We start from the raw sequence: 69,699 nt of genomic DNA on the forward strand, positions 1-69,699 counted from the left end.
GTGTTTGCTATGACCATGGTATTCTCTTGACAAAATTCTAGCAGCCTGTGCCCTGCTTCATTTTGTACTCCAAGGCCAAACTTGCCTGTTATTTCGGTTATCTTTTGGCTTCCTGCTTTAGCATTCCAATCCCCCATCATGATAAGGACATCATTTTTTTGGTGTTAATTCTAGAAGGTGTTGTAGGCCTTCATAGAACCAGTCAACTTCAGCCTCTTCAGAATCAGTGGTTGGGGCATAGACTTGGACTACTGTGATGTTGAATGGTTTGCCTTGGATTCGAACCGAGATCATTCTGTCATTTTGGAGATTGTATCCCAGTACTGCTTTTCCTACTCTTTTATTGACTATGAAGGCTACTCCATTTCTTCTGAGGGATTCTTGCCCGCAGTAGTATACCTGATGGTCATCTGAATTAAATTCACCCATTCCTGTCCATTTTAGTTCACTGATTCCTAAGAGGTCGACGTTCAGTCTTGTCATCTCTTGTTTGACCACATCTAGCTTGCCTTGATTCATGGACCTTACATTCCAGGTTCCTATGGAGTATAGATCTTTGCAGCATCGGACTTTCCTTTCACCATCAGATACATCTGCAACTGAGTGTCCTTTCGGCTTTGACCCAGTTGCTTCATTCTTTCTGGTGCTACTAGTACTAGCCCTCCGCTCTTCCCCAGTAGCATGTTGGACCTTGCGACCTGAGAGGCTCATCTTCCGGCATCATATCTTTTTGCCTTTTGGTACTGTCCATGGGGTTTTCATGGCAAAGATACTGGAGTGGGTTGCCATTTCCTTCTCCAGTGAATCATGTTTTGTCAGAGCTCTCTGCTATGACCTGTCCGTCATGGGTGGCCCTGCACCGCATAGCTCATAGCTTCATTGAGCTACGCAAGCCCCTTCGCCACGACAAGGCAGTGATCCATGAAGGAGATGCAGCGGGTGGGGGGAATCAATTCCTATGTCCTGTTCTTCATTTATTAGTTAACTAATTAACTATTTATTAAATTAAGATTTATTAACTAAAATGTTAGTGCTTCATTTCTGAGTGATTCAGTGTTAAAGTCAGTACCTTGTAAATAGCAGCTATTATTATTCATCATTTACACAGCACCACCAATGAACACAGTACAGTTTTATAAGGAAAACAAAACAAAACAAAAAAAAAAAGATCCACAAGCAGAGTAAGGCAGCTATATGAAGGAACAGGTTGGGGTGCCAGTAAAAGAAGACAAAATGTGGGTGATTTAAAGTGCAATCCTAGGCAAGCTGGGGCATCTTGGGAGTTGTAGGACACTGATCTGTCTACATTTGCATAGAACTGTGCCCTTAATTTGTTATATTATCTCTTTAGCTTCTGCAGCTATGAACTGATCATCAACCAAAGCATTTGTGGATCAGTCAGAGGGGTGGAGGGACTTTTAAACCTGGAGGACAGAAAACTAATGACATACAACTTCATTATTTCCATGCTACTCAAACAAGGACTAAGGAAGAAAATATTTAAACATGGCCCTTCTTTCCAGCCATGCCCAACAGCTTCTGTCTATTAAACTGTAAGGCATCCTCCAATAGCTTGAAAAAGGATATATGCAGAAGTTCTGGTAATTTACATGTGTGTGTGCATGTGTGCAATTGATGAATTGATCAAATCATCAACTGAAAGGTAGATAATTAAATCACCAAAAAGGTTTTGTAGCACCTTAAAAATTGCATCTGATGAAGTGAACAGCATGCACAAAAGCATGTGACAAAACAAATTAGTTTGTCTTTACTGTGCTCTGAGACTCTTTGTTGTTTTCTCGGCAACAGACTAACATAGCTGCCCTTCTAGAAATCAATACCCTAACAAGAACTTACAGCCCCAGCTTTATAAAGGGGAGGGCATGTGGGGAGAAGGTGGTGGCAGCCATTTGGCTTTTCCTCCATAGCTGCCAAAATATCTTGGGCTGGTTGAGTGTGTTTAATCTGCATAATTGAGATGGATGCAGAAGTTGGCACTGCAATGCTCCGACCCTCCGTCCCACACAGACAGTGCTGGGTCCAGCCTCCCCATGGTCTTGGATGGTGTGATTGTTTGTCAGCCTTAGCCTTAAGGGAGGCTAATGGGCTTTTGGGAGCGTGATGTGGCAAGCGAGAGCCCATATTTGGCCACCCTGCATGGTGGTCTTGCAAGGATTTCCCCGCCAGTCACTTTGCATCCTCCCAGCCCCTCATCTTCACACCGAGAGGAAGAAAGAGAGAGCGAGCGAGCAAGCAAGTGGAGACACTTTTTTTTGGCCCTGCTCGCCTAATGCCTGATTAGCTCAGAACAGGAGGTGCGGCAAGGACCCTGCCGTGACCAGCTGCCCAGCTTCGTGTCAGGTGGAGGATGGAAAGCGCCTGCTCTGCAGCCGTCACCCCTCTATGGAGAATGGACACACAGCATCTACCTAAGGTGGCTGCTTTTGCATTGCTGAAGAAACGTATCAACAGGAGGGGAAAAGACTAGGGAAGACATGGATTGGCACACGCTCCCTTAGAAGTATAGATGCCAACTGAAAAGTGATGGCTGTACTGCAAAGAGAAATGCATTCCCTTTCCCTAGACTGGCCCCAGGCAGGTTGTTGCCCAAGGGCAGAGCTCTCCCATTCCACTGGCGGCAGGCTTACTTCAGCACTGCTGAGGGGACAGGCCAGCTTGGGGTTGCAGGGCACGCCGCTCTGTCCTCCAACAGAGGCGCTCCCTCCATGGCACCGAGAACCTGCAAGGAGCAATGGCTTCCCTCTGCCTCATGGTGGGGCTGGCCCTACATCTCACTGCCACGGGAAAGGCTGCAACCAGGCGATGCACAGGCCTTGCTCCACATGCTCGCAGGCGCATTTTGTGGATGGGCCATTAGAAGCCCCCCCCCCCCCAGGGTCTTTTACCTTTAAAACAGGTTTGGAAATGATGACCCTTCGAACAGAGGGCAGCTCTCCCTAAATTAGGACACATAGCTCCTCTATAGCAACTTAATGGAAAGAAGCTACCCTGCAGGGTCAGGATAAGCTTTTCGGAGACCCCAGGCAGGGGTTCCCTGTGAGAACTTCCCAGAATTTTCAGTAAGAGAGGATTCAGGTTGCTTAGGGGGCCAGCCCCACCACTTGGAGAATGGCTGGCATCGCTGGAAGAGCACCGAGCCTGTGTCTTCGCTGGCCTGTGGGGTCCTCCAAGCGGCTCAACTGTGCCCTTTCGCAAGCTGATTTTACCACTACTAGATAGTCCGGTAAAACAGGAGAAAAGGGTATCTTCCAGCAATCAGGGGCCACATTCACACGGTTGGGGGCTCCGGAGGCAAAAGGGCCCAGTTCCCAGAAATACTAGTCTTACGGCCAGTAATTCAGCCTCAGCAGAGGTGCATCAGCCTTTCTGAATGAGGAGACAAGCTGCCCCTAAATCAGGAAACCAGCCAACAATTGGTTGCCAGTTTAGGATTTCTATTCTGGCAAGAGGTAGGGGACTGCCTGGATTACTAGCTTTCTTGCAAATTTCTTTTTATTGTTCGTGTTTGAATGGCAAAATATTTTGCTGTGCTGCTATGAAAAATGGCAGAAAAAATAAAAAATAAACCTTCTCCCTGTCCCACCAATGACGAAAAGATCCATTGGGTCATTAAAACAGGATTTTAAAGAGGGAATTAAGAGGGCATATAGCATTTGTATACTCATTTGCCAAGTGTGGATTCTTTTGTAGTCAAAGCAGCATCACCAAATTCAGTGATTTTCAGAAACACCCGTCAAGAAACAAACATAAACAAGCATTTTTTTAAAAAATCTAGGGAGAAAGCCCCTAAGGGGTAGCTGCCCCCCCCCAAAAAAAAGAACTCCGCAGCTGAATAGAGACTGAACATACCCAGTTATCATGGGATACTAACAATGGGGGATGGGGCAAGAAAGGAAATTGAATGGCATATCCTGGAAAAGGGCATTACTGGCTGGCTGGTACCCTGAACAACAGCATCCTAGATGGTGAAATTTTATTGCAGGCCCCACTGGCTCATCACAGATCTACAGATGATCAACAGAAAGAAGCACAATAGGAACCTTTTAATTAAATGTCCTGGAGTCCATTCTGAACAGGGAGTTTCTACAATGCAGAAATATCACCAAAAACTGTATATGAAAAAACGTGGGAGGGCAGCAGAGAAAACACAGCAATAGAAACATAGAAACAGAGTGAGTCAGAAGGGGCCTCCCGGGCCATCTAGTCTGACCTCCGGCACCAGCCGGCTCCACTCACGACATGCCCACCATGTGGACGTCCAGCCTATCCTTGAACACCCGCACCGATGGGGCCCCAACGACCTCTCGTGGAAGCCCATTCCACACCCTCGGGGTCCTCACTGTCAGGAAGTGCTTCCTGGCATCCAAACGAAACCTTGGCTCCCTGAGCTTTGCTCCGCTGGAGCGCGTCCTGCCTTCCTCTGCAGGGGAGAACAGGTCTCTACCCACCTCCGTGTGACACCCCCTCACATACCTGTATGTCGCCAACATATCCCCTCTGAGTCTCCTCTTCTCCAGGCAGAAGAGACCCAGTTCCCTCAGTCTCGCCTCATATGGCATCCCCTGCAATGTCATTTGGATTATTTGCAAAGTGTGAGTGAACAAGAGAAAGGTTTGCTATTGTGGAAGCAACTCAGAAATGTAGCTATTAAACTGAATCTGAACTCCTTGAAAATGCTCAGATTCTCTGCAACTGTACGTAAATCAATTTATCTTAAATCCTCATTTGAGTCTAATAGAAGCCTCCCACTCTTATGAAGCTGAATATAAACTGAGCAGAGCATCACAAAATAAGTGGTTTCAAACCATCTCTTATCTTCCAAGTATAGCAGTATGTTTATCTCTGTACCTTCCTTTAGCTGTGAGATTTCATATTTTCAGCATGTATTGGGGTGGGGCTGGGGGAATTTAAATCTAGTTCTTTCATCATCATCATGATATTTATAAATCACCTTTCTGACCACCAGGACTCTTAAAAGGAAAGCAAAAACAATACCACAGATAAAATACAGCAACATAAGAACTAAGAATAAACTTTTTTTTTAAAGTTAGGTCATTATAAAAATCCATCAAAGTTTAGCAAAACAGTACAATTTTTACTGCCTGTCTAAAATTCAGTAAGCATGGAGCCAACCTGGCTTCCTTTAGGAGGGAGTTCAATAGTCATGGTGCTGCTACAGAACAGGGTCTGTTTTATTCACCCACTGATCTAGCCTTCCCCAACCTGGTGCCTTGCAGAAATTTTGGACTACAACTCCCATCATTCCTGACCCTTGACCATGCTGCCTAGGGCTGATGGCAGTTGAAGTCCAAAACATCTGGACAGCACCTGGTCAGGGAAGTTTGTAAGACGGTTGCTGATGACGCTAGCCACTGTACTGTAAATCAGCCTCAGCCTTACCATCATAGATATGGGAATAATACCACTGTATTTGTACCATTCCATTATTGTAGATGGCCAGGGTTAGGCCAAGTTGAAAATTGCCAGGATTATGGCAAAGTGTTTTGAACACTGTTTAAAGTAGGTTTGCACAGATATGCTAATTTGCAATGGCGTGTTCTCCACAAAAACCTGACCTCAATCCAAACTGATAAAGTCCAAAGGCATATGCCACCTGGGGCAGGCTGCGCTTACATTCTGGCTACTGAACCATTTTCCCCGCCACAGTCACCAGCTTCCAGCGTGGTTCCCTCTCCCACTCCACCACGGTGGGAACTCTCCGCCGCCATCTGTCCTGCCAGAGTGATGGCAGCAAAATCAGGTGAACCTGAACTGAGGCCATTCTACGGGAAGGCACAACTTAACCAATCAGCATCTTCCCCCTCTGCCTCATTTACATGTCATAATTCCATTGGCTTACATTAATCAGAGCTGTGAAGAATTGTTGGCAAAAAAGGTAAAGTTCTGATGGGTAGAGCCATTTGTGGCTTGCCAAGTTTTCATCATAAAATCTATTGGATTCAGTGTTCCGGAACTCAGACTAAAATTTGAGAATTGATTGGATGAGGTTTCTCAAAAAGCATCACACTGGCAGACAAACAGAAGGGAACCTTAGGGACTTCTCTCCAACAATGCAAGACTGACAAAAATATACATGCCTAATCATAGCTATCTCCAAACCTCAGCAGGAAACCCCTATCTTAAAGCGTCTTATTACAGTGCCACAAGGGTAAATTGCAAGAGAAACTGCCTCGGACACAGACAGAAATCAAAGACCAAAGCACGGAGGAAGCATCTGTTGCTTGCAGGAGACCCCAGCACCATCTTGCATAGCCCATGTCCACATGCATCACCCGTGCGAGCAAAGGGCTTCCTCTCATGGCAAGGACTGAGCATTTGTACATATACCTGTAGCACTGCTTTTAATTAATCCAGAAGGTATTGTTGCCAGGCAATTCAGGTAAGGAGCCAGAATGTTTCCATTCAGTCCCTAGCTCCAAGAAATACGGTTTTAACGGTTTTAATGGACTTGTATGCTACACATTTAAGCAAAGCTTAGAACTCTTTGAGTGTTAAGCCTTTCCCTGACACAGAACTCTGGAAGTGGTGGTGCTCTCCAAGGGTTGGGAATCATTCTCTTTTTTTCAGTTTTAAAAAATATGTTATTATATTTAATGAAGGCTGTCCTATAAGTTTTCAGATTCACTATCGCAATAGATCCATTAGTACTGCAGTAGCTACACAAACATGATAAGCCACCCTGAACAGATGAATAGAAAAATGTAGAAACACTTTTTAAAGGGTGAACTACAGAATGTCATAAAATTGGAATTAAAATTAAATGGAGTTCCAAAGTGTGTGTCAAAGAATCGGTGCTGTGGCAGGTGTACTCATTCTCCATATTTACATCTTTAATCAGTGGTGACCACTATTGTTTTTGGAACACTTGGGTTTTAACTAGCCTTTATAGGGGTACACATCTTGACACTAAATGCGACTGCTCTGTATTAGTCAGTTCTTGCCCCCTAGTAACATGTCAAGGGCTGCTGCTTTCAGTGCCAGCAACACAGCTACCATTAAATTTAGTTCTCATCTGAGTTTCCAACAACTACAGATCACACAACTCGATTTTCCATGCAATTTGTGCTGTTAAGGTGCATGTGCTGAAGTACAATAAACTGTTGTGCTTTGAAGTTCAGTTGAAGAATCATGTATCACCAAGTGAAAAATGTACAAATCTTTAACAAACTTGTTAAATTTCAGTTGGTAAAACCAATCAATAGAAAATTTTGCTAAGAACTGTCAGATTCACTTCAGAAGTACTGATTATGAAAGGAACAGCTATAAAGGGGCGGAATGGCTTCAGTTGCTCAAAACTAATAGTACCTTTAAGGGTCTTAAAAAGGTTAAACAGCAAAGTTTAATCATTGGGAATTATTCTCAGTAGCAGAATTGGTCACAAAATTTCATGAAGGTGCACACTGGGGCAAATGAAGGCAGTGGAACCAAAGCATGTTTGTAGGGGCAATGTAGATGGCTGGGACTTTGGAAGTTCGTCTGCAGTCCTTCCACCCACCTCTGAGCAAGAAGATCCCATTGCCTCTTCTCTGTGATTCAATTTCCAATGTAAAAATTTCCAATTTCTGTGTCCTGTTATACTCATGACCAAGACACTGAACATAGGGTGGGATATGCAGATGAGACAGTGTGGTAATGCAAATAGGTGCTAGGGTGACTCTCATTAGACCAAACTAAGTCGATAAACAGGCTGCAAGGTGAAACAAGGCAAAAACAACACAGCTTAGACACTAGTATCAATAGGAGCAGGTTTAGACCCAGTATCCTGAGAATCTTAACTCCCTCCCCTTTTCTCTGTGTCTCTTTAAAGCAAGATTCTAACCCTTATGCTGGAGGCAGGCTGCTAACTATGTGACCAACTCTGGATAAAATCTCCAGGTTTGGGGGTGGACAGCTGAGGTGGCAAGGGGATTCTGGATACCTCTGAGGGTAACAGATGGGTGCCTTTGCTGCAGTAGTTGGAGGGTCAGGATCAAACTGAGCAACCCCCGGACTGAATCCTTGCTAATCCAGGAAGTTCCTTTGGTAACCTCAGGCCAGAACATCTCTCAACCTAGCCTACCTCACAGGGTTGTTGTGAGGATAAAATGTCATGGGGAAACCCACATTTACTGCCCTGAACACTGTCTGGAGCAAGAGCAGGATAACATGGACTAAGGAAAGAAACAGACAGACTGATCCGACTTCTCTACAAGCCACTGAGAACATTTCTGTGCAGCATTGCTCTTGCAGAGTTCTCATTTCTTTCAATGAGGCTCATGCAGGAGAGATTCCCAAAGGTCTTGGCCCTACAGTAATTAGTGAGAAGGGTGGCTGGGCTTTGCATCTGTCTTGGGCCAGTCTTGCCCCAGTGCCTGCTAAGTTCCTCGTCTCTAACTCTATGAGGAACAATATAAGTTACACACAAGTAAATGAAACAACAGTTTGCTTAATCGTCATAATGGGTGCTTAGGTTCCAACTTTAGAGAGACTGAATTCTGCCTTTTCTTCCTCAGTACATCTATGGGTGTCACACACACACGTACCAAGCCTGAGCCTATTATTCAAGCAAATATTCAGCTTCTGGTGTACCTTAGTTTCTGGTGGTTGCCATAACAATTAAAGCCATTTTAAAAACTGGTGAAGGCTTGTGATGAAAAACTGTTCCACACCTCCAGCTTGAGAAAAAATGTCTAGCAATAAGAGAAAATTATCTTCAGCTCTTTGCAAAATATGTTTAAAGGAGCAGGTAGCTGCTATTTTTCTTAGTGTAAAGTTCCTCAAGTTGCGAGTAGCAGCAACTCCAGTCACCAGTAGCTAGGCTGAAGGTTTATTCTACACACTTTTCAGGTCATCACAGGCCAAAACATTTTCGAGTAACCCTTCAATTTAACGACAGCAACAACAAAAGGAAACAATTAAAAATGAGATACAAGGTTCTGAGGCATCCAAACTTAGGAGTTGCTACAGAGCTACATTCCATGTGCAGTTGAATGAGTAGGAAAAAAGATGGTAGAGTCCTGATTTGGTAGAAATAAATCATGCCACTTTAGACTGCAAGGCAGGGGGAATAATAAAAAATGTATCTACAAATCAAAAATGAACACGGTGAAGAGCTAAATGAGCTAGTTTCTTATCATGGAGAAAACATTCTAAACTATGATTCTCTGCCCATTATTCTCTGAAGTGGTACAGTCTGCTCCACCACCACAGGATTCTACCACTTCATTAGGCTGCCTGTGTGGCTCCAGGATATGGTCAGAGCCAGAAAGGTAAGAGAGACCCAAGTCAGGCAAGTTATTACATAGTTCTGTAGAATGGATAAGGTGTTGGACCATTGTCTGTGTGGCTCTGTACCATGTGTCCTGGCAGCAGATTCTCCAGAATTTCACAAAAGCATCTTGCCCGAGCTTGTATCCCAGGATCCTTCTAACTTGGGATGGCAGGGATCACTCCTGGAGCCTTCAGTGTGGGAGACACGGACTCTTACACTGAATGAAGGCTCCTGAATGGGTCTGATTTCGTGGGAGTACAGAGTAAGCAGGCCACTGGCCTGGTCAATGTGTCTCCCTTAATCAGGAAGCCTGGATTCTGTGGCTCCCAGAATGATGCAAAATTAAGCAGGCCTCTGCAGCCACTTCTTGAGCTGTATAGAACAGGGGATTGTCCTAGGCATGTTGAGAAAGAAAAAGTCCTGCGACTCCCAGAATTCCAGCAGGGTCACAGAGGATGGGGATGATGGAGGGGCAGGGCAAGATCTCTGGTGGCCCTAACCCAAATAGAATGTCTTCCCACTAAAGGGTCCCAGCTTCCATCCCTGCCGTCCACAGTTGCAAAGATTATGCTGCCAGCTGGGACAAGGCACCTTCTTGAAACTCTGAGGACTGCAGCCCCGCATAGCCTAGTATGACTCCTCTGACTGGCAGCATCAGTCCAGGGTCTCAGGCAGAGGCTCTGTCCCATCATGTGATGCTTTTACTTGGAGAACTGGGGCCCTCCTGTGTGCACGTGTGTCCTCTGCCCGGAGCTCTGGTCCCTCTTGCAGGAGCAGATTCTGTGACCAGGTGGCAGCTCTCTAGGAGGCATGAAATGTATGCAGCCCACATTTTGGGAAGGAGACAGAGGGAGGACACTTGCCCTTGATTCAGGGATGGAGCAAGTCCAAATGCTGATCATCTGGGGGCCCCAAATCCAGATTTTAAGGGGTTCTAGTCAAGGATTTCTTCAGTCTCACCTCGGTGAGTCTGAGCTGAAGGTGATTTGAATATGCCAGGAGACTACTCATTTCCTGTGTTAGTCTATGTTCTCCAGCTCGATGCATCAGAGCATCTGTCTGTCATTAATTCAAAGGATTTTCATGGTCTAATTCCTTTTGCCTCTGACCAAACTGAGATAGTGGGGGGAGAAAGAAGTGTGGTGCCCCCTGCTGGATGATGCCAAGAACTGGATGTTGTTTCCATGCCCCTTTTAAAAGAGATATACTTGCTTGGGGCACCTCTCTGAAAAGTCTCTGTGCCAGGCAGGACAGGTTCTGCAAAGCTTCCCCAAATCTCCAGCTCCACATCTCATTAGCAGAAGTACATACCAGCCCTCCAACATGGCAACAGCTGAACATTTCACATTTTCACCTCTCTCTCCATCTGCAAATCTATGTACCTTCCGTTGGATCCCATACATAACACCCTCACCCACGTCTCCACGTGGCAAGGATGGTGTGCGGGCCTACATTAGATAAGTGACTCTTCCAAGGTCACACAGGAAGTGGGTAGCAAAACAGGAACCTCTGCTGTCCGTATTCTTTAAAAATAGATAATTTAGTAACCCTAACCTAACCATTCTGCTTCAGTGCATCTGATCTTGTAGCATGCTTAGTTCCTTGCCCTGCTCTTTGAAAATGTGGATGGGCTGAGGAAATCCGCCAAATGCTGTATCCCCAGATTATCAAAATGAGGCAGATGGGTTGTGGAGAAGTGGGGGTAATGTAGATCTGTTTCCTTTGCTCTGCTAAGAGGCACTCCTTGTCTAAATCCTTCTCCAAACCCTTACAGTGTAGTCTGTAAATCTTCTATGGGGAGCGAAAGGGGCTGACAACTATCTCCTTCTATATGCTTAAGAACACACTCTTAAATCCACTTACCATGAATTCATTAACTCTCTAACACCATTAAGCAATCTAGCAATTCCTGCATTCAGGATGATTAAAAAAGAGAAGGGCTTGCCCACCCACTTTAATTTTAATTTGTGTGAGTGATTCTAAGGACAAGACCAATCTGGTAGTAGCTATTTGCAAAGCATAGCCTGAGCAATGGACTCATCCTCAGAAATTGCTTTTTTGAATACACAATCTGATAAGAAAATAACGGTGTGTGTGTGCACCTCTGTGCACATGGAAGGTGCATTCCCTCACCATTAAGCAACCACAACCATTCTCAGACATGGTATATTAAGAGAGGAAGGTTGTTGTTTTCAGGCAGGGCTTGAAGGTTGGCATTGCTATTTAATTTGGAATCATCAGGAGTTATTTCAGATCAAGTAACTAGAAGGATGTTAGGATGATCTCCAGTACAATCTCTTCCATGAGCATGGACTTTGCAGACCACAAAAACCAAACCCCTCCTCCCAACCTGCCCTGCCTGGTTCCCCTCTCCCCTCCCCCTCTGCCAGCTGCTAGCTCTGGGGAGCTCACTCCATCTGCTTCTCCGTCCTTCATTCCCTTTTGCCCATTTCCATGCAGCACCTTCCACAGGATCCAGGCTCTGGGAGTGGTGAGGGCCACCACTTTGGGAGCAAAAGCAGACAGTCAGGAAGGCCATCATCCTGGCCTTGAGGCAGCTGCATCCTTCCTCCCCTGCAGCATCACTGGCTCTGGTCAAATCCAGAGGTGTGTTTCTTTCACGGAGGAAGAAACCCACTCCAGGGTGGTGTAAATCAATAACTAGTCTTAGCTTTCAAGCTAGACTTCATCCTTTCCTGCGGTTCCCTCAACAGTAAGAGAAGATAGGGCTGCTGTCTGGGGAAAAGGAAGGATAGGACAACCTCTCCCCGAAAAGCTACTCGGCCTCTGTCAGATGATCATTTATGGAGCAAAGGAGAACAGTACCATCTTTTCCCTCCCACAAAGTCACACCTTGTTAAGTTGGGGTGGTGGAGGCATGTTCAGGGCCCATTTGGGGGAAGGGATGGTCATGCACCCCTCAAGCATCCTCAGCCGAGACCTGAGCTAGCAGCAGGTTAGGCGGCGGCGGCGGCGGCGGCGGGTGTGCGTGAGAGAGCGCATCCGTTCACCATTTCATCTCCAGATCTGGACGTCTCTCCTCCGCGCCATCATCGCTTCTCCATCCATTCTACCAGACCTCCCCTCCCCCACCAGTAACATTCCAGGGCGGCCCTGGGCTCTCCCCCCACTTCATTTCTCTCGCCTCCTTGCCCCGATCCCCCCTCCTCAAATTCAGATCTTGCACCTCCGTCTCCACCAGAGCGCTTCTCCCCTCCCCCTCCCTCCCTCCCCCCTCTCCCTCCCTCCATCCATCCATCCCTTACCTCCGGCGGGTGCCTTCTCCTGGCTCGGCCGCCCCGTCCTCTCTTTGCAGCAGAACGATCCAGCGGCGGCGGCAGCAACAAAAGCGCCTGCTCCTCCCCCGCTCCGTCAGCCGGTCAGGCCGGTCCCCATCTGGCTAATCACCGCGCTCCCCGGACACAGGCAGCAGCAGCAGCAGCGGCAGCTCGAAGGAAGCGCATCCTCCCCGGCCAAGGCGCGGCGCACGCAAGCCAGTGCCCCAGCCGCCGCCGGGGCGGGGAGCGGGAGGAGGACGGAGTAAGCGGGGTCCTCGCTGTGCCAGCCCCGGATCAGCCTTGCCCCCCCCCGGCCGCTCCTTCCCCCCCCCCACAACTCCAAGTACGGATCGGCCCGATCCCCAGACTGCAGACGTCTTGTCGATCTCCTCGCCCCCCCTCGCCCCGGCCGGTGTCACTCCGGGGACAGACACGCCCTGAGCTTGGGGGACTTGGAATTGCCTCGGGCAGCACGGATCGCCAGCCTCTTAAAGGCGAAGCGCCCTTGTTTGGAGGAACAGGCCACTGTGGCCCACTATAAATTAATAATAAAATAATATTTTATAGCACTGTTAGTGTTCAAAGCGTTTCTCGTATAACATTTCAGGAATCTTTTCAATAAACTTGCGGATGTCAGAATTAGGATTCTCCTGTTTGCTGTGTGTGGTGCTCTGGGACAGACTTGAGTTTGTGCAGCCCTCATGACTGTATTAGAAAGCAAGTGAGTAGACCAAGGCTGTGTGAATCAGTATGGCTTGATGCTGGCATTTCATGCAAGTATGCTAGTTTTAAGTTATGATGCACCAGCCACATTTGCAAAGATGCTTGCTGTAGCAGCAGCCACTCTGGACTATTGTTAAACAACCAGGGGTCTGGTTACCTCATCTCAGGAGGGAGATAAATTGAGCTGAAACAGGTACAGAAAGCAAACCTGAGCAACTAAGTGATCCTATGCACTTCCTGGAAGCAATTCCCACTGGATTCAGAGGCATAAGCCATGCTCATCTTGGGTTATACAACCCTTGTGTCCATGAAGTGGGTAAATATAACCTATGTTTCAGTCCATATTCAGATGACAAGAAGATGGGAACTGCAGGCTGGCAGAGCATGAAAGCAGAGAATGAAAAACACAATACTCACCCACACATGGTCACCCTGAAACTGGGGGATGCGCATGCACAATTCCCTGGAGTTTTCAGGGAGTACCACCAGCAGCAAAAAGTGGTGCTGGACCTCTGGGCTCTTGGGCTAAAAGGGTTTGTTGTGCTTTCCCTTTAAGGCCCAGCCCAATGGTGCAGGAAGGATTGAGGGTAATACAAGGGCTACAAGCATCATCCTGTTTCTACTTAGCTTTTTTTCTTTCACAGGTGGGAGGTGAGAGTCAAGAGTCAAGGCAGGCTGTGAAGACTCCAGGAAGCTTGGGAGGTGGGCAGGAGCTCAACTGTCCAATTCCTACCACAAATGGGGATTCCATCTGTCTGCCCCTGTGATTTCCAGTGCCAGCTCCCAGTGTGGAAAGGAAACCAGGGACTGGGAGCAACAAAAAAAGTAATGAGCGATTCCAGGAAGTCACCCATTGCTCCTCCCACTGGCTGCTTTTGCGTTCTAGAGTCTGCAGAATTTGTCTTTCTCTGTTGCAAATTTCTAGCTTTTTCAACTGTCAACCATTGTCCTTGCATGAATGACAAAGGAATCTTAAGATCCCCCCCTTCTTTGTGAGACCTGGCATTTTTCTTTTCTCAAGCTGTCATACAGAGCTAATGAGATTATGATGCCACATTCCCTAAGTAATCTAGAAGAGTCAAGAAACAGGGACTGGCTGGTGCTTCAAAAGCAAACCTACAATTTATTTAGGACACTGTCTGCCCAGTCCTGTGTTACTTGTGACTTGGGCTGCAGTCCTACATGCACCTACATTGTAGCAAGTGCCACTGAAAACCGGACTTATTCTGAAGTAAACAGGGCTGGGATGGGGCTGTATATTCCATCCCAACCAAGTTGGGTTCAACATTAGCCGGAATGGGGCTATGCATATGTATGAAGGTGTATGCCCCAGAACTGTGCAGTATCTATTTTGAATTAAGCAAACCTATATCAGGAATCATTAGCTGATTAGCAGACCATGTTTTTAAATAACATCACTTCATTTAAATCTGCATATTACCAAAACCTCAGCATAGGTCCCTTCCTGTGATACTGAGGGGGAAAAAACTGATTTAGTCAAAGCTGCTCCTTAAATGCAGAAAGGCCAATTCTGCCATTTCTTATTAGAGAAACCCAGGTGTTTTCTAGAAGCTGCTGAACGCCAACTCACAGCCTGATCACAGCCTCCAACCCCACTCCTGATCACTGGCCATGCCAGCTAGGACTGATGTGGCTGAAATCCAACTCTCATCTGGAGGGCCACAGGTTCCTCCTGCCTTTGAAGTAACCCAACAGCTGCCATTCAGCTCTGAACCTCACTGATTCATCAAGCAATGCCTTCTCTCATATGGCTACCAATTAAAACTGCCGTGCATTTCTCTGGCCAGTAAATCTTATGCAATGGAAAGAAATGTCTTTTCCATTGCAGAATTCTGTTTATAATTTTGCTCTAAAATTTGATAAATGGGTCAGTGATTTCCATGACACCGTTACTGTAGGAGCACTAATGCACATGCATTCCCAGTCCCTGGCATGACCACTTCCTCATTTGTTTCAAAATTACAAACCGTATTTAAGCATATATCCCCACTGCCTTTGCTAAGCAACCCACAACTGAAAGGTCAGGAAAGCTCCAGTTTTTCCAGCTCCTCTCCTAGCGCCTCAGAGGGGTTCAAAGAGGGGCTGGATTGGACCGCTGGCTCCCCCTTTTTGCCCTTTCTGAAGGCCTGAGAGAAAAAATGGAGGTATATTGTTCATTGCCTCTGAATGTGGAGGGGTCTTGACCTTGCTCCGGAAACTTTAAAACAGGTACATCGTGCTATCATAAAAAGTCAGCCCTTGAACATTCAATTACTTTAAGTTCCCAATAAAGAAATTAAATGCAAGCCATGAAAGCCATTGCACAGGGGAAGCAGGAAAGCACAGTGCAAGAAAAGAGCCAGAAATAGCCCTGGCTGCTTCCCGGTACATTTCAGCTATGATGAATCACGGGCGTCCCAATTCTACATGGGTCTTTGGCAATGCAACAACTGCAACCGGAGGCACCTGCCCATCAGTACAGATGAGGCACCTTGGCAGGCACATGCAGGCTCCGCTTCTGTCGGCTGCGTGAGGTGATGTTGCTATCACCTTGTTTGCCACAACCTTGTCAAACAACCAGGAAGAACGAAAGCTGTTTGCTTTTGGCTTTGCTTCTCGCAGAAAACCCCGCCAGTGCCTCCTGCCATCCCACACGGGAAACCCCAGATAAGACATGATGCTGTGTTTGTTTCAAAATTAGAGTCTTCATTCAAAATTAGAGTCTGATCTTTGGCAGGGAACTCCGTGTGTGAATGGGCTCAGGAGAGGGGGACGCACACGGGCACACACATGCTCAGGACCCTGCCATGCTTTTGCACAAAAACCAGGGGTGGCCGACAATCCTGCAACACAAAGGCTTCGGTCTCCCAATGTTAGTGCACAGGAGCTGATTCATGTCTGATATGCAAAGGATGCCGTCACCTGGCCCCGTGCTGTGCAGTGGGGAGGAGCAAACGTCGTTGTACGGTCAGATACTCAGAACGACTGCCTTTCCTACCATGGGTATTCGCTGCAGGCCACCTTCACAAAGGGCTGAAGAGAAGCAGGGAGAGCAGAGGAGGAATTCTGAGCCTCATTCGGCAAGTCCCATAGTGGCAGTCTTGTCAGGGGAGAGGGCTTTGGAGAAAGACCCCTCTGCTGAGGAAGAAAGGATGTTCTGCAGGCTGGTCTTCCCCAGCACATGCTGGCACCTACAGTAGGTTTCCAGGCTAAAAGCAGTCTCATCCAACTGCAGGATGCAGAGTGCTTCCCAAGTCAACCTGGAGAAAAGAAGCCCTAACGCTGGAAGAAGTGAAAGCCTGGCAGGCAGGAAGGAAAGCATTCTGCACTTGCCACAGACCTTGAGTTTCTGGCTAACTCTGTGACTGAAATGTTGGCCATGTGGCGGAGCGAGCAACCTGTCCAGTAAGAAGCTGCCCTCTAAGCGTCCCATGCTCTCTTCAGGGTGGTCTCTTGTTCCCTTACCTAATGCAGCAGAGACAGCTAGTCACTCTCCTGACCCCCAACCCATCCCCTTCTCACTGAAGACTGTTTGGGAACAGCCAACAGCTCCAGCCTTTCATACCTGCCAGCCACGAAGGGGGCATCCAGCCACACACCTGGCAGGCCCAAGCTATTCCTAAACTAGAGGAGGGAACCTCAAGCCCACTGTTCTAGCTAGCTTGCTAGCAGTAAGGTGAACCCCAAACGGACCACCACAGTGGAAGCGACACCAAAGTCCAGATTACAGCCGTTGGTCACTGCCTGCTGAATCCACTGGAGGATCTTGCGCTGACAACTGGGAATCTGAAGGGAAAAGTAAGAAGAAAGTGGTTGAGAGAGATTGGCAGCCTCCAGTTCCAAGCACATACATTTTTCAGCACTCTCTTAGAGTCCTGGTTCATAACTGGGTTCCTCCCTGACCATAAAAAACAGGGAAGATTAGTGTGGCCTGTCATTGATCATCTTTTCCTGCTCTCAGACGAACAATGATTCATAAACCAAAACCAACTCTGGCTTGTGATCCTGGCTTGCAAAGACAGCAAAAAGCCAGGATGCCTGGTTTAGATGACATGCTAAGTAAACCATTTCTATTTTGCAGGCATACTGGTGGGGAGAAGCAAAGTGGAAACAAAGGGACTGCATGAATCAGTAGTGTCTGCTCTAGTATCTTGGGTTCTTGCTCCCTGTGAATGCAGCCAATTGCTGTCTCAGAGAAACAAATGCATTTCAAACAGGAATTGCTGCCCATGCCAATGGTATACAGGGTTTGCAATGTTTTGAACGGTTTCAGAAACCTGCCAAAATCTGGAAGTGACAATGGGACAAAAGAAGAGTGCTTATACATGTATATTCACGCTATCACGAAGCCATGGGTTCAATAATCAACTATCAACTGTCTTAAAATCTATTATTGGTCTCCAGGCTAATGTCTTTCTGCATCTATTTTCCTTCAGTAGATCTTAATGAAGTAGTATTTGCAGTACGATTCTCCTTGAAGATCTTATCTTTCTGAGCAATGTTGACAGAGAGACTTATAAAACACTTTCTCGTACTCTACTTCCTGGGATGCAAAGCATGTATAGCGACACTGCACAGGCAGGTGGGCATACATATGTGCCTTGCTACTGATTCACCATAGCACTCATCTTACAAAAGTGATAAAGACAAGATTAATCGTGTCAGGGAAACATATGGATCAACAAATCCACACAGGAGAAGCAGGGCGAGGGTGGAAGTAGCACAGAACAGTCACCCCTCCCCCAAAGAAAAACACGGCTTGAAACAAGCTAAAGGCGGCTGTACTTGTGAAGGGAAAACCATCTAAGTGCATGCTTCCATGGATCAAGTTTACAAGGTAGAACAGAAGTGAGGAATGTTGTTGAATTTTAGCACTGCCAGTCACCATGAAAACCACACTGTCTGGAAGCTCCCTAGCAAGGCTATTTGAAAACACCTATCTTAGATGCATCCAGTATGAAATGTAAGAACACATCACTTTTCTAACTTAGTCTGTGTGTCTCCCAGCAAAGTTTTGAACATACTTAATGAGGACCAATGTTGAATTCCAGGGCTTCTTGTAACATGGTGGATTAGTCTGAATGGCCTCACAGATCCATGCTTTCCCATGAATAGATGCCTGCAGTGGAGAATGGGGCACCCATGCCCCTGCTCCTTGTGGAAGATGGGCTTGGCCTCTGCAGTTTGTGATGGCAGCCTGGCATGCTGTGCTCCTCCACCCTCTTCCCTGGGCTTTCAATGCTAAGGAAGCAAGCAGCGGGGGCTGTAGCAGGAGCATCATCCAACTTCAACGGAGGTTAGACAAAGCAAGAAGGAATGAGGAGCTTCTGCGAAAGTTTGTCAAGAAGCTGGCGAAGTAATTGGCCACTGGCATTTTTTGTGTATCCTTAAGCGGGGGAAAGGAGTTGAGAGATCCTGGATTCAGGGATCCATTGGTGAACTAAATCTGGAAAGGAAGAAGATTTAAAGCCAATGGAAAGGGTGAGAAAGAAGGACAGAAGTTGTTGAAGGATGAGGAGCTGTATCAGGACAGCAGGGCTCCCTGAAACTGCTGTGGGAAGGTCCCCTCGATGAGCCAGGCTTCTTTACTTGCTATGATTTAAGGAGTGAGAGCTAGGCTGTGAGTGCTTGTATAGAGCAGCCCCAACCCTCTCTGGGAGAAGGTCTGACAATACACATTGAAGGCCCACACCGTGGCTGCAGTGTTGGACTGGGGCTCAAGAGATCCAGGTTCTAGTCCCTGTTTGACTGCACGAAGCTGGCTGGGTGACTTGGGGCCAGTCACACTCTCTCAGCCTAACCTGCCCCACAGGGCTGTTCAGTGAACATAAGCAAAGAGAAAGAGGAATGTGTAAGCTGCCTTGGGTTCTGCTCAATGGTGGGATTTACAAGCAATATGGATTTAAACTATGTGTGCGCATGCGCGCGCGCACACACACACACACAAACTCTACAGTTACCTAGCTCATCATATCAAAAATGTGTAGGCGGCTTCACTAGGATGGGGTTTGGGTATTCCTACATGGAAATAACAAGCTCCTTGTTTTCTAGGGAAACAAAAACATTGGTGGCTCTCTGTGATATCCATGTGGAAAAAATTAAAAAGCCATTTGGTGACTTCTGCAAAAGTGGTGGCCGAGTGGGCCCTGAGCCTGTGCTGAGATGTGAGAGATCACCCATTGCCTCCCACCTAGCCTCTTTCCCCGTGAGTTCCTGAACTGAAGACCGGGAAACTACCAAGCACAAAGCAGTTCTACAGCAAGTCTGGCGCTCAACTCAAAGGAAGGACCACTCATTTGTCTCCCATAATGGCTGCTGCATCTTGGGCGAGGCTGCCACCAGGACCGATTCAGAAAGGCCCACGCTCCAGTCTGAGTTGCCCAACAGCTTCCCCAGTCCATGAGCAACAGCTGAGCTGGAGAGGCAGGCTGCAAGAATCCCTCCCATCTCCTCAGCCCGTGAGCCTGCTCTGGTAGCCAAGAAGAGCCCCCACCCCGACATTATCTCTTCTCAGCCAAAAGAGGGCAAGCCTGCCTCCCTACCAACTCACCGCCTTTCCCCTCCCATGTTAACCTCATGCAGTTAACTGGTGGTGGCCCCTACCAACTGCTTCTTCAAGTATGGTGCCTGGGGGGCTTTCAGGCGGGCAACCCCGCTGCCCCCACTGCTGTGAGCGGAACATCACCATCTCTTCCAGGTTGCGCAGCACAGTCACGGTGCCCTTGGGAAGCGATGGGGGGACTCGAGCTGGCTCCAGAGCTCTGTAAGGGAAGAGTGCCAGGTTGAAGAGGCGGGGCGTCCGTGCCTCACACGCCCCGCCCCATGGAAGCACTTCTAGGCACGGGATGAATGGAACACGCACAGGACTGCGCCATGCAAAAGCTGAGGGTGCTATGCAAAGCAGGGAACAACATGCGTGCCCTGCACCCAGCTGAAGAATGCATTCTTTTTTCTTTTAAAGAACAAAACACCCCTTTCCACAGCAATACATAGGCAGTTTCATACTGGCCAGATCAGAGGAAGGGAATAATGCGAGCATTAGCTATGCATTAGTAAAATGAGAGTGGAGAGGGTTCAGAATGGAGGCTCACGCCATTCGAAGCCAGATGCAACCCACCCACCTCACTCCAGAAATATGGCTTGGGATTGGAATGGCGTTTGCTCACACTACTGGCCAGCCCTTTCTGCACCCCAGGATCCCCTTCCCAGCTGCATGCTCGAGAAGAGGCAGCAGCCCATAGGAGGGAGGGCTTGGTAAAGACACGGGAGAGGCCTTGTCCCTTGCTGAAAAGAGACACTTGCCTCCACCGGCTATCAACAGCCCCATCTCCTTCTCAAGAGTTCTTGCTTGATTTTGCATGGGAAGGGCAGGGTAAGGCTGGACACAGAAGAGGGAATGCAATTCTTTTCCCAGGATTTCCCAGCAAAACTAAAGGAAAAAGTAGGGGGGGGGAACCACCCACAGTTTTGGGGACAAATGTGGGGAAAACTAACAAATTCTAAGATGACCCACGGAAAGCTTGCCCATTGCAATTAAAAACGAGCTCTTTCCCCCTGGGGACTTACCTGTCTGAGGAGACTATGCCTGTGTGGCTCATAGAACGCTTTATCTGAAGGAGAGGGGAAAACAAGAGCACATCAGTTAGGACACAAACCAGGGTAGCATCCAGTTTTCCCAGAATCCAGACTTGACATGAGCAATTGCAGCCATCCACAACCCTATGTTCATAATCACAAATAGATTTTGAGATCACCACCCCAGGCACAACATGCATTGACAATTTGCAAAATTATTCACAAACCCTGAACACTTATTTGAAAGCATCCTGGATGTGTTTACAAAAGGGCCACCTCTTTAATCATCTAGTTAATTACTTGCTTTATAACAGATCACCAATATTTTGTTGATTTAAAGAGCTAACTGCAATTAGCTAATTCATGTGTTTTTCCTTCAGGCAGTGACTTAGAGACCAGCCTTCTCTGCAGTGGCACCTACCCTGTAGGAAGCTCTCCACTGTATATGACTTCAAGTCACAATGCCAGAATCTTTTAGGCATTTATTGAAAATATACCTGCTTATACAGGTTTTTCCTCAGCCATGAGCCATCGCTGTAGCAGTCTCATGATACCAGAAAGAAGGTGGGAGGGAGGGGCTGGGTTCACACTGCACAGCGATCAACCTCATGTGGTTTCCTTGGTGTGCAGTTTTTTCCCTGGATGTGCTTGACAATCAAATGGTTTCTACACTAGCGTGGCTTCTATCCTCCTCATTCAGTCTTCCTGCTGCCAGCACACATCCTATCAGTCATCACTCCTGAATTCAGCCCCATGCTGGAAGGAGCAGCCCCTGCAGCTGCCACTCCTTTCTCGTAGTTGCGTACTGGGACCATAGAGACCATGATGCTAGGTACGTACAACCAGAGAAACCATGGTTTCAAGTGTGAAAACCACAGAACAGACCTTTGTTCATATCATGGTTTCTGAAAACCAAAGGGACCATGCCAAAATACCACAACAGGGTTCAAGTGACAACAGACCATCCTGTGAAACTACTGTGGCTTGTTGAGTCATGTGAACCAGCCCAGACTCATACACACAAAATGGGCAGGATTGCACGCCAAACTACCCATGATGGTTTTTAGCTACCATAGATCATCTTGGAAGGAGTGGCAGATGCTGAAAGAGATGCTCCAGCCACCCAGCATGAGAATAAATTTCAGGTAAGGCGGTTGAGGAAATGCATGCCAACAGTGGGAGGACTTAGTAGGAAACCATGCTAGTATAAAAGTTACTTAGTCATCTGTCAGGCACATCCAGGCAAAAAACTACATACCATCTAATTCACACAGGTTGCTTGCCATGTGTGAAACCGGGCTCTGCATGTGCCACCTGTGTGCACGCACATGTGTGTTTGGGATTTGTTTCATATGAAAAGCAGTATATATTGTTAGCAGTGACTATACAATCCTCATGAGCCTATTTTGCAATTGCACGTAAGGCTAACTGCAGTAAGAGTGGAGAATGCAAATGGTACTAGGCCCGGGACAGCTGGCATAAGACTGCATTGCAGAAGCAGCAAACTGGGATTTGATAATCCCAGTGTATTATCATTATTATATTGCTGCTATTAACTATGTTTCTATATCACCCAATAGCTGAAGCTCTCTGGGCAGTTTATAGTGGCAAGTAAAATGAAAGAAAACTACAATATGAAATACAAAACCGTAATAAAAACACCAGAAAAATACAAACATTTAAAAAGACAATTTAAAAAGCTAACATGGGGTTACACAAATTAAATCACAAGATCGGTTAGAGTTAGGGTTAAAATTAAAGAAATGCCCTTTCATAGAGGACAGTCTTAACCTGGCACTGAAAAGATATTAAAGTTGGTACCAGGCCGGCCTTGCTGGGGAGCTTATTCCGTAACTGGGGAGGCGCCCCTGGAAAGGCCCTTCTCCTTGCCGCTACTCACTGACCCACCCGTGGAAGATGCAACTGGAGGCAGGTCCCATATTGTGGTTATAGATTCTGTGTAGACTGCAGCTGGGAAAAGGTGTATGGGACCACAATTGTGGTGGCAAGCTGCACAGGATTTTATACATTAAAACTAGTCCCACGAATTGGCCTTGGAAGCTTACAGGCAGCCACTGAAAGCAGGCCAGAATTGGTGTTATGCGTTCAAGCCTTCTGGTCCCTGTTATTAATCCACCTGCTTCCTTTTGTACAAACTGCAGCTTCTGAACAGTCTTCAGGAGTGGTCCCATGTGGAGTGCATTGCTGCAATCTAGCTTAGAAATTACTGGAGCATGGATTTCTCAAACCAGGCTATCCCTGTCCAGATAGGGCTACTGCTGGACCAGAGGACACTCTGAGTCACTGAGGCCACCTGAACCTCAAATGACAACAAACTTGTTTCATCAAGGAAAGAGCAACCCCATCCAGAACAGGGGCATTCTCTCCATCCAATCAGAAGTACCCCTCACTAACAGCACCTCAGCCTTGCCTAGGAGGAGCTTCAGTTTGTTAGCCCTCATACGGTCCAAGGGTGCAGCTGGACTGCCATTTAGCCCACCCACAGGCTCACCTGCTGAAGATGAAAAGGAGAAGTAGAGCTGCATGTCATCAGTACACTGATGACAACACACTCCAAACCTCCAGTGGTTTCATGTAGGTGTTAAATAGCATGGGCAATGACTGACCCCGCTGGAACGCCACCCTGTAGAGTCCAAGGGGCTGAGCAATATTGCCCAAACATCTCCTTCTGCAGTCAGCCATCCAAGTAGGAGCAGACCCACTGCAACGCAGCACCTCCTTCTCCCAACTCAGCCAGCCACCACAGAAGGATGCCGCGGTCAATGGTATCAGAAGCTGCTGAGGGATCTAGGAGTACCACCAGGATCATACTCCCACTTCCTCTCTGCTGACCTAAGTCATCACACAGGGCAACCAAAGCTGATTCCACACCAAACCCTGGACTGAACCCTGACCGAAGTGGATCAAGATAAGCAGTTCCATCCAAGAATGCCTGGAGCTGGTTGGCCTCCAGCCACTCAAGGACCTTGCCCAGGAAAGGGATCTTTGCCACACTGGCCTGAAATTATTCAGATCTACTGAGTCCAAAGAGGGTTATTTTAAGTGCCATGGTAGCACTTCCTGCCCTAAAGGGGCATTAATCACCCCTGTCCCCGCCAGCTATTCTCTCATTGCTAGCTTTTATTAGCCAAAAGGGGCAGGAACCCAGTCCAGACAAGCTTGCACAAACCTGTCCAAGCAATTTATCTCCACCTTTGAGCTGTACTAACGGGTACTCATCAAGAGGACTGCAGAACCCAGGAGGACAGTTGACCGCTCACCGTAAAATTAGCTCAGGCCATACGTTGTAGTAGCTCATTTCACCCGGACCTGCTAGTGCACAGCTACAGTTTGCAGAGAGGGAGGCTGCAGCTTCACAATGGCAGAGGTAGCCCAAGGCCCAATTTCCAGGCAACAATTAAGCAAGCGTACAGGCAATAACTTCACTTCAGTTGAAAGGATGCAAGAGGGCAGACGGGGCAACGGCAACACATGCTGAGAGCAACAATGTGAACAGAACTGAGTCACAACTACTTGGCCACAGCTGCTGAAAATGCAGCAGCCAAATTTAGTGAGGGGTCCACCACTGGGAACATGGAATGTCTCTTTTTATAGTTTGGATAGCTTCAATAGCTTCTGGGCTCAATTCAAAGTGAAGGGCGGTCTGTCTAACCTCATCCTGCCAATCGCACCCTGCCATAACATCAGTTGCAAAAGGGATCGCTGTGATATGGAAATCCCAGCGTTGGACTGGGGCTGGGGGTTCCCTAGTCCCCACTTGGCTCACTGGGTAACTTTATTTATTAAATTTGTATAAAAGCCGCCCATTTATTACATTTGTATAAAAACCGCACATTTGCTGGGCAGCCAAGCTTTGGGCCGATCACTCACTCTTTGCCCAACCAACCTCATGGGGTTGTTGCTGTTGTGAAGATAAAATGGAGCTAAGTTAGCCACCTTGGGTCCCTCACAAGAGGAAAGAAAGTGGAATATAAATGCAATGTAATAACAACAACAACAAATTTGACCCCAGACAAAACTGTTTCAAGCAAGGCAAAAGCAACATATGAAAAGGCCTTTTCTGGCTCAGTGTTACCTGCCACCAGAGGACTGAAGCAGCATAAGAATGGATTTCAGGTCTCAGCTGGCACAGATGCTGCTGCTGAATGCACTTCATGTCTTAATACTTAATACTTTTATGCATCCTGCAGCTATGCGTAAAAGTAAATCTGCATAACAACAGTTTGGCCTACAAAATTTAAACCAACATAAAAAAGCTTTCCCTCAATGGGTTTTAATTCTGCTTGCTGGAGGTTTTAGCTCAGAATTTTGACTTTCAAAAAAGACTAAGACCATCTACAATTGTCCTTTTGTGTCTCTGTTTGTGGCATAAAGTATTCCACAGAAGTACTCTTATGCACAGTTGGGGACATATTGTTACCCCAGGCATGTTTTGGATTATAGGAAGAAAACTGTGAAAGACAGGAGGCTGATATCTGGGACATTTTTACCAGACAGATTTGGATAATGTCACAGAAGGACTAGGCTATAGGGCTACTTTAAACCCTAGTTTACACACAACAGAATGTGAGCCCAGTAGAGGTCAGTTATCCAAACATGCAGGCTGAATTAGAGCTCCAAATGAGCTGGAAACAGCATTCCTTAAAGCAACCTTCTTCCCTGTGATGGCTTCCAGACAATCTGGACTGTAGCTCCCATCAGCATAGCCACCATGGACAGGTATGATGGGATTTGCAGTCCAAAGATCCGGCAGGCACCCCACTGAGGAAGGCAGCCTCAAGAAAATGTTTTCTGCCATATGAACACTTCTGGCCTGTGTTTTCAGATCAAATGGTGATGAGTTTTAAAATATCCATCCATCCATCTCACATAAAGAAAATTAATGCAAATATTAATTTTACCTTTTTAAATAAATTTATTATTAAAAATGTAAGGACACATATTTCAGATATAAGGCGAAAAACCAAAAGGAGAGAAGAACTAGAATCTCCTCCACTAATGAGAATCCAAGCTCTGGTTCCATGGAAAAATGACAGAGATCACTGGGATTTCTTCAAAATTGTAACATTATGGAAACTGGGTTTCCAGATCAGCTCTTCAATGAATGCCGTCCCACAATTTTAATTGATCTAAGAAATCAAATCAGCAAACCCCACAATGATGACATTCCTTTCCTATGAAAGGATGTGCACAACTTTTTACAAATCTGCTTGCCCTTTCTGCTTGGATAGAAAAAGGAAAAATATAAATATGTGAAATGACTGAATGAAGGAATAGACTCACCCGGTGGGAATGCGGGAGTTTAGTACCCACAAAATCAGAAGGCTGGGGAACTGCGGAAGGATGGTAAAGCTCAGGAGCCAATCGGGTGTTTGCAAATTTCATGCAATCTTCCAGCGTGGAGATAAACTGACTGCAGGTTGCCCGCAACAAGGATGAAGCATCGTTCATCTTCTGGAGAAGGCGAAGGGCAGGAAAAAGAATGAACAAAAGCCATGGCAGCCTGCCCAGTTTGGTCCTCAGAGCCAGAGTTCTGGGCAGCCTCTCGGAGCAAGTGCTAAAATGCCTTGGCCTAAGGGACAATTCAAACTTGCTGAGATGGTACAGCTCTGTCCCTTGCCATATACTGGGGAAATCTGGAGTGCCTTCAGGTAGAAGTTTGCAAGGGCGCTGGCTCCACACACCCTTCTCAGCAGCTAAAAGGAAGCTGCTATGGGTAGGTGTGTGAATGGATGTCTAGGGGAGGGGGCGAAAGAGAGAGAGAATGGGGTGTCAGAGTGTGCGTGTGCTCTGGCCATGCCTGCTGCCAGCATCCAGCCCTGCATTTCCTGGATGGCGAAAGGCTGCCCACTCCTGTGCTACAGAAATGTATCAGAGGTAGCCCTAGGGGTGCGAAGATCCAACGGGAATCCAGCTCTCTTGCACTCGCTGGAGTTCTTTCCCACACTCAGCCCCAGCCAGAAAGCGAGCTGAGTCAAGATCAGGTCTACAAATCCCTCCAGAACACCAGCAGACCCTTCTCTGCACAAAGTACACAAAGTGTGCAAGTCACATATGCAGAAGCACAACTCCACTTGCACAGTGATCATGTGGGCAGCACGTGTGCCAGCTGGCCTCCTGGACTTGTTCGGATTCTCTTCCTGCTGGACACCCACACAAATGCTTGGCATGAAGCAGCCTGTGGGAAGCCAAGCCAAGGAAATCTGACAGATTCCCACCCCCAAATCAGATTCCTCGCGCATCAGTAGATAGAGGACCTTTGTTCATCTGTGATCCAGTGGATGTGTGCCCTGCAGAGCACCCAGCCACACAGGGCTAGTTGAGGCACACGCATGGAACACGTGATCATTCAAAGCTGCCCCCACCTGGATGTCGAGTGGGGAGCCATTGTCTTGAGAGTGCGTTGCATCCTGAACAGCGAGGACCTGCTGTGTCAGCACATCGCAATACAGCCGCAGTTCAGACAGCTTCCTCCCAAGGGACTCGTTGTCCAGGTCCAGCTCTGAGAAAGACAAGCAAGCACAACACCAGGCGGGTTTGCTGGAAAGATCACAGGAATATAAGCCTGTGAGGAGGAAAGCAGCCAGTAACTAGCCAAGGGCAACGAGGATAACGCACTCTCATATCTGGGAAAGAAAATATGACACAGTCTTGTTGCCGACTGAAGTTTGCAGAGGGGATGGGATTAAGGCAGAGCCAGAAATGAAGAACTTGGCTTCCTGTGCCTTTCTAGTGCTTCCTGATGGTCTATTTCAGATTCCAAGGGGAGTGGCCACATGGCCCACAGGATTTTTCAGATTCCTAACCCCAGAGCATAAGACCCCGTTCAGACCTTGGAGCCAGGAGTCCGAGCTCCACCTGCCCTCCCTGGCATGGCTGCTCTTTGAGGTCAGGAAAGCGACTCCAGAGGAGGGTGAAAGGCAGCATTTCAATGGGAGGGGAAGAGGTTGGGGAGCCGAGGACATGAATTATTCTGAAGCTGCCCCAGCCTCCATCCCTCCCCTCCAAGGCACTCCAGCCAGACAGGCAAAAGAGCCATCTAGGAGGAGGGGAAAGTGAAGATTGCTTCTACTTCTCCTCCTGCTCTGCACTGGATGCCTGTTAGGCTCTGAGCTGGGGGGGCTTCTGAGCATCCCAAGGGGATTGTGCCCTTAGAGATATGGCTGTGAATGGCACCCACCCTGAAGCAGAAACAAACTGGCTTAGTACTGCATTGCATCACCAAATCAGTGTTTATTTTCACTTACAGCCTGCCAGGTTAGGCGCAGTTAACAGAGGTACAAAAATATGGAAAATCAGCAAAATAAAATAAGGCTTCATCAAATTCCATGAATTTACCCCAAATTTTTCCAGTGCCCCAAGGGTGACCCCAAGAGGTAGGTCCTCTTAATGCTTCCAAAGGGTGCCTGGGTCTTGAACCCAGACAAGTCTGTACTGAGAAGGCGGGAGGGCATGAGGTGGGGGTGATGCAGCCAGTGGTGCTGTCAAGGCAGGAGTTTGGGGCAGGGGCCCAGGGCCCTGCTGAGCAGAACCTGCAGGAGGGCCCTTCCAGTGCAGCAAAACTGGCTTGCTGCTTTTTGAAGTCGGTGAATCAACACAGAGTTTGATCCAGCTTCCCTCTTGCACAACTACACCATCAGAAGGGAATCTGCAGGTCCCCATCATTGCCAGCTTTTAGAAAAGCCCCAAGAACTTACTGCTTTACTCTGGCCTTTACTCTGATTGTGCTTTATTCCAGCGTTGTAACGCTGATTGTCAACTGTAAAGTTCCTTTTATGCTACTGTTGCTGTTTTTCCATGTGTCGTTTCTACCATATTGGCTTTTAATAAGTGTTTTACTGTTCTGTACCAAGTTGGGAGGCCACTTGCCCCAACGGTGGCCAGAAGGGTAATAGTATTGGCCCAATATCATAGCTTAAAGTTTTGACTGCTGAGCCTTGGGAAACCTTTTAGGATGGGGAAAATGCTATACAAAAGCTGGGAAACATCCAATGATTGGTAGCCAGAGGAAAGGGAGTGAATATAGGGAGCCATATGTGGCACTTTAGAGCATGGATCCCCAAACTATGGCCCGGGGGCCAGATCCGGCCCACCATGCCCATTTGGACCTGCAGCGTGTGCGCCCACATGAGCGCCTGCCACCGCCCACCTTGCCCCACGCAGGGGGAGGCAGTGGTTTGCTCGCTCTGAGAAAACGATCTCCAAGTGAGCAAGCTGCTGTCTCGTGCGCCCGCCTCGCCTTGCCTTGTCTTGCCTTGCCCCGCGCGCCTGCCCGCCCACACCTCCCCTCCCCTCACGTGTGCCCGCCTCGCCTTGCCTTGCCTCGCCATGTGTGCCTGCCCCTGCCACGTGCCACCCCTGCCCGGCGCACACCGCCAGCACTGCTTTTCCAGCCCACGCCCAGCGGTGGCACCTTTCAACTGGCTCCCTGGTGAAAAAGTTTGAGGACCCCTGCTTTAGAGGGCTGGATTTGGCCCCTGGACCTGAGGTTCCACGGTATTGGTGTAAAACAAGTAACCTGTGCTATCCCAGACAGGTGAGTGGCTATTAAGAAGAGGGCCTTTTCTGTTGTGGCACCCTGATTGTGGAATAAGCTCCCCAGAGAGGCTCCAGGTGAAGATTTTCCTATTTTCCCATGCATTTTAGATTTTCAAATTCTGTTTTAAATCTGGGTTTGTTTTTTATTTTGGACTGCTGCTTTACTTTATTTTGGTCTTTACTTCTATTTTATACTGTAGTTTTAAACTGTTATGTTTTAAACTTTTATAGTATATCTGACATTGTAAACCAACTTCAGTTACTGAGTGGTATTGAAATATAATAGGTAAAACCCTATGTTGTTTGAACACAGTACCTCCAAACAGAGATTGAAGTAGATAGTAGGTGACCAAGGAGAAACTATATTTACATCAACTTGGGACAACCCAGTTAATTTTTACTCTTTCCCCCTGCAGTAAGAAAACCAGGAAGATAAAATAGACACAGGTTCTAATTGATTTCTCAAATTTTTAAACAGGTCCAGAGATGTTTGCTAAGAAGGTGTGAGAGTTAAGCAACTCATTCTAATCACAGTGTCTGAGGAGTCCCCACCCTGTGCTTCCTTATTTCCGTCAAAACACTCCTTAATCTCAGTTCCACATCTCCCCTTAGTTTCTGCTCTAGGCTTCCCAAACTCTGTGTAGTCTTTTCAGTACAATGCTAAAGAACCAACCTTTCTCCTTCTGGCTCCTGCTGTCCCCAAGGCAGGCCTTGGAGCTGCCCAAAGCGACCAGCCATTTCTGTCTCTCAGCAGCACCCCCTGCCTTCAGGTAGAAGTACTGCTCACCCGGAATGACCAGCTCCATACGAGTGGGGTCTGTGGCATGCACTGCAGAAAAGAATACAAAAGGAGAACAGAAGCTGAGAAATCGGTGGTTTCCCTGCCATGCATTCTGCATACGCAAGAGCACTTCTTTGCAGTGTTAAGACAGGAAACACCTGGAAATCCCTTGCTTGTGCAAGATCAGGGATGCTAAATCTTAGGACTGTGGGACAAGCATGGCCCTACAGTGTTCCTCAGATGGTCATACCACTTCTCTGCTTCAATTCCTTCCTTGCCAATTGCTTGGTGGTTTCCCAGTGTTGGTCTCCTCCTTCTGAAAGATTGAAATTCTTTACTATGGCTTAGAGTCAATGGCAGTACAAACTTTAATTTAAAATATACAAGTCCTTGTGGTATTTTAGGCCCTCTTACATTTTGCCTTGAGCTCACACACCATTAGAATGCAGTCCCCAAGTTTCTCTAAAACTGAATTCAACTCCCTGGTGGAAAGAGGTACCGCAACCCCTATTCACTTTCCCCACTCAAAGGGGAGAAGTCCCTTGCCATACTGAGAGGGGCCATGCAGAACTGGAAATTAGGCAAGTCTCACTACTCCACTTGAAATTCTGGCATTCCCAAAGAAGGTGAGAGCCAGCTAGCATTCCCAGCCAAATGAGCCAAGCAACAAAGTGAAAAATCTAAAACTGACCAAGGACAGAAGGAAGTGGGTGTTGGAAGGAGAAGATGACAAGTCCTATGTGTGAAGCTGGATAACAGACAAGCAAGTTTTGTTTTCAAAGACTAACTGGGCTATATCTAAGAAAAGCATCAGCCTCCACGATAAACCAACTCTCTCTTGTTTAAGGCTAAATAAGAAAAATATTGCTGGAGAAGACTTCTGAGAGTCCCTTGGACTGCAAAGAAATCAAATCAGACAATCTTAAAGGAAATCAACCCTGACTGATCTTTAGAAAGTCAGATACTGAAGATGAAACTCAAATACTTTGGCCACCTAATGAGAAGGAAGGACTCACTGGAGAAGAGCCTACTGCCGGGAACGACTGAAGGCAAAAGGAGAAGGGGACGGCAGAGGTTGAGGTGGTTAGATGGGGTTATTGGGGTGGTAGGTGCGGGACTGGGTGGACTCCAAGGGATGGTGGAGGACAGGAGAGCCTGGAGGAGTGTTGTCCATGGGGTCGTGAAGGGTTGGACATGACTTAGCGACTAAACACACACAAGAAAAATATGCAGCTTTTCTGAAGAGTTAAGAGAGATGAATAACTCTGAGAAGTCTTATCTTTAATAGATTATCACATTACCACTGAGATATGATCAGTGGCTTAAGAAGTAACACAAAATAGCCTCAAGTATGTACCTTGGATAAAGAGAACAACACTATAGTCAGAAACCTGACCCCAGTATTTCAGCTCCAGGACACCAACCCAAAAGGCTTTGGCCTATTAAGAGTGAAATAGTTCCTGGGGACTGGAGTTCTGGGCCCATTCATGCACCATTGCTAGAACTCATTTCTAACTAGTCTTTTTTTGCACTAGGCCCTGCATTAGGATAATTCTGTCTGCTCTCGTGTTGCAAGGAGCTTCACCCATTTACAACTGCAGATTTACCTGTTCTTTAAGTAACAGAAGCAGGCCAGAACTTTTTTTCTAAGACAGTATTTAAATAGTCGGAGAGTTCTCAGACTAAAGACAAGGCAGCATCCATGTCAAGGCATACAGCATCCCAAAAAATCCAGAGTTTTGCAGCATGCAACAGATCCATGAGATCTGCACTGCTGCCTGGTTTGATGCCGGCTGACTGTCTGCTGAAGCACAATCAGGCATCACATTGAGTCAGATCATCGGTTTATCATCTAGTCAGGTATTGTCAATGGGGACTGGCAGTGGATTTCAGACAGAACATTTTCCAGCCCTGCAGGGTCTTCAAAGCAGGACCCTTCCACTGAGCCATGACCCTTCAAGCTGAGGCGTGTTTTGCCCACTAATGTTTCATGGTTGGTCACCTAGAGGTTAATAGGGGGTGGGTGGGCATGATCTGAACTGAACAACTGGGACATTTGGCTCAGAAGCTGGGTAGACAGCAGTTGTGAAGGAAAACACCTAATGGAGCCAATGGGATATTACAGGCCCTAAATGGGGAAAGAAGGGAGCAGCAGGGAACCCTGAAGGGTGAAAGTGACAAGAAGGAAGAAGGAAGAAAGAAGAAAGAAGCAGGCAATTCATATCCTACAGTGGTATGCAAATTTGGAAACCGGTGGACACACGGGACATGAACGTGGACACACTCTGGACCTGGTTTTCTCGACGGAGCAGGAAGAGGGTGGTCTGAGGGTGAGGAATTTATGTCTGACACCCCTGCCATGGTCAGATCACTTCGTGAGGTTTGTGCTCGAGAGCGGGCTCTCCCTCTGTAAGGGTGCGGACCCGATTGTGTAGGTCTGCCCCCGGAGCCGGATGGATCCGGACGGATTCCTGAAGGCCCTGGGGGAGTTTCCGGCTGACAAGACTGGTGCTCCTGTCGAGGCTCTGGTCGAACTATGGAATGGGGAGATGACTAGGGCTGTTGACACAATCGCTCCTAAGCATCCTCTCCCGCCAGGCAGAGCCCACTCTTCCCCTTGGTATACATCTGAATCGCGGGTGATGAAGCAGGCTGGGAGACGGCTAGAGCGTAGGTGGAGGAGATCATGGGATGAATCTGACCAAACACACTTAAGAGCCCATTATCGGGCCTATGCTGTGGCGGTGAGTACGGCAAAAAAGAAATTCTTCTCCGTTTCCATTACCTCCTCACAATGCTGTCCGGCAGAGCTTTTTCGAGTGGTACAAGGCCTGGTCCACCCTGGCCCTAAGAAAGATCTGGTTCCACCCTCAAAGGCCCGCTGTGACGACTTTGCCAAGCATTTCAGGGAGAAAATCGCTCAGATTCGTCACGAGCTAGACTCTACTAGTGATTCAGAGGCTTCTGGGGAGATACCAATGTCGCCATCTGGTCCAAAATTAATGGATGAATTTCAGTTATTGTGGCCTGATGATGTGGACAAGGTGCTTGGACGAATACGTTCCACCACTTGCCTATTGGACCCTTGCCCATCTTGGTTAATAAACAATGCCAAGCATGGGATTGGGATCTGGATCTTGGAAGTGGTTAACGCTTCTCTGAGGGAGGGTAGGGTACCTGCCCCTTTAAAGGAGGCAGTAGTCCGACCGGTCCTGAAGAAAGCGTCACTGGATCCAGAGATGGCCACTAATTATAGACCAGTGGCCAACTTCCCGTTTCTGGGCAAGGTGTTGGAGTGGGTGGTGGCGGGACAACTCCAAGCATGGATGAAACTGATTATCTGGACCCATTTCAGTCCGGCTTCAGACCCGGGTACGGTACTGAATCTGCCTTGGTCGCCCTGTATGATGACCTGTGCAGGGAGAAGGACAGGGGGAGTGCGTCCCTGTTGGTTCTTCTGGACCTCTCAGCGGCTTTCGATACCATCGACCATGGTATCCTTCTGGATAGGCTAGCAGGATTGGGGGTCAGAGGCACTGCTTTGCAGTGGTTCCGCTCCTATCTCAATGGCCGATTCCAGAAGGTGGTGCTGGGGGACTATGGCTCTGCACCATGGCAGCTATGCCATGGAGTACCGCAGGGATCCATTTTGTCCCCTTTGCTGTTTAACGTCTACATGAAACCACTGGAAGAGGTCATCAGGAGGTGTGGGCTGTGGAATCATCAGTACGCTGATGATACCCAGCTCTACCTCTCATTTTCCACCAATCCAGGTGAGGCAGTGGCTGTGCTGAACCGGTGCCTGGCCGAGGTAATGGGCTGGATGAGGGCCAATAAACTGAAGCTCAATCCAGACAAGACGGTGGTCCTGTTGGTTGGAGGATTGGGCTTCGGGGAGGGTGAATTGAATCTAGTCCTGAATGGGGCTGCACTCCCTCTTAGGGACAAGGTTCACAGCTTGGGAGTGCTCCTCGACCCAGAGCTTTCACTGGAAGTTCAGGTGACAGCGGTGGCGAGGAGTGCTTTCTTTCAGCTTCGGCTGATCCATCAGCTGCGCCCCTACCTGAAGTACGACTGCCTGGCGACAGTGACACACGCGTTGGTGACTTCCCGACTTGACTTCTGTAATGCGCTCTACGTGGGGCTACCCTTGAAGACGGTCCGGATACTTCAATTGGTGCAAAATAGAGCTGCCAGGCTGCTGACGGGGACTGGGCGTTATGTTCACATGACTCCAGTCCTCTGTCAGCTTCACTGGCTTCCCATTGAAGTCCGGGCCCAATTCAAGGTGTTGGTGATGACCTATAAAGCCCTTAACAGCTTGGGTCCTGATTACCTGAAGGAGCGCTTACATCCATATATGCCCGCCCGCCCGCCCCTTGAGATCTGCGGAAGAGGCCCTTCTCCAGGAACCCTCCGTGAAGGAAATTAGGAGGGTGAGTACTCGGAGGAGGGCTTTCTCTGCGGTGGCGCCCAATCTATGGATTGCGCTCCCCAGAGAGGTCCGCCTGGTGCCGTCGTTATTTGTTTTTCGGCACCAGGTGAAGACCTTTTTATTCAAATGTTATTTTAATTGTTAATATTATTTATTCATTTTATTCTTTGGCCAGGGCGACTTAATTTATATTGATAATTTATATTATTCTATTGAAGTTTATTTATGGTTGTGAGCCGCCCCGAGGCTTCGGCGAATGGGGCGGCATAGAAGTCTCCTAAATAAATAAACAAACAAACAAACCCAGAGTCTGAAATGCAGACATGGCATTTCACATACCCAAATGCCTGCAGCATCACCTCTCCTGCAAGAGCACCAAGCAACCTTACCTTTGATCTCACACACAGCCATCTTGATGCTGCCTTTGCTTCCCTTGCCCACATCATCCTGAGAGTCATAATAGGAGAGTATGCCGTTCTCTAACACAAAGTATCGTGGCTGCCAACCTGAGATGAGAGAAAGGAAGAGAAAAGATTGGGACCCTTTTTCTCTAGTGAGTCAAGCTCTCTCATAGGAATTGTCCTAAGAAAATAAAAATCTGTTTCCCCACAAGTTATCACAAACATGATTTGCTAAAGATTCCCTTAAATATCGCTTCTTATACTTGCTTGACTGAAAGCGGGCTTCATTTCTTCTGTGGTCAACCAAGTAGACTTGGAAATGACAGATGGAGAGATGGGTCCCTCCTCTACCAGCCCTCTTACTTTCCAGCACCAAAATCCCTGTCACCTATGGCACTCAGGCAAGTACATAAATACAAGTCCCAGGGAGTCAGCAGTCCTCCTGCCATGCAGTTCTTCTCACAGGCAAGCTGCTGAAAGGGCTGGAGGCACTCCTACAAACATGTTTTTTCTTTCTTTCTTACTACTGCTATTTAACCTATATATAGTAGCAACATTGCACTAACTTCTGAGGAGAGAGCACCTGGCTCTCCAAAATAGGTCAGGCAAGAGCAAGTTTCCTGTGACTTGAGCAGCTCCACAACAGGATAAAATCCAAGAGGTTCGGCTTTCTCCAGCATGCTGGAACAAAAGTGGCAAACCCAGCCCCTTTTGTGCTTTGCTTCTACATTTGTCTTTTTATTTCCAGTGTGGAAGAACCCACACTGCTACCAGGAAACCCATCTCAAATGCAGACCCCCAGGATCCTAGATGGGCAAAGAACATGGATTCCCACTTGCCCAGACAGTTCACCCTGCAGGAGAACCAGGGACTGTGTATAGTGGGCACACAGTACAAAGGTTACTTTGTTATATTCATTGCTGTTTGATTTATACTTCACTCTGGTATCAAAAAAGTCACAAGTCAGCCTACAGCCTTGGTATAGAGGTTAAGAGAGTGGGATAGGGACTCAGGCAATCTTGGCTGAGCCCTCATTCATCCATGGAGCTTCACTGGGTGACTTTGGATTCTCAGCCCAACCTACCTCACAGGGTCGTTGTTGTAAGGATAAGATTGAGAGAAGGGGAAATATGTAAGCCACCTTGAGTTCCTTGGAAGAAAAAAAGGTGGAATACAAATATAATACAAAACCAATTAAAATAAATTTAAACTGTTGTTAATTGGTTTATAAAAAGCCTAACATAAATGAACCACTAAAATACAATAAAAGCATAATTCCAGAATTTAAAAAGGACCCTACCCTCTTTACTTCTTGAGTAAAGTGGTGTTTGCCTGCTGTGGGGAGGAAAGTAGAAAGGGAGTGAATCTAGCCTCCCTTGGGAAGAAGCTCTATGGCCCAAAAGGCTCCCTCTCCCTTTGCCAGGAAATGTACCTCTGATAGTCTTGAAAGTATGGCAATTTCAGTTACCCAAATATGCTGTTGGGAACAGAGTTTTTATAGCAGAAATATCACTTCAAACAATGACCTGAAACACTCTACAACTAAGGGTGGTTCCAGACCAACTAAGCATGCATGGCGTGACTCTCCAGGGTTATTGTTCTGCTTCTTCTTTTTCATTAACACAGAAAATCCAGTGAGTGGGAAAAGGTGGACAGCCATACACTATCTTTTGACTTCTAGCACTCTGTTTGGAAGCATCCCAAGAGCTACATGGCAAGGGCAAGGTGAGATTTATTCCTTCGATGCCTATTCATGCACTGAGAAAGCTGCACCTGTTGGATTTCTTCCAGTTATGCAACCATTAAAGGTGCAACAGAAGCTCTGCCCATGGCAAGATGGCATTCCTAATACTCCCGGAATAGAAAGGAGAGGCTCCCGCGCAAATGGACCTTTTGCTCCCGGGAAACAACGTGAAAGGAACACAACACAATGAGTAAACTGCGCTATCTTCAGAAAGCGGGGTGAAAAGAGCGCCGGGAACGCGGACTCCTCGGTTCGAAGCGGCTGCATTGCTAAGATAACTGACGGAGGAGTAAGAACAGGGGGAAAGATACTCAGGCCGTGGCCATTTCCCCACCCTGAACCGGCACCACTGGAGGACTCCCGCTCACCAGAAAGGTAGTTGGTCCATTTCAGCAGCGCCCCCTCCATCACCAACGCGGCTCACGGATTCCGCCGGTTTGTCGAGTCGAACCAATTACGGCTCTGAGCCGGTGAGGCTTGGCCAATCATAGGGCGGGTTCCAATATTGGAAAGGGAGTGTGGAAAGGGCAGGAGACGGGATTGGCTACCAAGGGGGCCGAGGGGGGAGGGGGGAAGGAAACCAAAGAAGAACCAATCAGCCTGGGAAAGGGCCAGGCAATCGGATGGGGAACAAAGTCCAGAGGGACGAGAAGAAAGAACTCCGGTAGCCAATTGGGTGAAGTACGCACTGGCTTATGGGCAATGTAGTTCTGATGCTCTTTGGGTGTTCGTTCTTCGACCACAGCAAACCAAATTTAAATTCTTCCTCTGCACCGTTCTGGGAGATGTAGTTTAAATTAGTTTCTGTATGTGAGACTGGCTGTGGGTGGCTACTTTTTGCCCAGTTCTAGAGAACGAAAACAGTAGTTCCGCGCTAAACTCTTAAGATACATGCATATTCAGCAGACAAACAGCTCAATCTTTGCCACGTTTCTTCAGAAGTAACCGCACTGCATTGAGTGGAGCTCGCTTCTGAGTAAGCATTTAAAAGACCCGGCTGTGATAATTAGAGGTTGCCAAATGTTTCTTCGTCTCATTCCTGGCTAGGAGGGGAAGAGCCGACTGGGGATAGTATCAGCAAGACTGAAACAAATACTCTTGGGTCCCATGCATTTCAGTGGGATTTTGAAATTGCATTTGTCATTTTAAAACATCCAAATTATATTTAAAGAGGATAACATGATGAACTAGTGGAGTCCATGTTCAGCATGCCAGACACCATTTGGTAGCCAGATTTTAGGGAAACTGTGACAAATCACGTTCATTATGGAGCACAAAACAGTATGTACTCAGCTCTATGCCTCAGGTGAAAGGCCAGTATTGAAATGAGGAACAGACAGAAGCAAGAGAAGCAAGCTTGAGAATACGGTTACAGCAGTTACAGTTGAGCATTAACAGTGGAAGCCATATTGAAATGGGCCAAAACCAAACTTCAGAGGAGGAGTCAGGAGAGTCAACTGCGTCAAAGAGATAATCAAAAGGAAGGAGCAAATTGTGAGTGTGCTGCCAGAATTTTAAAAGGCAAGTGAGGAGTCAAAGTCTAACATAAAGGCTGAGACTCAGAGAAGGCAATATAGAATAGCAAAATTGTGAAGCAGACAAGAGCAGTCTGTAGAATGAACTTCAGACAGTGGGACTGCAGTGAGGGAATGAGGGGCCAAAACAGGGTTATCCTAATGAATTATACTGCCTGGGTGACAAAACTTGCATCTGGACATTTTGCAGGGTCTCTTGGGAAGATAACGTGTTAACTGGAGCTGAAGTTTCTTCAACACAAAAAGCACTGCCAATCAAGAGGCATCCTGAAGCTCTTCTGTCTTTCCCTCCTTAATAGATTTTTGGTGTGTGAATAAAGATCAAAGCAATAGTAGTGAAATATGGGAGGGATCCAAATGGAAGACTACATTGTCTGGACTTCCTGTAAAATTTCCTGAATGAGTCTGGGAGATTGCACAATAAAAGATTCACCTGGGAGCATCCTCTATATACAGCTGCTATTCGGTCAATAATGATGACATGTATGGTACTTTACAGAGTAATAAAAAGGTGTGTGTGTGGGAGTGGAGAGACAGACCAACTTTCCCAAAGAAACTGGCATAGCAAGGCAGAGAGAAAGGAAAGGGAGAAACCACCTTAACAAGATTAAGTATCAGCACATGGCCCTGCTGTTAGGCAGAATTGGACAATTGTCTCAGCTAGCTGATTCTGGGTGCCATGAAAAGGCAATGGCAAATGGTTAGTTACCAAATGTATTTTTACTGGCAGGGTCAGAATGGTAGAAGGGGTGTTTGGGGGATTTTCTGCCTGAGTTTCCAAAATAACATATCTGGCCTTGGATATGATGCAATTTGATGCATGGTATTTGCTGCTTTGCCTCAGATAAAAAAATGTCGGGGCAACCCTGTGCAAACAGTGCACGCCTCCTCAGACATTCAGTGGGACTTACTCTTAGGTGACCCATATAGGATTTCAGCCTTAAGCTTTGGCTTACTCGGAGAAGAGGACTCAGGTTTCAAGCCTATACACACTTACTTGGGGGTCAGCCCCTTTGAATTCAGTTGTGGGCCGATTTAAAAAAACAAAAACAGCTTGAGTGTTGAGAAATAGGCTAGTGGGGAAAGTTAGTTTTTAAGGAGGGATTCGAGGAAGTAGAGTAAGTAACATTATGTAGGTCAGCCTTCCCAGCAGATGTGACCTCCAGATGTTTTAAACTTCGGCGCCTGTCAGTCTGTGCCAGTGTGAGCTGGGAGTTGTAGTTCAGAAAAACTGGTGAACACCACCTTGTGGAAAACAGTTTAAATCGTTTCTCACGTGATGCATTGTTTGCTTTTTTATTTGAAATCGAAGTTACTCCTCCCTGCACTCGAGCTTTGTTTTTTTTTTTTTTTTAAATCTCTGTGCCTGTGTTATATATTACCCTTGCATATCTGGGACTAGAGGAAACAACTGCTGTGGCCAAGAAGACTAGCACTCCCAGCGTGCAGTGGGAGCAATCATTGTTGCCTCGACGCATAGAGATGGAACAAGCCGATCTATGCAACCATGAGGCCGAACGGCCTTATAGGATATGTAGTCCTTTTACCACGGTTGCCATGCGGCTGGCGTCCCCAATCGGACTTCAGCTTCCAGGATACGCTTCGAAGCGTCTTGGTGGCGACAGGGGGCCGTCGCTTCCTCTCTCCCGGCCATTGTAAGCCGGGCTGGAGGGCGGCAGGCGTTGTGGTGGTGGCGACGGCGGGGCAGGAGGAGGGAATGAGCGAGGAGGAGGCGGAGGAGCCTTGCGGGAACGCGAGGAGCTGCGGCAGCTTCCCCAGGTGAATAACCCCGCCCCGCTCGGGCCGTTGCTAAGACACCGGAGAAGGCCCCGCCCCCTCGTGCTGCGGTTGCTAGGATACCCCCACCTCAAAGGAGCATCACTCTGAGTGGGTTGCTATGAGAACGGGGAGGCCCAAGTGGGCCAGTACTGGGAGGGCTACCATGCCAGAACGCGGGGCGCTCCATTGTAGGATGAGGCCGGGCCGGAGACGGGCCCGGATTCGGCCGCGGGCAGATCGTTCCGTCACCACGTAGGGTGCACGACCAAGATGGAAAACACGCTTTCCTTGCCCTGGCTTACGGTTCCAGCTATCCGTTTCTTCTCCCATATGGAGAGGAGGGGGCTTGAAAGAGACACATCTTGTGGGAGGAGTGCAATTCCATGTGACATTCCTCATCGTGGGAACTCATGGCGTGAGAGAAGTGGGAAATTAGGGGAAAAAAATGTGTACTTTTTTCCCTCTCACTACTAAGGAACCATAGGGTGTGATCAATTGGAAGTAAACGTTATGATTTTACTCTAAATTAAATGCAGGGTTGTGTGTTTGAATTACTCCCCTTTTACAATTCTGTGCACATTAACTCCAAAATTAAACCCTATGGGAAGTTTATGCCAAAGGACCTCTTTGTAGAAAAATAATGGTATAGAATGATCCGATGCATCTTTCTTAAGAAATGTTACAGACTTCAGGAGGAGGCATAGGTTGACAGTCTAGCTGAAGAGCCTCTTCCATACATGAGCTTTGTACTCTACCTCATTTTGACCTGCAACATAGAACTTGTAGTTTATATGGATGTCCTATAGGTCTGTCAGTGGTTGCTAACCATTCTTTTTTTGTGCTCTCCACGTATATCTCTAAATACCATGTACTGGTGACAAGTGCTAGGAGAATGGCTGTTTATTTTTTATTAATAAAATAATAACATTTTATTTTTCCAGTATTTTATGGTTTAGATTCTGATTTTAAATGGGGTTTTATTGTATAGAATGGATGCTGTGCTCTACTTTGTTTTGTTGTAAGACCATCCCAAGACCATTTGGGTACCATAGTGGATGGTATACAAAAGTTTTAAATAAATGAATGTAGTTGCTATATTTATTTCCTGTATTTGTTTGTTAGCCTCTATTTACTTATATTTATGCATTTTATCTAAAGCTTTTGTATCCCACCTTTTGCAATGTCTCAATGTCCTCTTAACAACCCTGTGAGATAGGTTAGTCAGTAACTGGTCTAAATTCACCCAGTTAATGGATGCTAGAACCTGGGTCTCCCCAGTCCGGCATTCTAACCATCACTCCACTCTGGTCCTCTGTTGCCCTTATGACTTTCTTGTGAGTAGCCTGAAGCTCCAGGCTGGCTGCTGTTGTAAAGAGAATCTTGGGTTAGATGCAGCTTGGATCTGATCCAGTTTTCCTCCTAAATTAGAAGCCCTCCATTACTCATTAGAATGCACTGAAAGTAAAATTGCCTACCCAACTGGTGACTACAACAAGGAAAGTTTGGCAGGAGCTAAGCATCAAGCAAACATTTGACTGGGGGGAACCTTCTATTTTCTTTGCTGCTTCCTTGTACTCATGGTTGCTGGGAGCTCTGGCCCATGAGGTTGGGTGTAGCAGTGGAGTCTTGATGGATGTTGCACCTACCAGTGATACAGTGTGGTGTCATGTGAAAAAGATGGGGCAGGGAGCAAGGTTCACAGGCATTGTTGGAGACAGTAGGATCGTGGAAGGCACAGAAACACTGTTTGTAAAAGAGGGTTCCTCCACAAGGTTAGGGTGACTTCTCAAATCCACCTTTGTCTCCTTGCTGCCCTCAGTATAGAGCAAATGCTGGCGTCCAACCCCGGCAAGACCCCTATCAGCCTGCTGCAGGAGTATGGGACACGCATAGGCAAAACGCCTGTCTACGACCTACTGAAAGCTGAGGGACAGGCGCATCAGCCCAACTTCACTTTTCGCGTCACCGTTGGCGACATCAGCTGCACCGGTTAGTTGCAGTAAAGAATGGGTGCGTGGATGAACCAGCAGATAACCCCTTTTTTTGGTGCAGGGGGTGAAAATCTCATATCTGTCATGGGCCTTTGTGGTGTTTGAAGGAGGTGTGGGAGGGAAGATGCTTTTGAACTTGGACTTCTGCTTCCCATAATGTGTATGTTGGAGCTAATTTATGGATCTTCCTCTGTAGCACACTAATCTCCTTCCCTTTAAGGCCAACTTGGTGTCCTGCCCCTGCCTCTAGATGCATTGGATTATAACTCTTATCACTTCAGCCCATGGCAGTGGGCTGGCTGGCTGAAGGTGATAACAGTTGTAGTCCAACCCATCTGGAGGGTATCTGGTTGTGGGAGGATCATGACTGGTGTCCTGTTTCATGCGTGGTGGGAGAGAGAGAGAGTGAACTGCCTTTTCCCAGGCACATTTCTCATTCTTCTCGGTTTTGGTGTAAAATAAACTTGTATCTTGCTCAGTCCTGAAGGTCCAGAGTGTATTATTTAAAAAAAGTGGGGCAGAGCAGAGCAGATTTGTTCAATATCAGTGCAATCAAACGTTTAGGCTTAGAAAAGTGCTAAAGGATTCGAGATCTCACACTGGAAAAGCCTGAGCGCAATTCAGAATGTCCACTCTTCAAGCCTGTCCACTGCCATTCTGATGCCCTGGTGCCTGTCACTCAGGGTGGGGACTTTTCCATCCTGACAACACACCCAGCCAACCTGACAGCCATCCTGTTCTCAGTTTCCCTACTAATATAATTTTGCCTGGTTTAAGCCTCTTCCTTAAAGATGGTGTATGTTGAAAATTGCAGAGGCAGACGGGTACTATAAGAAGTTGCTAATGGGTTCTTGGGTCTCCTCCTAAAAACTAAACAAGCTTTCACTGCTACTTTGGATGCATACCAATTACAAGGTATGCTTCCTAAATACAGAGGACTAAAACCAGGCAAAATTACATCAGCTGTAATTTTATAGTTACCTGCCTCTGAACCTATGGTACCACCTCCTAGGTTTGGGAGTAGAACTTAGGAAATCCTGACTCCTAGACCTCCTGTTGTAACCTTTTTGATTCCACTTCCTTTCCAGAAACAAAGACACATGAGCTGTTTGTTGGCTTTGTCAGGATCCTTCTGCCAGGGCCATCCAGAAGTCCTCATGGGGCTGGAGTCACTTACCACTGAGCCGTGTTCTCGGTTGGCTGTGCTGGAGATGCATATTGCAGGAGGGGATGCAGAGCTACTGTGAAATAGGAAGATGTGGACTGGTTTGTAGGCTGAGCACTGCAGGCCTTAGTGGGCACTGAAATGTCCTATGCAGAAGGACTTACAGTTATACGTGATCCTGCGTAGGGCCCACAGTGCCAGCTGGCTCTTGGTCCATCATGGCAAGCAGCCCTGGCTCTTAGTAAGGGCAGACTGCACCTACCTGATGCTTATCCTCAAGCCCAGTTGTGATGTCAGACCTTAATTATGTTGTCATGCATTGTAGTGCATGACAGCGGCTGACTGTGTCTTGGGACAGGGCTGTGGTCTGAAGCCATGCGAGGCAGCCAACTTTGCTGAAGCTAAGCAAGCCTGAGTCTGGTCAGTGCCCTTGTGGGAGCCTCAAGTGTGGTGGCCTGCATTTGACTATATTTCCTCATGGAAGGAAGGCAGGAAATAAAGGAATATCTTGTTTGTCATGTGGTCCATCAGTTAATCAGAGTGCCCCCTTTACAAGTGGCCATTCCAAGCTTTCCTTGTGATTTGCTATTTCCCCCTTTTCTATCCTCTATCATCTATTCTGTTGTCCCTTCTCTTCTCTTCTAGGCCAAGGCCCTAGCAAAAAAGCAGCCAAGCACAAGGCAGCTGAGGTGGCGCTGAGGCTTCTGAAGGGAGGGAACATGTTGGAGCCAGCCGCACTGGAGGAGAACAGGTGTGGAGACTGTTGGAAGGTTGGAACCTCAGCTGCACTTTAAAGAAATGTTCAGGGAGTCCTCTCTCTGTAGTACTGGTAGGCATTGTGGTACCCACAAGCACCGACGCCTCCCCCCACCATTTTCCTGGTAACTACCTAGGTGGGTCATCCCTCCCATTTTTTAAAAATTAACACATCCTCTTAGCAGCTGCTGGGATTTCTCTGAAATATTTTTTGTTGGCATTGAAAACTGTGATTTTAGTGTGCTGGGGCTCAGACCCCTTTGCCTTGTACTCAGTCCGATGGGCAGGTGAACTGTCCCTTGCCTCCCCTCCCACAGCCATTTCTCAAATTGCCAAATGTGACTGTGATCCTGAAGGGCTGCCTACCCCTGGTCTACGACATTGTTTCTACTCTGCTGTTTTTTCTCAGCTCGGAGAGAAGCTTGGTGGGCACCTGGGACAAGAGGTGTTTCTGTGTTGCTACTGTAGATGATGGGGTAGGCGAAAAAGCTATTGATATGCCTCTCAGCAGAGGGGGGAAATGCATGTCAGACTATGGAAGGCAACAGGGCCTGTGGTGCTTCTGCATTCTTTTTTTTCTTTCGAGGCTGAGCAAGCCTATAAAATGCTAGCTGCAGTATTAGTAATTCAGCTACCGTGGGCGCCAGTGGTTCTTTTTTGATGTTTGCAAGCTAGGGCTAGAAACAGGCCCAACTGTACTTTAAAAGACATATCCACTAATTCTGTGCCAAGCAATACCTACATCTGCCCCGTCTACCAGTTATATACAATTCTGCTTTGTTTGTATAATCTGTACTGCTTTCACGCATCGGGTAGAGGGCCAAATAGTGCCACACAAGCTCCTAGAGCTTCATCCTATGGATGCTTGGATATCTTCATTCAGTTCCTCCGCATCTGAGGTTTCACCAGGCAGCACACAGATGTTTGCACAGATGCCGAAGGACAGACACTTTAAAGAAAAAGCAAAAGCTGAGATTTGCATGAGGAAGCGTTCCATGCTGCAGAATAAATCCAGAACCTGCACAGCATACACGTGCCTGATTTAAACACAGTGGTGAGACTAGGACAGGTGGAATTGCTGTGATGGTGAGGTGGAAGGTGTGGCTTTTACACATAGGAAGGGAAAGCATGGATTCTGAGGGTGAAGCTGGGGAGGCTCACATTACAGTAAGCTTACTCTGTTGCATGCGCCTTGCTACTTGAGCTGGCTTTAATATTGTCACCTTGTATTTCGAAGCTCTCCTTTCTCTCTAGAGCCCTTGGCTCAGGCTGCTGCCACCACGGCCACCCCCCCAGTTGCCACGCCTGTAACCATCCTGCCGGTTGCCTCTCCCAGGTAATGGGATCGACACAGAAGATAAAGGGCAAGGGGTGGGCTGCCCCGAGAGAGCAAGGGTCTCTGAGCTGCTCACGTGCGCTTGGGCATGAACTTGTTTCTGTGGCAGAACGTTCCCTGCGCTTGTTTCCATTGTGGCTTCTTCCGAGGCATCACACGAGCAAAGTGGGGGTGGGGCAGGTAGGTGGGGACACGCATGTGTTTCAGCACCCATGGAGCACTCTGAAAGCAGAGGTCAAGCAGCAAAGAAGAACTTGTTTGTTCTTGGAAAAAACAGACAATTGGTGGCTACATGGTACTAGTTAATAAGTACCCTGATTAGAAGATTCCTATCAGTATGGCATTGCTCTTCCCACCCAAGACGGATTGATCTCCTTGCCCTCCAGTGGAAGGCCAACTCTAGGCAAGGCTTTCTTTGGTGAGCAAGGCCTCTGAATCCTCGTGCTTCCACTAGTAAGGTGTGGGGGTACTTGGCTTAGCAGAACTGTTTGGGAGGATCTGTGACCATGGCTTGTCTTTCATTCAGAAGCTCCCCGATGGACCTGAAATCACCGGTATCACCACAGCAGTCGGAATGCAACCCGGTTGGGGCCCTGCAGGTAGGTAGCTCCTTCGCTTGCATGTGTATTTCAAAACCAGAGGCTTGCTGGTGATAGCATAGAAGGACACTGGCTGTGCTGGCTCTCCTCTCCCAACACAAGCAGCAGCAGTAGAGACCAGCGCCTTTTATTCCCTACACAGAGCTGTGAGAATGAAGGCATTCTTCCAGTTGCACCATCTTTGGTCAATCCTCTTCATTCATAGGGAACTAGGATGTTTAGGATCCTCTCAGTGTTTTCGGGGTCCTAATCTTTGAAAGTTAGCCATTTGATCCACGGATGCTGCTTGCAAGTGTTGAACCTGGGTTCATGAGAATTCATCTGCACCATTCTTCATTTCTTCCCAATATTTCTTCAAAAGTTTCTCCAGCATTTGGAAAAGAAGGCCTCCAAGCCAAAGCAAAGGAGCCAAAGTGCTTCAGTGTGTATGTGGAATCCCTTGGCTCATGGCTTTTAAATAAGAACAATGTATGGTTGCTGTAGCCCTGGAACCAAATCAGTCACACTCCCCAACTCCACATTTGGTGGGTTCCAGGCTGGGATGATGTACAGTGGAGGTGGGGAACTTGTGACCCTCCAGATGATATTGGACTTCATCTCCTGTCACCCCTGACTATTGGTGCTGGTGGCTGGGACTGTTGGAGTCCAGAACATGGAGAGAGCCACAGATCCCCCACTCATGACTGGAAGGATTCCAGACAGAACCCAGCTGTTTCATCCATCACACTGTTTCATAAAACGCTGCTTTCTTTCGCTATGTTATGCTTAATAGCCAAGAAACCTCACAGATGGATCCTCAGGTTGTCTTGATCCACCTCGTGATAAACAGGAGTGTCTCTGTGTGACCACAGTGAGGCTTGGATAGCCTGGCTTGCATTCCCTCCCAGTTACAGTTGTAGTTCAATCCTGTGCAGCTCCATTCAGAAGGAAATAGTACAGTGTTTCCTTGCGCATACACCTGAGTGGGCTGCGACTTTAAATATATCGACTCAGCAGTACAGTCCTGATCTGCCTTTCTCTCTGGGAATCCAGAGGGAATACCTTTCTGAAGTTGCCTTTCTCCCCAGGAGCTGGTTGTGCAGAAGGGCTGGCGACTCCCCGAATACACGGTCACTCAGGAGTCAGGACCTGCGCACCGCAAGGAATTCACCATGACCTGCCGTGTGGAAAGGTTCATTGAAATAGGTGCGGCATCGCAGGACTCTGGGAGGGCAGGGAATGCAGGGCCACCTGTGCCTCAGGAGTGCCTGCTGCTGCCACTCACCTCTCAGACCTGAGCTGCACCTCTGGCAGGAGCCCTGGGATTTGCCCGGGGGAGGCTTCCCACAGAGCCGCTCTTGTATCTCTCAAGCAACACGGGGGGATAGCAGATGGAAAGCAACAAAGCTGTGGCCAGGGAGGCTGTATTTTGGGCTGCACAACTTGTGGCCGCCTGCCAGGAACTCAGCAAGGCTACTTGGGTGCTTTGGTTGGGTTTTTTGCTTTTGTTTTTGCTTTGCCTGCCTGCTGGAATTTGCAAGAATAAGAGTGGCAAAAATTCTAGGTTGAGAAAAGCTGAATTCTTGCAATCTGTACAACTCATGCCAATTATGTTAAGTGAGCAAATGCATGATGCTCATCTGCATTTGCTCCTGCACTCTCTGGGTTGGACAGGATGAGTGAGCTTGAGAGTATGCACAGGAGCTGGTGCCATGTGCAACCCAAAACTGCCGTCAGACTTGGTGAAAGAGCTAGAGGATATTGGGGAGACATGTACAGCCCCCCTGCGGTTCTTTCCCACAGCTCTCATTTGCCACCCCATCCCATATTACCTACCTAAACCATTTTCCAAAATCCCATCCCACATCTTCTCCCCTCTCCAGGCAGCGGCACTTCCAAAAAACTGGCCAAGCGCAATGCTGCGGCGAAGATGCTGGTGCGGATCCATAATGTGCCTCTGGACCCACGAGAGGGCAGTGAGGCTGAAGTGGAGGAGGACCAGTTTTCTATTGTGAGTGTGGGCAGTGAGGAGGAAACCGAGCACTCTCAGTGGGGTGACCATGGGTGAACTTGCGACCTCTGAAAACTTATTCTTGAAAGGATGTAATCAGAGTCTGAAGAGATACCCACATTGCAAAATCTGTTCTGGAGAAAGCAGAGAGGAGCCAGCATTTGCAGTAACTTAAGTGGCCTTATAAGGACACAAGCCACCCAACATTCTGTGTTCCCTGTCCTGGTCCTTGCGAAATCAGTAGCCCAGGTTCGTTCTTAGCTGCTTGCTCCCAGCTCTCTCAGAGCCTTGTCTTACAGCCGTGCCTCTGAAGAGACATCTGGTGGTGGCAAGAGCAGTCGGAAAAGGCTTCTCCCAAGAACAGCACACAGGCCTGTGCACCAGGCACCAGAACACTTTAAAAAGCTCTGGGCAGTAAGACTTTCTAAATGCCTGCAGGCTTTCATGGAGTTGTTGAACTGGGGCAGCTTTTGCCCCGAGCCTCCTTGGATTGCATCCATCAGAACTGCCTGGAATCATAGAAGTTGTTTGGGAAATGACTGTTCCTGGGATTCACAGATCTTAGAATTTAAAAAGCTGAACTCACGCTTTCACATTCCCCGCTCTGTTGTTATGTGAGTTCCTGGAACGTGAGTCTAACACCCAATTGTTAAAGCTCCTGGGGCTTGGTGTTGCGAGGCACTTGCAGAGGTATCTTGAATGAAACTGGGAGTGATCTGGTGATGCTGAAAGAAAAGCAGCCGCTCGCCCACAGTGTGTGAGACACGGCCAGGCAGCGTGCCAGAGGCAGCAGTGCTCTCTTACCTCCTCTCCAGAGCAGTGCTTAACGAAGTCCAGAAGAGCCTGTTCCATTTTCTCCCCTGCATCCCTCCCAAGGCATCAGCCACCTCTCTGATGGCTATGAGCTCTGTGGATGAATGGGAGGGAGACAACGGGGGGCTTTTGGGAAATGGGGGAGGGAGCACAAGCAAGCTTCTTGAGTCTGTCATGGACTCTCCAGTAGTTTGGGGTGAGGGGAGTTCCTAGCCTTACCTGGATTGAACCCAGGAGCTTCTGCGTGCAAACCAGGTGTTTTGAGTTGGGGCACTCTTACGCACTAAATGCATGATTAATGGGTTGGGAGGGGCATTCCAACATAATAGGGTGATTTTAGATGTTAGACCCACATGGAGGGTAGAAAGGTAGGGACTCTTGAGGTTCAGATACGGGAGCCCAGGGAGTGGGCAGCTGGCTTGCCGAGGTCAGTGGAAGAAGCGGCGGCGCTGGGGCCGCCTCCTTCAGCTCTCTGTCGTACTCTGCAGATTGCAGGAAGCAAACTGGACGGGGTGAGGGGCCGGGGGTCTGGCTGCACCTGGGATTCTCTGCGCAACTCTGCGGGAGAGAAGATTCTGCACCTCAAAAGCCACCCGCTGGCGGTGCTCAATGCTGGCTTTTGCAGCCTCTTGCAGGAGCTCTCTGAAGAGCAGAGCTTTGATATCAGCTACCTCGATATTGGTAAGCTTTGGAATTGTGACTTGCCGTTCAGGGGTGGGGGGAACTTTTTTGCTTGAGCATGTAAAAAAAAAAAAAAAGCCCCTTACACTCCTGTTCATTTTGAAAATCCTGTCCGCTTGTGTGTGCATATGTTGGTCTATTTATTTGAATTTATATTTTCCAGTTTCAAATTGCATGTCCAGGTGGAGCAAAGCAGCCATGGCCAGAGCAGGCCCGTTTAGAACAGTTGGAGACAGGACATCAGTATTAACGGCTTTAACATTGGTCTGTTGCATGGCTTCTTATATTGGTGCAAAGAAACGTAGCTCCACGAGAGGGAACTTTAGCCGAGAGAACCTGAATTTTTGACACTGTTTTCCTGGGCAAAATATTGAATGTTCCTAGTGCCTGTGTTTAGGATCCTCATTTCCCTCTAAGTTAATGGTACTCCTACTCCTAAAAATGAGGCATTGCTCAGTCAGACTGATAATTCTTCTTGGCCATGCTATATTTACAGTATTTCACATAGACAGAGCGCTTCTGGACGTTCAGACCCAAGTTATGTCAGGAATTCCCACTGCAGGGGCCCTATGCAGCCCTTGGTGGTTTCGGTGTGGTCTGGAAAGGCAGCAGAACCTCCCACTTGTGCCTTGCCTCTTGCCCTGCCAAGGTTGGGTAGCTGATCACAAGTGAAAGCCTTTCCCTGCCAGGGAGAGGGGTGAGTCCTGGGCAGAAACTGCTGATCCTGGTGAGGCTTGCTTCGGAGTGGCTGTACAGGGGGATGCTGTTGGAGTGGGTCAGTCCTGCTCCCTTCCAAGCTGAAAGGGTTTTCTCACTCTGCTAGAGGCAGTGGAGGAACAGTGTGCGTGTACATGCACGCAAGCCCTAGGTGGACTCCTGTGTAGCTCTCAGGACCAAACAGGCCGCGTACCTCTCTCTTACAACAAGCCAGTGAGAGGCCAGCAGTCGTTTTCCTGTGATGCAGGTTACCAGGAAAGGGAAGGGGGCTTCTCTGTGACTAAGACAGACCGGTTTGCTTGAGGCTGCCTTCCCCAGTCTGGTGATCCTGGAGGTTCTAGGTATACTGGACTGCAACTCCCATATTCCACATCTAGAGGACACCAGGTTGGCAAAGTGTGGTGTAAGTAAGCCATAGGCACTTAGGAAGCACTAAGCCAAAATTTAAACTATGGCATTTGCTCCAAAAGAAGTTGGCCAGAACACTGAGGGAAATGACAGAAGGAAAGCAAATGTTTATGTTCATAGCCTGGTAGACTGCCTCTGATCACAGAGGTTCTGTACCTAGCAGTACACAACTTTTCTTTTCCTCTGCATTAGGACAGTGTGTTGAGAATGTCTCCTCACATTTTTTCTCATTGCTGGCCCAGTGCCATTGACTTTCAGTTGGCTGCAAAAGTCTTGTGAGGCCATTTCTCGTGTGAGAACAACAAGGAAGGGGGCCATGACACCCTTCTTTGTGCTGGCTTTTAAGATCTTGAAATGTGTACACTTGGCTTTTTGATTGCTCCAGTCCCTCTCCAATCAAAATGCAGTCCCTCCATCTACAGAAGGAATCCATCTTTTTAATACCAAACGGCTGATCCCCAGTCCACACCTCTCCAGAGGGCATGTAGAAAGCTTGTTCTTCTGCCTGCTCGGGTGAAACAGCATCTTTTCCCTTCCTGCAGATGAGATGAGCTTGAGCGGCCTGTACCAGTGCCTGGTGGAGCTCTCCACACAGCCGACGACAGTGTGTCATGGCTCAGCCACTTCTCGCCATGCCGCCCGCGCGGACGCTGCCCGCAATGCCCTTCAGTACCTCAAAATCATGGCAGGGGGAAAATGAGGGGCCTGACCACTGCTGATGACTCAGAGCAACTCGGGCTTCCCAAGCAGCGCCGTGTCCGTCTTCCCGCCTGCTGAAGGAGGCAGCTGCCTTTCCTCCAATCAACAATTGCCAGGGACAGGGGGAGATTTGCAGGAGCTACATGAGAGCCCCCGCCCCCCACTGGTTGGGAGGGTGGAGGTGGAGTGTTATTCCAGACCGGAATCAAGACTCGAAGGGGATTTGCTGTGCCGGTAGCAGAGAGAAGGTTTGTGGAGACTTGTAGCCCTGAATATGAGGGGCTGGGACTGCCCGTCTGGAGGTCACGGCTGTCCTGCCTTGCCATGATTCCCCTGAAGTCATCCTGGTACTTCTTGTGGGCAGACAAGCACTGACTGTTTCTCTCATGGCTGGGGGTTGCAATAAACTGGAATTTTGTAAGGAGGTGTCCGTCTTTCTCTACCGCATCCTTCTTGCAATCAGTGCAGGCTTGCGTGTTTAAAACTGTCCTGCCACAAGCCGTTTTAGGTCAGTTATTCCAATGTATCCCCACCTAAAAGACGTCCTGCATCTACAAACTAATGTGCTGGGGGAAATGTTAAGCCTTCCCTTTCCGGCATGCTAATTTTCTGTACTTGGAAAGCTGGGGAGGGTGCAAAAGGGGTCTCCAGCCTCTTCGCATCAGCTGCACATTTGGAACGTGGAGTGCTGTGGGGCACCCTCACGTGCTGACTGCAATGGAGAGGCCCCTGCCTGTTCGTGGAGCGGCTGCCGTGGTGATGGTGGTGGTGGTGGGGGGGGGGGGCTGCTCACAAAATAAACATTCGGCGTCTAAGGCAGAAGGAAAAGGAACTTGTCCAAGACTCTCAAAGCACAAGGCGGCATGAGGCACGAGCTCCAAAGCACCAGCCACCCCTTTGAACCCAAATGCTGCTGCTGGAGGGCAACATTTCACCTGGCAGGGTGGCAGCCTGCCTGTTTGAAACCAAGAGAGGTAGGAAGCCTGACCAGCACCCAAGACATGCTCCATTAGGGCTCTTTAGGCCCCTTTCCAAGAAGCTGCAGAGCTAAAATTCCTCTTGGTTTGCTTCACTCCTTTCCTTTGGGCCCATTTAAAGCACTTTCTCCCTTCTCTGCTAGTGGAAATTCCTTAGTCAAACACATTAAGCTGCTCTGTTTGGAAGCAGGACATGTGAGCACCGGCTCCAGAAGATGCTGCTGTCCTAAGCTTCCCAGAGCCTTTGGGCAACTGCACTTGGGAACACTGCACTAGCTGGAGACAAGTTGGTTGAAACCCCAAGGCAAAGATAAGGTCTAAGTCCCAAACACCCTCCTCCATTAATTTACCTTCCTAAAAGTGCCAATATCTATCCCTGTGAAATGCAACCAATTATTCCTTTTGCCCCTCCCTGCCTCAGAGCAGTCAATTCTGTAAGTCACTTGGTGCAAACAAGTCAAAGTTTGCAGTGTAGTTTGTATGACACCACTGGAATTAGATCTTTCTTTTGAGCTCTTTATGACATATGCAGTTTAAGGGATTTGCTGCCACAAGATACGGCAAGGGATGCTAAATAAAAGACAGAGGGAACAGCTGTCAACAGCTGTTTGTCATGACAGCCAAAGAGAAGCTCCACGATTAGAGACAGCGTAACACTAAATGCAGGAATTTTGCTGGGCACAGCATCAGCTCTAGCTTTTTGCTATTTCAGAGGCATTTGGTTGACTCTGAGGTTCAATAAGAAGTGGGGAACCTTTGCACAGACACACACCCATGTCATCCTCCAGCGCATCAGCATCGGCACCAAGTTCCCCAATCCTGTTCTTGCGTGTACTGTGGACATAAAATACCTTTCTTTACAGATTTTCTTGATACGCACACGGTCTCCTTCAGTTAGGTTTTTCTTTAAACAGACTCTTCCTCAACAGAAAGCCCCACCTTCTCATTTCCAGGTAAGTTTTCCCTCTCCTCACACTGTGGGAACACTTGAATGTATCACACACCAGATGGACCCAGTGTTAGAAACAATTTGCTACTCCTTTCTCCTCTATAGGCACATTGGAACAGGCCTACATTTCTCCTATGAGCTCATTCCTTCTAACAGTATCAAGTCAGATCATGGGGGGGCCACTGACAAGCAGGACACAAGGACAGTTTCTCATTGTTTGGTCAGCTGGTGTCTTGCAGACTCTTGACTTGAAAGTCTGCTTTTCTGGCGATTTAACTCGTGTGTGTGTGTGTGTGTGTGTGTGTGTGTGTGTGTGCACGTGGGGAGGGGGCATTTATTCCAGAGACCCTCACCACAACTTACAAAACAATGAGTGCCATGCTTTGAATGAGGTTCACCCTTTTGGTGTAAATCCCCAAGTCAGATTGAGCATTTGATAGCCAGAGAATAAGCGTCCACTCTCTTTCTTGTGCGCACTGGAAAACCATACAAACAATGCCCGGCTTTGCATCACTACCCTCGTGTAACCAAGACGTGAAGCTCAGGCTGGTAGAGAAGCAGATCTCTGTACCCTCAGGGCTGTGGGGTTGGGGGCACACCAGCCAGAGGGAGAAGACTTAACCTTCACCATATTTTCTCCAAGTTGCCATTTGGTTCCTCAAAGGACAACCTGAACCATCGTGTGCTAAGAGCAACACGTGCCCTTTGCCCTTGTGACTGCCTCGCCTGGCCATCTTTGACAGCAATCCAGGAGGCCTTCTTCCCCGCAGACCACCTTCTGAGTGGCAGGCACAGCGTTCCCATGGGGAGTCGGTCAGCCATGGCGCGATGAGAAGCCTGCACCAGCTGCCTCTTCTGACCTCTGCTGACCAGCCACACAACAGTTCCTGCTTTCCCAAGGCCTCTTTACACAAGGGGAGGTTTGCCCTCCACACTTTCTCTGCCCATGTGCTCCCAGCTGTTCTTGGGGCTTGCTTACTCTCTTAGGCATAAACTGGGGGAATAAAATTTTGGTTCTTTGCTAGCATGTTAAGTGCCATCTGCACTCAGCAGATGGGGTGGACCCCAAAGTGCCTGCCCAGGCCCCCTTCACTCACACAACACCCTCATCTGTGCTCTCTCTCTCTCACACACACACACTCCCCCCCTGCACCACAATCGGGTTTTTGGAAAAGCAAAGTGGGAGAGGGAAGATGGGTGCTTCCCTCTCCAGCAGTGCTCCTCCCTCCCAAAGCGCCCCCTTTCTACAAGGAGGTCTTAAAAGCCCCCAGTGACATTAGCGCAGCACAGGAGGGAGATGGGAAAGTACCTCTTCCGATCACTGTTGGAGTGATTAGGCAGCCTACACAACAGTAGCTTCCAAGATGTCACAACTTGTTTTTAATTCTTCTTGTTAACAATGAGCAAAGCACAAGCTCAGGAGAGCCAGGCACTCAGGCAAACCGCAGTGACAAGACACAGACGTAGGAAGAGAAGAGAGATGAGATGCTTCGATCCTGTTTGGCAGAATCCAGCAGACCGTAGTTCTGAGTGGGTTGCTTTTCCTCTCGGGCTTCCCAGTTTCATTTTTTCTTGCCAAAGCGCTGTGGAGCAGCCATGCTCAGAAACTGAGGCGCCATCAAATCCCAAGCCCGTGGAATGATCCTGCTACCACTGCTGGGGCTGGCCCTGGTGTCCCGGCCGAACCTACACGGGGGAACAGAGGCAGAAGGCAGCACATGGCAGTCAAGAACCTGCTGGAAAAGGATTTGAGGCATAAAGGAGAAGAGCAGGCACGGTTTGTCTCCAGGACCCGTTAAGGTGAACTGGGCTCTGAACTTGGGGTGCATCTTTCTCCAGAGAAATGGAAAGACAAAAGCACGGCCCCATTCCTTCTTACAACTTTCAATGAATAAGAATTCAGGCAAGTGATAAAAGAACAAATGAAAAGCCATCCATCCATGGATTCATTTCTGGTGCATTACACCAAACTGGCTGCTTAAACACAAAACACGAAGCCAAGCTTTATGACATGCATGAACAGAAAGGCAGCCTGGGCAAAGAGCTGTCTTCAGGTAGTCTTCCTGCATTCTTCTACCCAACTGGGAGAAGGCATAAAGCAAATTTACTTTGAATAAGGAAGGAATAAGGAGGTCTAAGCCAGGTTCATGGAACCAGGTTCAGCTTCACTTTGCCCAACAACAGGATCCTGTGTGGATCGGGAATCATAGCTTCCTTCAACTACATATTTTGGGCTGGTTGACTTGCTTAACAAACCCAAGTTTATTCCAAACCTATTCATTCTTCCTCCCAGCTACATGAAAGGAACAGAAAGGTCACAGGGAGTGGGAGTTCAACTGATGGATTGGAAAGCTTTACTGCAATAGCAATTATGCCCTGGCCAAAAGCTTGTCGTTTTAATAGGGGCCCTTGTCTCATCTGTCTGAAATTTGGTCATTGTGATATCCAGAGGTGCAGGGGTTCGCTAGCAGAATGCCTGAAAATGCAGAAGATGCAGTCCGCGAGGAGGGGCCATGGCTCAGTGGCAGGTCCTGTGCCGTGTGCTTTGATCTCTGGCATCTGCAGGAATGACTGGAAAAAAGCACCTGCCTGAAACTCTGGAGAGCCAGCCAGTCAGTGCTGATAATACAGGGCTAGATGGACCAAGGAGCTGCCTGTTTCTAAGACTGGTGGGGCCTCCCAAATGTGATCAGTAGAAAATTAAGGAATGCATGTAGGCAAATAAACAGCTCTTGGACAACGCGTGGAAATAAGGCATGGGAAATGGGCTGCTCCCAGCGATTAACCTTCTTGGTCCATACCTAGCCCACCTTACCTTTGAGGCTGGAACAGAAAGGAAGGGCTGCGGCCAGGCCTCTGCACTGCATGGAGGAGGGAGCGGAGGAGGACGCCCAGCGGATGCTCCTCAGGGGGGCTCTGGGCAGCGTGCTCTTCATTTTCTTGCTGCTGTGGGTAGAACCAGGTGCCCATCAGAACATGGCCCGGGCAGCAGGCAATCGAGAGGAGACACTGCAGGCAACAGGAGCACCAGTATAGGGGTGACCCTGAGGATCGCTCCATAAAAGTTCAGAGCAGAATGCCAGTGGATACAGAACCCCACTGACCCCACCCCCGGTGTCCACTGCAGAAAGCAGCCCTTCCAAGGTGAGGTGTTGGTCCGTGCCCCCATGCCCCAATGCCCCCATGAGATGCTGCAAGTGAGAGGACCGCTCTTATCTATGGGTCACAACCCAGGAAAGGTAACGTTGCCATCAAATCATTTATCTCATAATCCACTTGCAAACCACTTTATGGACAGAATTTAACAGCCAATTGGGCAATTTTGCCAAGTGGTCTCCCTGGTCCAGACTAACTCAGCTGCATGGAAAGGGTGGTGGGGATGCCGCTCTCTGCAAACCACACAGCACCCTGAGAAGCATATTCTTCCTAGACAGCCATTTATAGAGCAGTCTTTAGCCAAAGGGGCCAATCAGTGGCCCTCCGTATTCACCCAAAGTGAGACCAAGCCAGTTATGCTCAAAGTTGCAAAAGTGTGCACACACGCATGCACACAGAGGGAGAGCTCTGTGTGTGCTACCCAAAACAGCACACTCCCAAAAAGGCTACGTTCTGTAGACTGTGTCCTGCAGCTGAAGGATATTTGCTAGATATCAGCTTATTTCTTTTGCAGCTTGTGGGGAGAGTAAGAAGCAACCAAGGGCATCTCCTGACTGCTGGAAATGCTGCTTGATCCCCTTATGCATTCGATGCCTCTTTGCTGCTTCAAGAACTAGAACCCGGCTTAGAGAATCAAAGGAGAGGAAACCAAGATTCTCAATGCTGCAGAATACGCACAGCCATGCATAAAAACCAGGAGTCCCACAGATGTTCATGGGAATCTTTCACAACAGTTCTGTATGGTAGGCCTGGATTTTTATCTTCATAATTGCAGACAAGGGCTGAAAGAAAAGCAGCTTGCCTAAGATCACCTAGTAAGCTTGTGAACAAGAGGGGATGACAGGAAGATCCCTTCCTGGGCATCATCTACCATAACTCACCAAATGTGGAGCCCTGTGGATTCCACCGATGCCCCTTGCCTACTTCGGGAGCACTGCCTAAATCCCAGCAAATGGCTAGGAGAGAAAACTGGGGAAAGGCCTTTGGTCATGGATTTTACCGTCTTTCGGAAACTTTGCAGGAGTCTCAGGTCTACCATTTGGCTAACCTTGACCTCACTGCTTGCACCAAGAGATGGCCCATCAGTGCTAGTCGGTGTGCTGCAACCGAAAGCAGTCTGCACTACGATCCTGTTAGTTTAAAAAAAAGATAAAACGAATGGACGCTGCACACCATTCCAACATCCATTTCTACCTTCTTGTATCTCCCCGCAGCTCCATACCACCTTAAGCAAGAAGGAAGGGCCATGGCTCTGCAGATGAGGAGGTGTTTTATATGCAGACAGACCCAGAGCTGATCCTTGGCATCTGCAGGGAGGGTTGGAAAAACTCCCACCAAAAGCCTGGAGTGTCAGTGTTGATAACACTGGGGCAATATAGATCTGTGGTCTGACACAGTCACAGCTGCTTCCTTTGATCTGGCAGGCCACACTTCTTATCAAACATGTTTGGGTCACCTCTCTCTCAGCCGGTTTTACCTTGCATGATTATGATGAGAATAAAGTGGGGAGTTGGCAAGGTCAAGAATATATACTACCTGAACTCTTTGGAGAAGAGAAGAGAAGAGAAGAGAAGAGAAGAAAAAAGTAATGAACAGAATCAAAATCCATGCTGATCTTTACTAAGGCAAAGGAAAGCTCATCAAAAACTGCAAGCTTTCGAGATTCTCGGAACTCTTTTGGGAAAGCTTACAGAGTTTTCGGGGAGCTTTCAGTTTGCATAATAAAAGCATTCCAGAAACATGGCTTGGGAGCATTTTCTTATGATCAACCCAACTACCTTTGCTACATCTTTGAAAGGCCACTCTGCAGCCCTCTGACTATTTCGCACTCGTGGCACGCTTAGCACGGCACCAAGCAAAAGCAAGACAGAGACAAAAGCAAACAAGCAAGCAAGCCAGAGCGGGGCACATCCCTCCACGTGGTGCCGAGACCACTTACCAACCAGTCTAGGAGCCTCTCTGGATATGCACAGGGCTCTTCGGCCAACAGCTCCTTGGAGCCAAGGCCCTCTTCCTCCCGGCCCCGGCCCGAGCCCAGGCCACCCGAGAGCAAGGCCAGGGTCAGCAAGAAGCGGGCGGCGTCCATGACTGAGGCGAGGCCTGCACTGCGCCGCACCTCTCGGCTCTTCACGCCGCCGACCCGCATCCCTCCTCCTGGCAGCGCCTTTATATCTCTGCTCCAGAGCCGGGGGGCCACGGGACGGGATTGATGACCGCAGAGGTAGCTATTTGTAAGGCGGGGCATGCGGTGAGGGGCCCTGCGGCGCCTCCCGCTGATGAGCGGAGAGGGACCGCGCCGGTCCCTGGCAGAGGCGGTGCTGTCGTCGGCTGGGGCTGATTGCCTCTTATTGCGAGGATAAATCCACCGAAATGGGTCTTTAAGCCCTGCTGGGGCCCGGCGGCTAATTGCCTGTTTACGGGGGCTGGGGGGCCACGCGGGAAATCAAGGCGGCGCCTTCAGGCCGCTGACCTCCGGCCCCTCCTGCCGCAGTCTTAAATCGGAGTGGATTGATGGGTCTGGGAGCCCCAGAAGCTGCCCGGAACTGCGCGTTTGTCACGCTGCTCCCCGAGCGGCTTTCTAAGCCCTGGGCCCCTGAGGCGGGCACGTCGACAAAGCTGCTCCGCTTAAAGCTTAATGAAACCCATTTACAAAGACGCGGATGAGTGACGGGACGGGAGCGGCGCTCTTGCTGCATGGGGACTGCGGGGTGCTAAACGACGCAATTACCGGCACCTGGAGGGGAGGGGGGCTCCGTTTTAACTTGCCCAGGACATTCGGAATGGACTCGCCCTATTGGGCAAGACTGGCTTGCAAAACACTCCCTTAAAGAAAAAAAGGCTCTTAAAAGACAAAAGGCCTGAACTCTATAAACGCCTAATTGATACAGGCAGACATCAAAGGACCTGGACTTTACCTATTGGATATCTGCCTACAGTGGAGCAATCAAAAGGCATGATGCTTGTTTTTAGTAATAGCAATAGCTGTACGGAATTGGAGTGAGCAGTAAGGCAGCAAAAAACAGATGGAGGTGTCTTCAGCTAGTTTAATGCATTTGTGGAAATGGGGGCTAACCAAAAGAGCAGCAGAAAGGGAATTCAATCGCCAGGTTGCAATGTTCTAGGTTCGGACATAACACCCAGAATTTGGGTAGAATGCAGGAATCTGAGGATCCCAGCTTTGATTTTGAAACAAGGAATGGCCTTTCTAGACTATTTGTTGAAAAAAGACCTTAGAATGGAACCCACTCTCCTCTAGTAGGCCTCAGTCCGAGCAGCAAAAGCCAGTGCTAGCAATGGACACACAGGATTTGCCAGTTGATGCTATATTAGCATACTCCTAAAACAGTATTGTAGTAACCCTGTACTCTGATCTTTCCTTGCACTGGGGTGTAGATTATTTAATGTCTGTGTGGGGAGCACCCTTTACAAACCGCAGTGTTTAGGATCACTCTTGGTGCCTTTTAAGCAGAACAAGAGCCGTGACCAAGAACCTGCACAAAAGGAGCTGGGTGAAAAAAAGACACGGTGCACTGCAAACAATGCTAGCGGCAACAAGAAATACCTGGAAAAGGGGTCAGCGCAAACGCACTCAAAGTAACGCAGGTGACACCGAAAGAGAAAGCAAAGGGAAGTATAGAAATAGCGCCGCCTGCTGGCACCCAGTAGCTTCAGCGCTCTCTCTTTGCAAGCACACATCGTTCCAGAAGTGGCACACTTTCCTCCTGCCAAGCCCTGAAGAAAAAAGAGCAAGGGGAAGCTTGACAAGGGGTTGCCAAGACTGAAATGCGTGAGATTTTTCTGTGGCACCCCCAAGCAACTGGAGAAAGCGAGTTATCATCAGCATGACTGCATATCAATTTCCTTGCCGCGTTTCCCTGAAGGCTCAGGAAGGACCCTCTGATGGATGCCCCCAATAAGAGCCAACGTCTTTCAGGCATTTGATGCCGGGGACAGGCTTGCATCCATCAGCAGCACACTTCCTGACGGGGAGCACGAGTCACTTGCACTGGGTGGCCCGTTACTATATCGCAAGCCAAGTCTTAGCCCCCATAGAAAGGAGAGGCCTGAATCCCTCACAGTGAGGGGTGCAGAACCTTTCAATCCGAGGGCCAAATTCCATTTTGGAAAACATCTTGAGGGCGAAGGCTGCATTCCAGGGTGGGCAGTGCTGGAGGAAAAAGGGGGGTATCCAAAAACTCCAGCATGTTTTAATTCAAGCTCTTACTGACAGTATCTGAGCCCTAGCAGAAGCTTTCCAACATTTTAGAATACAAAGGCGAAGCAGTTGGAGGAGGTAAAGGAATAAGAATATTGCAGAAAGGAGGGGCTACCGTATGAGAAGTAAAGCCGGGAGGCGTGGAGCAAGCCAGCCTGTGCAGGTGAGGATGAGGAGGTTGGGCTGAATGCAGACAGAGCCAACCCAAGGCGGCGAAATGCTGCCGGAAGGGAAGGTGGGATGCTTCCCCCACTTGCCACACCCAGAAGCCAATTGGATCCACATCTGAAACTCATTCCGATATTGGCAAGGGGCAGGCGGTGTGCAGATTCCATTCAGTCTGATTAGTGCAGATGGCTGGGGGTGGGGGGGTTCTTTTGTTCCATAGTCTGTTGACACAGTGGAGGTAGGTGGGTTGGTACAAACAAGAATTTTGTTTCTGTCGTGCTAATGCGCACTAGTGCCAGATGAGAAATCAATCTGTAAGCCCCTGGAATCTGCATGACTCTGGGAGAAAAAAACCCCCTGGTCTGATGTGGAATCCACAGGTCAGATTAACGGGAATCTGAACTCAGGACTTGGTGGATTTTGCTGGCATCCCTGACAGTGGGGTGCATCCTCCACCACACCAGGGGGCAGTGACCTAGCCAGGGGGTGGGCAGGCACCCAGTTCTGTCTGCTGCTTGCCGTGCACCAGGGCATGCTGCCCAAGGCTGGCACCTGACTCTGCCTCATGACAGGGCCCGGTCTGGATTCAGAATGGGGCAGGAAGCAGCTGGTGTGGAAGTGCTGGGAAAAAGGGAACTTGCTGGGTAAGAGGAGTGAGCAATCCGGGCAGAACTGAGGGGTGAGAGAGGAAGGCCAGGGACCACTGCTGTGCAAGGTGGTTCTGTGCTTCGCCGTTCTGCTGCACCCGAGAGGGGGAAATGATGTTACTGGGCTTGGTGGGTGCACCCTTTGCAGCTGACTGGCCCCTGCATTCCGTAAAAGGGAGAGGGTCCCGTAAGCGGAAGGAATTGGACTCCTTTGGTTGTTCCGATTACCGGTGGAGCGATGCTGCCCTCCTGTGGCTGATCGCAGGAAACGCGGGCTGAGGCGTATTGTTAAAGAAATAGTGGCTTCCTGACGACCTGCTGCAGTTCTGGGAATCTATGGCTGGATATTGCATGCTGGGCACCAGAATTCCAGATGCTGCTCTGAATTTGAGAAGCCCGAGATCTAGGGCACAGCAAAACAGTTTCTGGGGACGAGGATGGCTGTCCTTTGGATCCTGTCAAGGCAAACAGATCCACAACAGAGCTGACAGCCAAGTCCACATGCTGTAGTTGAGCAAGCACTGCCTTTCTTAGCTTGCTGGTGACTTAGTTACATTTTAAAGAAATGTGTATATTGCCCAAATTGTGTTTCTACACGTATTTTTTTCTAAGTTTTGCTTGGATTTTAAAAAAAATGTTTTTAATATGTATTTTATAGTTAGCCACCTTCAAAAGCCATCCTGGGGCAGAAAGGCAGGATGGAATCATATACATATGCCTTTTGAAGATATACTGGATAGTAGCACAATAGAAAAGCTGCCACTCATTGGAAGGTAAGATTTTCTGTACTGTTTTCTTGTTTTGTTCCCTTAAGCTCAATTGCCTCAAGCCATGTAGAGCGGGTGTCAAGGTGAGGCAGGATCAGACTTGTGCCAAGGGCTGACACACCAGCAGTGAGAAGGTAGACTCACCAAGATGGGGCCCATGGAGGTGGTCTTGGCCAAGGACCCTCCAAAACTGGGCCCAGCACTGTGTGCATGGAAAACTGCATGTTTTACATTGAACCCCAACATAAACTTTAGTATGATCTTCCCTTGCAAGTCTGCAGCTTGGACTCCTATGGCTGAAAATACACTGGCCTTCCTTTTAGTTCCTGGGAAGACCAGGGAGTGTTGTTCAAATAACACCAAGTACATGGATGTGGTATTTAACTAAAGAGTGTCACTGTGGGGTGACCCCCCCAAGAGCCAGTGCAGTGTAGGGCTACAGGCTGGACTGGGGATTCAGTCCATCCCAGTTCTAGTCCCCCACTTGGTCATGAAGCCCACCTGGGGCTAGCCATGGACTCTCAGCCCAACCCAGCTCACAGGTGTGTTATGGGGAGGAGGAAGAGTTGCTTGGGAAGAAAAGGCAAACAAATAGAAATGCTCACTAACTGGTGGAGCACCTTGAGTCAAGAAGATCATGCAGCAGGTGATAGCAAAGCAGCTCTGCCTGTGCCATCCTGGAGAGCCACACTCCCTTCTGGGCACAGCAGACTGGGAAATAGTCTGCATAAAGCAGCTCCTACGTTCCTAACTTGCTGGACCAGGGCAAGAGACCATCTGGCCCAATGAAAACTGCCAGCCAGATGCTCTGAGCAGCTCACAGATGCCAGAAGGGCAAGCTCCATTCCTTGCTGTCAGCCCACAGAACCTGTCAGGTTTTCTTCTGAATGTGGGCAATCGGCCGTGAATAAACGCAGCTCTCACGCGCCTGTCCTTGTCAGTCAGATTTCAGTTGTAACCTGCTTGAACATCACGTGGGGTCTTGGCAGACCCCTTGCTAAACTGTTCCTTGTTCTACAAATCAATGCATGGGCAGGTTGCATGTACATACTTACATATATATATGACATACGGTTTTCTTTGGCATCAAAAGCAGGCTTCCAAGAAACATACACACACTTGCATGTACATACACCTGTAGAAACTGATCAAAGGAGCCTTCAGCTCCTGCCTTTCTCTTTGCCTTGAGGCTTCAAGTTAGCACCTCATATTAATGAGAAATTGAGAGAGAGTCACCTGCAGGCAGAGTATGTTGCTTTCCGGGATGTGACTTGGAGGATGCAGCCCATAAGGGGCAGCAGAAGTGAGGTTGCTATTTGGATGAGATGATGATGATAATGTACTGGCAGGGATCCCTAGATAACCAGCAAAGCTTCTGGAGCAGGACCATGGCAACGTTTTCAGCCCAGGAGTCCATTTGCTTGCTCCTGACATTCCAAGGGATATGGTAAAAGGAACATTCCCCCTCCCTTCCCTTCCCTTCCCTTCCCCTGATGGCCATGGTGGAAGGAGCTCCAAAAGATGCAGGCTGCCCTGGGGCAGGCTACCTGGGAGCTGCTCGGGAAGGTACCACATCGCTCTTCACCTGATTCATGCGTCCTGCTGCCATTCAAAGACCTCAGGAGCCCATGGCCTCAAGGGAGCACCAGTTTTTCCCATCAGGAAAAGGGTGCTTCTGCAGCAGTTGTGCCGTGCTTGCTGCCAGGGCATGTGAAAGAGGTCATAAGGCTCTATTGAGAGCTCCCTGCGTGTTGTTTAGGCAAACATGTGACCCTCATGAAGAAGCGAGAGAGCCATTTTAACTGTTCCAGCCAGCCTTCCTCAGTTTGGTACCTCCCCTTGTGCTGGATAAGTCCCATCAGTTCCAGTCTGCCTGCCCACCAGCTGGGAATGATGGGAGCTATACTCCAACAAATTTGGAGGGCCCCAGGTTGCAGAAAACTGGTTTTTCTGCATTTCAGGTATTGGAAAATGTAAAAAACAATGAAACCCAACTGTCGTGGATACTTCTCAAGAGAAGCACCTGTGGCCCATGTCTACACATCATCCTCTGCCTTCTGCCTCTTTTGTAAGCATCACCCATTACTTGTAGTCAGCCTTGATGCTGAGGACAATGTAGGAGCTCTCCAACATGTCCCCCACCTAACTTCCTGCACGTCCCAGCCACTCTTCCCCAAAGGGGACCTGCCCACATCAACCAGAAAAACGTTTCATACAACAGCAAGCCCATCCCCCACCCACTTCAGTTGCCTTGTGCCTTTTTAAGAAGTGACTGTGCAGGCTGGCCGGTGGAGGTGGTGCAGAGTCCGCAGCCACAGCAGCAGCAGCCTGGCAGCCCTGCGTTTTGCTAATGTTCCCCCTCTGAGGAATCCTTTCTGCACTGCGTCCCTGTGCATTTGCCACGGGACCTGTAGGAATGACAGAGGGTGCGAGTGGGCTGCTTTAGGGCAAAGCTTCTCTCCACATACTGCTCTTCCTTGCGGCCCTCCCCTCCATGTGAATGCTGCATGGCCCACTACTCTCTGTAGCTGCGCAGTGGGTGAAGGGAAAAACACTTGTCCGTCTTTGATCTTCTCCTTGCAAAGCTCTCGATCAACCTCAGAGGGCGCCCAAGTTTCCCTAAAGGTTATTCTGCAAATACCCAGCAGACACATACATGATTGTTTCCCATTCAGACGTGCATGGTGATGTTTCTCTTAACAGCCTGGGCTGGTGGCTCCCATGGCCTTGGACAAGGGGCAGATGGAGTGATCCCCTTCAGCTCAATATTACTAACTGGATGTGGACTTGGAAACTTTTTAGCCAAAGGGGGAAGGATTGTAGCTCAGTGGTCTGGCATGTACTCTGCATGCGGTGGGTCCCAGTGGATGAAAAGGACCTCTGCTAGCGACCCCAAAAAGCCGCTGTCCGTCCTGGCAAGCAGTGCCAGGCTGGATGGATGAATGGCCGGACCTGATATTGAGCCAGAGAGGTGCAGCACTTGGAGTGATGGACTGGAACTTGGGAAATCCAGCTTCTGGTCCCCACTCAGCCATGAAGCTCCCTGTGTGACTGTGCACTAATCACTAATTTGCAGCCCAACCTTCCTCACGGAGCAGCTGCGGGAGTTAAAAGGAGAGGAGGAGGGTGGTATATGCAGCCTTGGATCCTTGGAAGGAAGGTTGGATATAAATGTAATAAATAAAGGAAAAGTACAAGGCAGCTGCTTGTGTCTCCTGTGCAGTGAAAGAAGGAGCACTGCACAGTTGAGAAATAACCTCAAACAGGGGAATGAGGGTGAGGACAGGCTGCGGCAGCTGTCCTGGTGTTCTGCCATAAAGCCATTGAGTGAACTGTACCAAGCAAAAAGAGATAGGATGCCGACAAGCTTATTCTTGTTAATATTTTAATGTTACATTTGCAGCATAAATAAAAAGGCACATTATATGTTTGGTAAGGACAGTGGCTGAAAGACAAGTGCCAAGGTTTTTATGCATGTATTTGTATTTTTTTTAATTTTAAAAATAGCAGAATACAAAGATGAAATGCCACAGCTCGCCCAGGCCTGTGGGAACAAACACAGGGCCGCGGGAACCACAGGACAGGCAGAATGCTAGCTTGTGAGGACCTGCTCACAGGAGCACTTCGGTGAATTATTGGTTGGCTTACCAGTTAAGTAGATGCATCTCGCCACCTTTCTTGCCCTCCTCCCTCCACACAGCTATCAAAAGGCAGTAGAACCTAAAACAAAGTCCCTGTTGGGAGAGGGAGGGGTCTGGGCCCTCCATCTGTATACATTTCAGGAAGTGACAAGTCAACAATGTCATTGCATACGGAATGGCAGCCAATGAGGAGAAAAGAGCTGATATATGCCTATATATTCTATATATATTCATAGATACGTATTTCACTTTATGAGATACTAAACCCCCCTTTGTGGTTAAGTATTCAGGGATCTCTCTCCCCCACCCTCCTCCCCTCAAATTTATTGATCGTAAAAGCTCTTCATATAATATATCTATATTTGGAAACATAACCAAAAAACAAAACTGGCAGCAACCTGTGGAAAAGGAAGGCATTACGTGGGTTCCTGCATAGCTGCAGATCTGCAATACCAATGGAAGGCTCTGGGACCAATGGGAGAAGAAAGAGTCCACAGGAGAGCGGCATCAAGGGTTGAGAGGTGGCGCATCTTTGGACAATCAGGATCACGCGGGTACAATGTGTATTGGCTTGGACTATCTGAGGACCACCGAGAGGGCTTGGAGGAAAGGGGTGGGGTGCCGGGGTGCCCCACATCCATAAACGCAAGGGTACATGGATGCTTGTTCATGGATTTGCAAGGTAGCAATGGGTTCTCTCTCTCTCCTGGCACAAGAAGGATGACCAGATCAGAATGCCTGGTTTTGGCAAAGCTGCAGAAAGATACAGTGACCCCCAATCTAAGGAGAGGTGGGGGCAGAAAGATGGGGGGCAGATGTGATGAAAAACATTTCAAACGGGTTCTCTTCCGAGGTGACTGTATAAGGGGGCAGGGAATCAATAAACATGCTTTTTCAGTTGTTCCAACTGGAGTTTACCTACTTGAGATGTAAACAATGGTTTGGCACAGGTGAGAAGAGGGAAATTAGGTGTCCTCCCAGGTGGCCTGCTTGCCTCTATCCTGCCTTCTGCTTGTGGTTATGCCATCTCCCCATCCCAGGAGTGGCCCTCCCCCCAGCACTGCTGCCCAAGCTCTCTTTCTCCAAGGCAGTCTAACTGAGGTACATAACCAGCACTGTTCAACATACAGACACCATGTACACTTCAAGGATTGACAAGTTTCCTGAGCCATCTATTGCACTGCAGTTTTCCCTACCGATTTGCTTGCACTTGTTCAGGGACAAAGGGGGTCCCTTTCACATATCTGCACCGAGAAAATGCCTTCGTTCTGCAATTCAAAGTGTAGGATTGTCCCCAAGGTATTTGCTTTGGCTTGGCTCTTTTGCTACTGCTAGTAGTGTACTGCCAGGCCTCCAGCAAAAATGGAAGCAAAGTGGCTGTTCTTAGCAGCAGCTGCTGCACCAAAGCTTTGGGAAAGGCTACTGGATCGACTATTCCTCAGCAAAGACAATCTGTGAACTACAGCTGGATTTCCCCTCTTCGCTCCTCTTCAGAGTTCAGATGCAGTTTGGACCCCCTGGGGCAGCTGTGCAACTTCTACACCAACCCTAAAGACATAGCGCTCCTGAGAGGAGGCACTAAGATTCAGGAACTCTCTTGTAGGATGCGTAACCTCTCCAGCCTTACTCCTCCGGCACCTGTTCCAACACACCCAGTGGCTGCACCACTTGGGATGTTTTCCACGCCCCAAGGCTGATGGCCGCCTCCTTCCTGGTCAGAACACAGTCTTACATCTCACACAAGGGAAGACTTGTGAGTTATCCTAGAATTCAGATGCTAATCCCAGCCTCAGTTCAAAGGGAAGTTGCAGCAACATATTCAAACAGAACCTCTCTTCCTGTGTGGCCCTGGGGAGTCTATTGGTGATGCCTTTTGCTCATTCATGTGCTGAGCCCCTCCTCCTCCAGGACACAAATGGGGGGGGGGGAGAGACAAGATGGAGGCGATGCTTTCTCCAGGCTGCAGCAGTGAGCCCCAAGTGGCTCTGTGATTCCATCTGATCCCTGAATAAGCCTTTGCAGCTGGTTCATAGCAAGGGAAGACCCTAAGCCCAATCTGCACATTCACACTGTGACCCGGAATGTAAACGATGCAGATGCAGGTCCACACGGCATTTTTTTAATTTGCGAAGGTTTCCCACATGTCAGCGTCAGGCTCCCCCTGAATTGGCACTGACCGGATGAACAAGCCCTGGGAAACGAAGAGGCGTCTTTTGCATTGGTGGCTGGCCCTCCCTCCAAACAGTTGTGTTTGACACCGCAGCGACACCACGGCTTGTAGTTCAGCATTCAGCTGGAGGTTGGATGTGCATTCGCCGAACCAACAAGGTGGAGCAGCAGCATGGACCAGACCTCGGCGGAGGGGAGGTGCGTGACACATTTCACACACTGGTTGTGCCTCGTGTGTTGTGTGTGCTACTGCTCAAGAGAGGCCAAGAGCAACACATACTTGGCTGCGGAGCGGAAAAAAGCTCTAAGTGGGAACACATGCATGTGGCAAGGAAGCAGATTTAGCCTTGCATCTCCTGGCTTAAATCTGCACAGGTCATCCACACATATGCAATGGCTTGTTGGAAACAGCTGCAGCAGCCCAAGACATTTTGGATAGAAAACTCCATTCTTCAGGGTCAGCAGTCAATCTTTGCATAATGGAGTGGCCACTTCCCTCAGAGCAGGCCAGTCAACCTAGAAAACTGGACAAGAAGCATCATGTTTGATGAATGCTCCATGAAGGCTGCTGCAGTGGTCCTCCTGAAATGCACTGGACTTCACCAGCTTATTTCAATAACCTACTTACAGCCATTAGAATCATCGCCACTCCGTTTTTTTCTGATAAGTGGTGCTGCACCTCCCCCCCCCACCCCCCCGAACATGGAAGAGTGCTATGCCTGCTTTTTGGAACAAAGCTAGAAAAATTAGCTTCACCCACTAGCTTAGTTCCACTTGCACACTTCAAGGGCAGTCAGAACGTAAGAACCACCTGCTGGATCAGACCAAGGCCAATTCACTCTGGCATCTCCCTGCTATCCCAGCCCATCAGCTTTTTACCACTTTGTATCTGCAGGGTCCACTCCCACTGTTCTCACCAGATGTAACACTGTTGCTTTTTCTTTGGTTCACTGACCTCCTACTGAGGGGGGGGGGTGGTGAGGAGGAGGAGGAGGAGGAGAACTCCCACCAAAGAGAAAGAAAAGCCTCCAGAAAATCCAGTGGAAACAGTGGCAGGGCCAAATGCAATCTTCTGAGATCTGAAGTTCTTCTCTATCAGAGCAGATAGATCCATCAAATCAGAAAATAAAGCTGTTTCCCTCCACTATGCTTTGCCTGAGTTTTCATGTTGGGCAGGCTGCTTAGCCTCCTAAAAGCACTTACTGTCAACATATTAGAGGAGTCTTTTCACCCCGGCATCTTCCCAATGTGTGGACTGCAACTCCCATCTTTCCTAACCAGCACAACCACTTGCAATTTAATATACCTGGAGTGCAACCGGGTTGGGGAAGGGTCTATTTGAACCACACACATCAGAGAGGCACAGTGAAGCCATTCAGTGAAATGTGAGCAATGTGCTAGTCGCGTCATAACACAACCCCTACGCTATCTGGGGCAGCCATGGAGCTTTCTGTTGATAAAGTGACTGTTGCTGACACAGGGATGGCAAGAAGAGCCATGAGAGGAAACAGCAGCAACCTCGCTGGCATCTAGGAATCAGCATTGCCTGGGTAACTGAGGTCCTGCAGCAGAAGCCAGGTCTCAGCCCTGAATTTGAGGTACAAGACCCACCCAGGGGGAAGAGGGGAATGTTTTCACTGACCTCCCCAAAGGGCTGAAGCAGCCTAGTTTATTCTAACTGCTCTGGAGTTAGCTACTCAATGCATTTTCCGCTGAAACCATAGAAAATGCTGCTTGTGCAGACACGGATTC

At 48.4% G+C, this 69,699-nt stretch overlaps 4 protein-coding genes across 12 annotated transcripts in view; 1 reads left to right on the plus strand and 3 right to left on the minus strand.

Moving 5' to 3' along the window:
* Window positions 1–15,978: 15,978 nt before the first annotated feature.
* Window positions 15,979–37,363, minus strand: LOC123029861 (pleckstrin homology domain-containing family A member 3-like). The gene is made up of 8 exons (XM_044443236.1): window positions 37,157–37,363; window positions 35,033–35,149; window positions 30,101–30,256; window positions 27,255–27,391; window positions 26,173–26,343; window positions 20,860–20,903; window positions 19,897–20,054; window positions 15,979–17,079 (listed from the first exon to the last, which is right to left on the minus strand). Exons 1-8 carry the CDS (start codon window positions 37,194–37,196, stop codon window positions 17,018–17,020), a joined length of 885 nt encoding a protein of 294 aa, XP_044299171.1. The 5' UTR covers window positions 37,197–37,363; the 3' UTR covers window positions 15,979–17,017.
* TARBP2 (TARBP2 subunit of RISC loading complex) lies at window positions 37,121–51,678 on the plus strand. Of its 6 annotated transcripts, none has more exons than XM_044443231.1 (9): window positions 37,121–37,163; window positions 41,922–42,091; window positions 43,904–44,009; window positions 45,252–45,350; window positions 45,877–45,949; window positions 47,017–47,134; window positions 47,812–47,939; window positions 49,241–49,433; window positions 51,101–51,678. In XM_044443231.1, exons 2-9 carry the CDS (start codon window positions 41,932–41,934, stop codon window positions 51,256–51,258), a joined length of 1,035 nt encoding a protein of 344 aa, XP_044299166.1. In that variant the 5' UTR covers window positions 37,121–37,163; window positions 41,922–41,931; the 3' UTR covers window positions 51,259–51,678. The 6 variants fall into 6 exon arrangements, with proteins under 6 accessions (XP_044299166.1, XP_044299167.1, XP_044299165.1 ...); XM_044443232.1 differs by lacking the exon at window positions 37,121–37,163 and adding an exon at window positions 37,458–37,469; XM_044443230.1 differs by lacking the exon at window positions 37,121–37,163 and adding an exon at window positions 39,950–40,102 and having other exon boundaries at window positions 45,880–45,949.
* Window positions 51,679–54,540: 2,862 nt separating this feature from the next.
* On the minus strand, window positions 54,541–58,425 carry NPFF (neuropeptide FF-amide peptide precursor). Its single transcript, XM_044443260.1, has 3 exons — window positions 58,279–58,425; window positions 55,999–56,129; window positions 54,541–54,869 (listed from the first exon to the last, which is right to left on the minus strand). The coding sequence occupies exons 1-3, from the start codon at window positions 58,423–58,425 to the stop codon at window positions 54,746–54,748; spliced, it is 402 nt and encodes a 133-aa protein (XP_044299195.1). The 3' UTR covers window positions 54,541–54,745.
* Window positions 58,426–65,505: 7,080 nt separating this feature from the next.
* Window positions 65,506–69,699, minus strand: part of ATF7 (activating transcription factor 7) — a 119,734-nt gene continuing 115,540 nt past the window's right edge. For all 4 annotated transcript variants that reach the window (XM_044443357.1, XM_044443356.1, XM_044443353.1 and 1 more), the window contains one exon: window positions 65,506–69,699. This exon is cut by the window's right edge and continues 6,630 nt beyond it. The gene's annotated coding sequence lies outside the window, so the exon portion shown is untranslated.

The sequence above is a fragment of the Varanus komodoensis genome, unplaced genomic scaffold, assembly GCF_004798865.1.
Source record: "Varanus komodoensis strain SLA01 unplaced genomic scaffold, ASM479886v1 scaffold41, whole genome shotgun sequence".
Classification (NCBI taxonomy): Eukaryota; Metazoa; Chordata; class Lepidosauria; order Squamata; family Varanidae; genus Varanus; species Varanus komodoensis.

Bases quoted from the DNA above. Each gene is read 5' to 3' on its own strand.
- LOC123029861 (XM_044443236.1), bottom strand. From the start codon at position 37,196: ATGGAGGGGGCGCTGCTGAAATGGACCAACTACCTTTCTG. The intron at 26,344-27,254 runs GTGGGGGCAGCT...CGCCTTCTCCAG, and splicing joins GCTCCCCACTCGACATCCAG to AAGATGAACGATGCTTCATC. The intron at 20,055-20,859 runs GTAAGTCCCCAG...CTTCCCTTACAG, and splicing joins GGCATAGTCTCCTCAGACAG to AGCTCTGGAGCCAGCTCGAG.
- TARBP2 (XM_044443230.1), top strand. From the start codon at position 40,041: ATGAGCGAGGAGGAGGCGGAGGAGCCTTGCGGGAACGCGAGGAGCTGC. The intron at 40,103-41,921 runs GTGAATAACCCC...TGCTGCCCTCAG, and splicing joins AGCTGCGGCAGCTTCCCCAG to TATAGAGCAAATGCTGGCGT. The intron at 45,351-45,879 runs GTAATGGGATCG...TTCATTCAGAAG, and splicing joins CTGCCGGTTGCCTCTCCCAG to CTCCCCGATGGACCTGAAAT.
- NPFF (XM_044443260.1), bottom strand. From the start codon at position 58,425: ATGGACGCCGCCCGCTTCTTGCTGACCCTGGCCTTGCTCTCGGGTGGC. The intron at 56,130-58,278 runs GTAAGTGGTCTC...TTCTACCCACAG, and splicing joins AGAGGCTCCTAGACTGGTTG to CAGCAAGAAAATGAAGAGCA. The intron at 54,870-55,998 runs GTAAGGTGGGCT...TCCCCCGTGTAG, and splicing joins TTTCTGTTCCAGCCTCAAAG to GTTCGGCCGGGACACCAGGG.